We start from the raw sequence: 72,089 nt of genomic DNA on the forward strand, positions 1-72,089 counted from the left end.
CTATTGACTTAAAATTTAATGGTTAAAAAATTGATTGAATAACCTGAAGAGAAAATGAAACTTTCTTTATAGTCAACACAAAAAAATTCATATAAATTCATGACTGTTATCAGTACTAGAGATGCTTCAGAGCAGGCTGTTTAGGTAGATGTCTATCACGTTTAGAGTATCGGTCACGAAAAATTAAATAATGGTTGATTCTAAGCTGTTTCCAGTCTGACTGTGTTTAAGTAAATTTCTTTAGAAGATTTTTTTCCTATTACCCAAACAAATAATAATGAAAAATAACAAATAACAGCAAACAAATTTTTTTTGGTAGGGCCTTTTTTTACTACTTTTTTTTTTTTTAGTATTACAGCTCACTCAGTGGCAACATCCTTCCTAATGCAACCTAAGTGGCTGTTGTATTTCTTTTCTGCCAGGGCATGCTGCTGGCTGATGTTCAACCTGTTGTCCCCCAGGACGGCCAGGTCTTTTTTTGCCAAGCTGCTTCCTAACTGGTTATCCCTCAGCATGGACTGGTGCATAGGGTTATTCCTCACCCGGTGTTAGCCTTTGTGGTTGTCTCTGTTGACCTTTATAAGTTCCTGTTTGACCCTTTCTCTAGGTTGTTGAGGTCTCTCTGAATGGCAGCACAACCATCCGGTGTATCAACTGCATTTCCCAATTTTGTATCATCTACAAACTTACCAAGAGTGCACTCTGTCCCATTGTGCAGGCCATTAATGAAGATATTAGCAGTACTGGACTGCTAATCGAGCCCAAGCGTGCACCACTTGTGACTGGCCTGCGGCTGGACTTTATGCCACTGATCACAACTCTTTGAGCCCAGTAGTTCAGCCATTTTTCAGTCCACCTCACTCATATTTGAACCACTAACACCAGTGTTTGTAAAAAGCTGTGAGAATGCACTGTATATGGTTCCAAACCCATAACGTATTTCCATATCACAAGGAGCTCCATTTATTGTAGCTCTACAGCGCTGTGTCCTGCACCTGATAGAGCTGTGCACTCCAAGGGGTTACAGACGCTTGCACCTCCTGTTGTTCCCTTCCTCCAGCTGCACCAAATATTTGACTACTGCAATGCAGTTCTTCCAGCATGAGTCACACGCAGGTTGCAACTACCAGGCTAATGTGTATGTTTCACTGGTTTTTACACGCTTCATAGAGAATGCTGTATAGTCACTTTTGTAACTGCTTAGATGTGCATCTTCTTTACATAGGGAGGGTGCCTGAAAAAGAAGGCAAATTCAACGTATTTCCTTCACACAGCTGAGTTTGTAGTTGTTTGGATGTGAATCAGAGCATGTAAGAGTTGCTGGGATTTCAGTTTTATTTTTTCTAGCTCTGATTGTAAGCTCATGATTTTAATTAATTACTTCTCTTTTCCTTAGTAATGAATTCTTTCTTCTCCTTTTATGACCCATGAGTCTCATACTGTATTTTTAGTTCCCTGTAATACATGTATAGTTTTATCATTTTCAATGTGCATAAGCATTTTGTAATTTTAGTAGTGCTCCAAACCCTCAATTAGGTAAGCCATATGTTCAGTAAAGCAGCTTCAGAGTACAACAGATTGAGAAATCAGAATCCTGAACTAGCATTCAGCTTACACAGTTGTTGTTGCTGCCTATACTTCCCTTATTTGGATATGTTGAAGTCCAGGGCGCCTGTGAGTACCTGATAAACTGTTCTTCACGGTCCCAAAACTTTAACCTCTTTAGCTAGTAAAACTTGTCACTAAGCCAATAAACATTTGTTATTATTTATCTTTTGAAGGTTGTTACGCATACGTAACCAACTACAGTTATGTGTGTCTTGGTGAAGACTAACTCTATGCATTGGAAACCAGTTCCCAAAATAGAAGGGTTTCTGGACTGTTAAAAGTATTCTCATAATCTTCTTGAATCTTCAGTGTTCAGAAAAAAAATGAAATGAACAAATATTTATTTCCATATCTAACTAAGAATAGTAATTAGCCAGAGGCCTGTATACTTGAAACGTGGTTAAATTTGATTGATTAAATAAGATATTAAACTTCTGAGCAGGTTTCGGGTAATTTGATGTTTGTATTGCAGTAGCTATAGGAACTCAACCTCCAACCAGGATCTCAGGTTCCTGTCTCTCAGGTTCCACAAAAACTCAGAGTCAAAATAATACATCCTGCTCTGATTGGCTAAAAATGAAAATAGAAGAAACAAGAAGTAGATGGTAGAAGGGGAGAATAAATTCAGAAAGGAAATAGCTGTAACAGCAGCTAGGATCAATTGGAATCCAAGAGTGTGACTGCTGATCAAGCGCCTTTCATTAGCATGTGCTTTCTTCCTCATGAAATTGCTTAGGTTTTGTACCCTTGTAGTCCTAACGTGAATGCAGTGATGCTGAAATATGTCCTGCTTGCCTGTCTCTTGCGAGTGGTGTCATTGCTCCATGGTGAGCCGTGTGATTCCTCCATTTTGAAATACCCCTTCTGATTACCATCATGTTTCTCATTTTCATGGGACACTAAAGTGGTTCCAACTGGTCAGCCAGTAAACTATGTATCAGTTAGGCAGAGAGGGTTTAGCTGCTCTTTTCACATAACTGTGAAATGCAGTTTTTAAGGCAGAAATGTTTCTGAGCAATGATGACTTTTTCTGAGGGATGATGACTTTTGAGGTTTCATACTTAATGTGGCAATTTGGAAAATTTCCAAAATTATATAAAATGCAGACTAACTCCTGCTCCTCTTTATGTCGCTATCAAAACTCCCTGGTAGACCGGAATGAGTTCTTCTGTAGGGTTTTTCTGCTCTAGGTATTTCAAAGGTAAGTCCAGTGATGTGGATTGCTCCATGCTTTTACACGCAGAGGGTCAAATTCAATGTTAAATTAAGTTTTAAACGGCTGTTCAAGATATGATAATAGATGCCGTGTTCATTCACTGGAAAATAGCTATTTTATCATTGCATGCCTAATTTTAACTTAATTAGCAGTCTGTCTTGGGTACAGGCTCTTCAGGAATCATTCCTTAGCATGTGTTATATAAATCACTGCTTTTTTATTGCATAATTTTCTGTTGTTGTTGTCTTGCTCTGACAAACTTTTACTCCTGAGTTTGTTTCCAGGTTGGTAATCAATCCCAATAACTGTTTGCAACAATATAATAAATTTGTGCAAGAAAACGATGCTTACACATTGTTTGCTGCAGTAATGCATCTGCTTCTCTAGAAAATGTCACTAAAATAACTTGTCTTGAAGAAAACTTCCTGGGCAGTCTAAAGTCCATGGCAATCTTGGAAATCTTAGGTATGGAAAAGAGGGCATGGAGGATAATGTTGATCTGCAAAGATTACTCTGGAAGTAGTGGCATGAAATGCCTGGACATAGAAGTCTCCTGGTTTTTATTTATTTGCTTTAGATTGGATATTAGGAAAAAATTCTTCAGTGAAAGGGTTATCAAGCACTGGAACAGGCTGCCCAGAAAAGCGGTTGAGTCACCGTCCCCGGAGGTATTTAAGACGTGTAGACATGGTGCTTAGGGGCATAGCTTAGTGATGGACTTGGAAGTGTTAGGTTTATGGTTGGACTCAGTGATCTTAAAGGTCTTTTCCAAACTAAACAATTCTATGTGATTCTTTTATGCACAGCCAGAGTTGTCGAGTCAGCACAGGATTTGTATTACTTATGTTTGTCTTCTAGACAGTATCCGGCATTTGCATTCTGTGTAAATATGGTATTTACAATTGCAGATTCGATAAATAGGTGTGGGGGTTTTTCCCAGTACAACTGGATAAAGAGGGTTTTTCTTGATCTTTTTTGTGCAAGCATAGAAGAATTTCTGTCATAAGTTTTATTTTTCTGGAAAAAACAGACAAAAAAGAAGAAAATTGCATAGAGTTCAACTTATGTCAGCAAGCTAGAAAGGCAGAAGGTTGACTTCTTTATCATATAGAATATTTTAAATTAACAATGTCCTTTAAAACGTTCTGCTAAAATTATGAGCTTTAAATGATCTACCAAATAATTTATTTTCAGAAACATTGTTTTATATGTCTATTTGGTATAATTTGTACCTCTTTTAACCCCATTAAAATCCAAGGAGAGACTTTTTTATGACCAAGGGACTAGCTAGTGAAGGACACAGTAGTGTCTGTCATTTCAATGAAGGAGTGCAAAAGAATCCTGCAAGTCATTCCGACTGAGAGATCTAATTGGTATATAGTAGGTCTCATGAGTTACCGTTGTTATGAGAATTAAAGAACATTGGATCAGCTAATTAGGATTTAGACAAAAGTCTGTCTGACAGAATAAACCCAAAAATTAATTGGAAAAATATCTATTTGATAATGTTATACTAGCATATTCACAGGATTTCTACTTACTTCCTTTATTTTTTTTCTTCCTTAACAAAATTGTCTTCAATCACCATTTATTCATGCAGTTTCTAGAAGCTGCTGATGACAAGTTACCAGAGGCATAGATGTTATATTTGGGATGGGCATATTTTACTGTTAAATTTAACAAATGTTAACTTTTTTTTAATCCTGAAATTATATCCATCATTAGAGGTGGATTATCATTACAGTACTTAAAATTCCTTCATATAAATATTTTTGTGGATTAAAAATAAATATGCAAAGGTACTAGGCATTATTTGGTTTCATTTTTGTATCTGATTACATCATTGAAATTAAACATTTAAAGTACTTCTGCAGAATTCAGCCTTTTCATATCTCTTCTATTTCCTTTGAAAGGAACCTAGTATTGATAAAATAAAAAAGACATTTGAAGTTGCTAAGTGAGAATAGTAAGCTTATCTGTCACATAAGCACTTAAAAGCAAGAAAGCAAAGTTAAAGACAATTCTTACTCTGCCACATGATAATAAGACATTTTCCTTATCAAGGATCTGGATGAATACTATGTCAAAGCACAGTAATCTTAACTTCAGCTTGCATTTTGCAGTTATTACTTATATAATTTTAATACAAATATATAGAATTTTATTTTTTTGTAAGCATACTGGATAGGATAAGCCAAAAAATCAATTAAGGGGGGGCAGGAAGTATTTATAGCTCTTTCAAAGAAATTATATATACAGTAAGAAAGTTAGTAAGAAGGGGATAGACTTCTAGAGTTTTCCTTTGTAAATCAATTTGATTTGACGTAACAAATGCTTGCCATGTTATCATCTTAAAACCATATAAAGACAAAGCTGGTGCAGAACCTAGTGGCTTTTTGGTCACTAGATAAGATTAAGGTTTTCAAATACCTTAGGAAGTAGGGAGCACAGCTCATAATTTTCTAAGGTTCCTTTGAAAACTTGGTGCTAAGTATATAGTAAGTAGTACCTCGGGTTTTTTTCTAAGCTCTTGATGTTGACCTGGCTTTCCCCAGTGGGACCTCCCTGTCCCTGGTATCTTTTTCTCTTCATCGTTCTGTTGTTCTCCACATTAGGTATCAAGCTGTCAGCAGGGCATACTCTAAGCCTGAAGAAATCTGTGAGCAGGTTAAACTCAGGTATTTCACTATCACCAAGAAAAGCTTTTGGATAAGGCAAATATTGCAGGATTGGTGATGGCAGCAGTTATTGACGCTGAGATGGGAACTCTTGAAATAAATGGGAGAAGCTAATGGGAGAAATAAAGTGAGAGCAGGTACAGCGTGCCCCTCACTTTTGCAGTTGGCATCACTACCTTCCCTAAAACAGGTTTAGCTTGTTAACTTTTATGTCAGCTGTAACAGATGATACTTTTTTTTTTTATGTGTTTACAGGGATTTTTATGCTGTGCTCTTTAAAAGACTATGGCTGGCCAACAGGTTGGGAACGGCCCCTGCATTGTTCTCAGTTCCTTCTTGGGAGAACCTGGACTTTGCAGACTGTGAATAGAATCATAGAATTGTCTAGATTGGAAGGGACTTTTAGGATCATCAGGTCCAACCATCAACCTAACATTGCCAAAACCACCACTAAACCACGTCCCTCAGCACCACGTCTACCCATCTTTTAAATACCTCCAGGAATGGTGACTCCACCACTTCCCTGGGCAGCCTGTTCCAATGCTTAACAGCACTGCTGGCATGCATGGTGTGGCTGGGTGAGCGAGTGAGCTGCGAAGGCAGGGATTACTTAAGGTTGCATCAGAGAGACTTTCTCCCATATATAAAGAAGTCTGTGTGACAGTCTGGCAGATAGGGAGGACTGGAAGCTCTCTCTGTTTGCATAGCTTTACACATCTGCAAACTAAAAAAAAAAAAAAAGTGTTTTAAAATTGATCATGGCCACATGTAAAATATTTGAGTTCACTTAAAACTTCCAGTAGTTTTATTCAGTAATTAAGTTTTAGTCCTTCTGGAATATTTGATTAGCATCAAGCCTTTTATAGAGTTCTGACTGGAGATAAAAGTATTGAGTCTTGCTCAGGAACTGAACTGTAGTCATACTTTGTACATATGAAAGTGAGACAAGTAAATGACTTCTGCCATTCCTTTTGTCATAGGTAGTAAATTAAACTAGCTGCAAAATGAACTTTATCTATGAGAAGGAAAACAGGTCTGCAGCTATTTTTAAAAGTTTGTGTAAGAAGTACTAAATCAAATTGACTAAATTAGTTTTAAGATATGAATAAGTTTTAAGTATTTGCACAGCAGATTACAATGTACCTTTTCTATAAAACATTCCATTGATAACAAAAAAGGAAAATAAATGTCAGTATGACGGTGATTCAGAATAAGCTGTTTGCAAGAAAATAAAGAGACAAGAATTACTTTTAAAAAGCAGATTTCTCAGCTTCCTGCTATATTATTTTCAAGTTAGTGCCAAAAAGGTAAAGCTAGTAAGTATTGCCACACAAACTGTATTTTGTCTTGTCAAACTGTTTAACTTGGATCACTTTGTGAAACCTACTATTATATTATCAGTTTTGTGTGCCTACTCCAAAATGAATCATCTTTCAGGTATTTTAACAGGGTTGTCAACAACTTTTTTCTGTCACCAGGTGGGTTCTGTGTTACAACATGCTAATACAGTCTGTGGAGAAAAGTTGTGGTTAGATTTAAGGACTCTTTTTCTCCCCTTCCAACACCTGTAATTTAATTCAAAAATCTTCATGTCTTCCAGAATGGCATTTTCATCATGTCAGAGAAGCTGGAGAATTCACTCTTCAGTTGTAACTGGAAGCAAGGGGTACTTGTAAAACACCATTTTTATCCCTGTTTCTACCAAGAACTTCTGTTTTCCTGGAATACTCATGGGACATTGTATAGGGTGAGTTCTGACATAGAGGAGGACCCATGTTCTTTATTATACAATAAACATGAGTTTTGGTTGTCTTTAATGCATATAAAGCATCTTATCATCTACCTTCATATATAAATTATCTTACTGTTGATGTAGTCCTGATATAGCCCGATGTAGCCTTTATTATAAACTCCAGAATAGCCATTGTAACTTGCCAATTGCTCTACATATATGTTAAAACAATACTTTCAGGCAATGTGTTTCATGCGTCATCTTAGTTAACCATCTACCTTTAATTATTATTTTATAAATGGATTAATAATTTTTCAAAGTTACCTATAATTCTTGCTTTTTTTATGAAGGTCAAGAGGCTCAACTTACAACAGCTGCCTTCCCTTGAAGAAAGGTTTTATTTAGTACTGTTTTCTATGTGTATATTTACAGAATCAATGTTAGAGTGCTAAACTGTGACCCAAGTCCAGAAGTATAGTTATGCACTTGCTTAATTTTAACTGTGTAAGTACTTTTTTAGACTTCTGTGGCAATATATAGTTGTCTAAAGCACGCAATTAAGAATAATTGATATAGTGTGGTATAGTGATTAATGAAAAGTCTTAGAACCTTATAAATCTTATGTCTTTAATAAACAAAAGTTAATTTGACGACAAAAAATATCCTAGTAGGGAGATTGATTTCTATGTGTGCTTTTTCGATATGTTAAAGCTGGTACTAGGGAACCTAACAAATTAAAAGGCTAATACAGTCCCAAAACGTTGTGTGGATTAGTTTGATAACATGTGGAGGAAAGGAGGGGGGGAGGGGGAAGATAGTCTCCCCACAATGCCCCCCAGCTCTGAAGCAGTGGACCAGTGCACTTAGGTTGGGTCAGGTACTGTGTTTTTTCCCCAAAGTCTGACCTGCTATCCACAACTTTATCTCTGGTTTATTTATTCCAACCCACCACCTGTGCTGTGGGATTAATGTCTCTTTTAGACGAAGATTCACAGCCAGGTCTCTGTGCTTTCTCTTTGGACATTCTCTGCAAATGGATCTTTTTTTCTAAGCTACTTTGTAGGATACTAATGCACTTTGTATCCTACTGTGCACTTAGTCCTTTGTAACCAGAGCTTTGCTTTGGACTTTCTTTCATAAGATTGCTCTCTCCCACTTTGCACAAGGCTTCTGTCTTGGACCTTTGCCATGTCTTGCTGTGTCCATAGCATCCAGCTCCTGATGTGACAGTGTGGCCCTGTCACCAAGCCCGAAACAGGCCGTGAGTCAAGTTGCAAGTCAGTCATTCTCCCAGTATTTAGTTCTAATGAACAATGGTGACATTTATCCCAAATTTTCTTTATGTGTTTTTTTTTCTCAGCACAAAGCACTTAATAGGGCATTTATCCTAACATTCAGCTCCTTTCTATTGTTTTAAAAAGTTAAAAATATTGAAGGCATTTTTTGAAGTATATCATTCTTCGCTCCCTTTGGGAAATAATTATTTGCTAATAATCATCCATGTGTTTGATTTTGCACAAGACAAAGGGGTCAATGAATGTTTAATGGTCGAGGTAGTATAAAGCAAGACAGCCTTACAGACCTAAGAAAAGCCCCGTGTCAGAGAAACGTACTATTTTTCAGTTGTTGAGTAGTAGGCATAAAACTTTTTTTTTTTTTTCCTGCTTTTGACATTACTATGTATTTGGACACTGCTGAAGAAGCTGTTTGGCATGTCTGAAATGCACAACAGTTTATGCAAGGCGCTGTAATGCAGTGGATTTTTAAAAACTTAATTTCTGCCATGTTACACATTTACAATAGGAATCCTGTATGCTTTGTTTGTAGTGCATGCAGGCTATTTACACTTAAAGAATGCTCTAAGAAATTTAATATTTACTGTCTTTGCAGTGCACTAATCTGTCACTTGGTGTCAGCTCAGGAAACCATTTTGTGAACTTGTGACAATTTTATCTGTAATACTTAGCTGGCAAGAAGTCTTGCTGGGCCACATTAGGATTCCCTTGTGTGTCACCTTGTCATCTTCTAGTATCAAATAGCAATGCAGCTCTCCCTGTTCATTTCCCATGACAGCCAGCCAAAAACTCCTTTCATCTGAAACATGACTTCTGCAGTACAAATGGTCAGCTTAGTAAGCAAAACATTTTGTGTTTCCTTTGACAACTATTTCCATAGAATCATAGAAAGGTTTGGGTTGGAAGGGACCTTAAAGATCATCTAGGTCCAACCCCAATGCCATGGGCAGGGTCACCTCCCACTAGAGCACACTGCTCAAAGCCCCATCAGCCCTGGTATTGAACACTTCCAGGGATGGGGCACCCACATCTTCTCTGGGCAACTTGTTCCAGTGCTTCACCAGCCTCATAGTGAAAAATTTCTTCCCGATGTCTAATCTAAATCTACCCTCTTCCTGTTTGAAGCTATTAACCCTCATCCTATCACTACATGCTGTTGTAAAACGTCCCTCCCTTGTAGGCCCCTTCAGGTATGGAAGGTTGCTATAAGGTCTCCCCAAAAGCCTTCTCTTCTCCAGGCTGATCAACCCCACCTCTCTCAGCCTTTCTTCTTAGGAGAGGTGCTCCAGCCCTCTGATCATCTTCATGGCCCTTCTCTGGACTCACTCCAACAGGTCCATGTCCTCCTTATGTTGAGGACCACAGAGCTGAACACAGTACTTCAGATGGAGTCTCACCGGAGTAGAGTAGAGGGGCAGAATCACCTCCCTCATCCTGCTGGCCATGCTTCTTTTGATACAGTTCAGGATACGGTTGGCTTTCTGTGCTGCAAGTGCACATTGCCTGCTCATGTTGAGCTTCTCCTCAAGCAACACCCCCAAGTCCATCTCCTCAGAGCTGCTCTCAATCCATTCTCAGCCTGCCTGTATTTGTACTTGGGATTGGTTGCCGCGACCCATGTGCAGGACCTTGCACTTGGTCTTGTTGAACTTCATGAGGTTTGCACAGGCCCACCTCTCCAGCCTGTCCAGATCCCTCCGGAAGGCATCCTTTCCCTCCAGTATGTCAACTGCACCACACAGCTCGGTGTCATTGGCAAACTTGCTGAGGGAGCACTCAATCCCATTCTCCATGTCACTGACAAAGAAGGTAAGCTGTGCTCATCCCTATACCAACCCCCAAGGAGTGCCACTCAACACTGGTCTCCACTTGGACATTGAACCATTGACCTTAATTCTTTGATTGCAACCATCCAGCCAATTCCTTAACCACCAAGTGGTCCATCTGTGAAATCCACATCTCTTCAATTTAGAGACAAGGATGTCGTGCAGGACAGCGTCACATGCTTTGCACAAGTCCAGGTAGATGATGTCAGTTGCTCTTCCCTTATCCACCAATGCTGTAATCCTGTCATAGATGGCCACCAAATTTGTCAGATGTGATTTACCTTTAGTGAAGCCGTGTTGCCTGTCACCAATCCCCTCCTTATTTCCATTGTGACTTAGTATAGTTTCCAGGAGGATCTGCTCCATAATCTTGCTGGACACAAAGGTGGGACTGGCTGATGTGTATTTCCCTGGGTCTTCCTTTTTTCCTTTTTTAAAAATGGGGGTTATGTTTCCCCTTTTGCAGTCAGCAGGAACTTTACCAGACTGCCACAACTTCTCAAATATGATGGATAGTGGCTTAGCAATTTTTTCCATCAGTTCCCTCGGGCCCCATGGATGCATCTCATCAGGTCCTGTGGATTTGTGTACCTTCAGGGTCCTCAGATGGTCTCAAACCTGATCATCTCCTACAGTGGGTGGTTCTTCATTCTCCCAGTCCCTGCCTTTGCTTTCTGCGATTTGGGGAGTGTGGATAGAGCACTTGCTGGTGAAGACCAAGGCAAAAATGTCATTGAGTACGTGAGCCTGCTCCATACCCTGGGTAACCAGTTCTCCCATTTCCTTCTGGAGAGGTCCCACACTTTCCCTAGTCTTCCTTTTATCACTGACATACCTGTAGAAGCATGTCTCATTGCCCTTGAGATCCCTGGCCAGATTTAATTCTATCTGGACGTTAGCTTGCCTAACCTGATCCCTGACTATTCAGATAATTTCTCTGTATTCCTTCCAGGCTACCTGCCCTTGCTTCCACCCTCTGCAGGCTTCCTTTTTATGTTTGAGTTTTTCTAGGAGCTTCTTGTTCATCCATGCGGTCCTCCTGGTGTTTTTGCCTGACTTCCTCTTTGTCAGGATGCATAGCTCCTGAGCTTGGAGGAGGTGGTCCTTGAATATTAACCAACTTTCTTGAGCCCCTCTTCGCTCCAGGGCTTTATCCCATGGTACTCGACCAAGCAGATCCCTAAAGAGGCTTTCTATTCATTTAAACATTGTTTTGTGATTTGACTAGGAAAACATCCTGAGTAACGCTCACTGGTGCAATGTTTAAACTGTTTAAACTACAGAACCATATTTTAAGTAAATTCACTAATTTACATTTGACTGTACTAAAACAGTCTTGTTCGATCATACAAGCTGGTATGGACTGATTACAAAAAACTGCAGGTTCCTCTAAACTTTCAAAGTATCTCCAGATGTCTGCCTATGTACTCGTGTATCTCTGTACAGGCTACGGACCATGCTTCTGGACTCCTCATATGTGAAAAGAAAGGGGAAAAGTGAGTCACCTACACTCACATCAGGACTGAACCGATGTGGCACGTAAAGCCTGCATATCCACATGTCCAGTCTGCTGGGGTTTGGCTTTTGAGGCAGTTCAGGCAATATGGTGAAGAACCTGCGAGAGCACTAAGATGAAGGGAATGATCTGATCAGCCTTGGAAGAACTCCTAGTGATAGCCAGCTAATCGAAAAGGACGTGCTGGAGCTCATGCAGCGCGAACTACAGAAAGTTTGAACAATGCAGCGCCTTGAAAAAAGCCTCTGCTTGGGCAAGACTGTTATCTGTCACAAGATAAACATCAGGAACAACAGACTGCAACATCCTGGCTTTGTTTATAGAACAAGGAATTGGTGGTTGAAAGAAATTGGGCAACAGGATGCGAAAAGAGACGGACGACTTTGAAATGACTGGCCAATTAGGAGCTCAGCTTTTGTAATATGTATGAGATGATTTTCTGTGTAACCAATCAGACTCTAACACGCTGTCTTCTAATGAATATTTGATCATATAAAAGATGGTTGCTGAAAACAATAAAGTTAGATCTGGCGTGCACCCAACTAGGTCTCCGTCTCTCAATCGCGGCAAATTGGTGACCCCGACGTGATTCCCGGGTTCGACAACCACCTAACTGCGTGGCAGGCTGCGAGTCCCACAGAACTTTAAATGAGCTGCTGAAAGGAAGCAGGAGCCGGCCTAAGAATCCCTCTGGAACGAAGAGGTGAGCTGTGGGAAACATGGGAAATCAAGCGTCTTCCCCAGAGAGAGACGTATATGAGCTTATGAAAGCTCTTCTTAAGAAACATGGAAAGAATATTTCTGGGCAAGACCTTAAAATGATGCTTAAATGGGTACAAGTAAAAATACCCACTGTGACTGCCTCCACTATTTTTACACGGGAACTGTGGGATGATGTAGGGGTGAAACTGTGGCATGCAGCCACAACTGGAAACGTTGAAGCGCAGCGTATGCTTCCGTGGTGGCGAACTATTTTTGAAACCTTAAAGGCGCAGGAGGGCAAGGACGGTAGAGAGGCTAGAGACACCGATAACCCGCCGGGTACCGAGCATACTAAAGGGCCCCTCACGGTGGGAGCGGCAGGGTATCCCCCGGAGGAGGATCCCTTTGACCCAGGACCCATAGACCCTGATAAGGAGCCACAACTTTACCCCCCTGACCCACACGATGTATGGGCTAATATCAAGCGACAAGCCTTGAAAGAGGGAGAACTGGACATAGCTCGGACAATCGTGGCTCCTGTGATATATCAAGGTCGTGGGGGAGGGGCACAATGGGAGGCTCTATCTTTCCCGGTAGTGAAGGAACTACGCCGTACTATCACAGAGCACGGGCTCTCCTCCCCATATTTTGCGAGCCTGCTGTCCTCCGTTTTTGATACTTATGTGATGACTCCGCATGATCTAAAGTCCCTTGCACAATTGTTACTAACCCCCACTCAGTACTCGTTGTGGGAATCGCATTGGAGGGGAGGACTCCAGGCTCTTCTGCTGACCTATGTAGGTCACGACAATGGAGGCCTTGCTGCATTGACTATAGAACATCTTACGGGTACGGGACAATGGGCAAATCCAGTTGCTCAGGCGCGGGACATCCCACGGGAAGCTCTTGAGGCGATACGGGAAGAAGCTAGAAAGGCTCTAAGAAAAGTCCCAGACTCTCAAAAGCCGCAAAAGGCCTTTACTACTATCGTACAAGAACCTCGGGAGCCCTATATGCAGTTTATTGACAGATTGAAACAAGCTCTGGAACGTCAGATAGATAATGCGGAAGCTCGAGAAATTTTGTTGTTAAAACTGGCTGTGGAAAATGCTAATGCAGATTGCAAAAAACTTTTGAAATCTCTCCCTAATCAAAACCCCACCCTAGTTGAAATGGTCGAAGCCTGTAATAGGATTGGTACTGCGGATCATAAGTATGAAGCCATGGCAGCTGCCTTTGCGGCTATGCGCGGCCCAATGGGTCCGGGTGTCTGCTATGGGTGCGGTAAGCCTGGTCACTTGAAGAAAAATTGCTTAGCCGCTAACGGCAGTACTAAACCTCGAGCTCCGGGAATTTGTCCCAGATGTAAGAAAGGGCGTCATTATGCTAATCAATGTCGGTCTAAGTATGATTTGCAGGGTCAATTAATCCAGGGAAACCGATCACGGAGCGCGGAGCAGCGACGCGTACAGACACAAATGCCGCAGCAGACATTCCCAAACCCTCAGGGGGGGGCAGCAGCGCCTCAAGTCTTCGTCCAGCAACGGCCGGGAGCGCCGGACTGGACCTGGCAACCGCCCACACAGTAACGGTACTCGATTCCTCGGTCCACCTATTATCTACAAATGTTTCGGGGCCTCTGCCCCCTGGAACGCAAGCGTTATTGTTAGGAAGATCATCTACAACTTTGTCAGGACTTTTTGTGTTGCCGGGAGTTATTGACTCTGATAGTATTGATGAGATTAAGATCATGGCATGGACTCCATTCCCCCCCTGTACAATACCGAAAGGTAGCCGTATAGCGCAACTGATATTAATTCCCAAGGAGACTGGCGCCCCTATCCCCACTCAATCCCAACAGAGGAAGGGGGGCTTTGGGTCTACGGGAAACCCGCAAATCTTGTGGGTACAATCCATTTCCCAGAGAAGGCCCGTATGTCAATGTACTCTTACCCGCGAGGGACAGCAAATAGTGTTAAGCGGAATCATTGATACTGGAGCTGATGTTACAGTAATCTCTCAGGCCAAATGGCCCCCGCAATGGCCTCTAGCTAATATTTCTCAGGCGTTGGCGGGCATTGGAGGGACTGGTAATAGCCAACAAAGTTTGGATTTGATCCAAATTAAAGGCCCAGAGGGACATGTAGCTTCTGTTAAGCCCTTTGTGTTGCCTGTTCCTATGATCTTGTGGGGACGAGATGTGTTGTCCCAGTGGGGGATGTCTATTCAGACACATTTTTAGGTGGGGCCATTGAAGAGCGCGACACCCTGAAATTGACTTGGAAAACCAATACCCCTGTTTGGGTTGACCAATGGCCCCTACCGTTAGAAAAGCTTCGCGCTCTCCAGGAATTAGTTACAGAACAACTGTCAAAAGGCCACATTGTACCCTCTGTTAGTCCTTGGAATTCCCCTGTCTTTGTTATTAAAAAGCAAACCGGCAAGTGGCGCTTGCTCCATGACCTTAGAAAAATCAATGACGCGATGGAGGACATGGGAGCCCTCCAACCGGGGCTCCCGTCCCCTACTATGATCCCTCGAGATTGGCATTTAACTGTTATCGATCTTAAAGATTGCTTTTTTAATATTCCGTTGCATCCGGATGATGCTCCTAAATTTGCCTTCTCAGTTCCAAGTGTCAACATGCAAGCCCCGTTGCAAAGATATCAGTGGGTTGTGCTGCCACAAGGAATGAAAAATAGCCCTACGATATGCCAATGGTATGTAGCCAAAGTCCTTAGTCCTGTTAGGACTAAGATGCCCAGTGTCTTATTGTATCATTATATGGATGATATCCTGATGGCTGCACAACATCACGAGGTCCTGGAGGAAGCTGTAGCCCTTGTCACAGCTGCTGTTAATTCAGCAGGTCTCTGTATTGCGCCAGAAAAAATTCAAAAAATTGCACCATGGAAATATCTAGGCTGGCGCATACGAGCGCAAACCATAGTTCCTCAGCCCCTGCAAATTCGGGCAGACATAAAAAACTTGCATGATGTGCAAAAGTTGTTAGGAACAATTAATTGGGTACGACCGTTGTTGGGAATTTCCAATGCAGACTTAAGTCCTTTGTTTGAATTGCTTAAAGGAGATACTAATTTAAACTCCCCTCGGGCTCTCGGCCCTGAGGCTGTTGACTCTCTGCAAAGAGTCGCAACTGCAATTGCCCTTAGACAAGCACACCGATGCGCTCCTGAGTCACCCTTTTATCTAATCATCTTAAATCCTGCTCGACAGCCTTACGCCTTGATATTTCAATGGGATTTTCAGAAATCCGATCCATTGTTAATTATTGAATGGGTCTTTTTGCCAAATCAGCCCACAAAGACTATCGTAACACAGCATGAAATGTTTGCATTTTTAATCATTCGAGCCCGGAGGCGTTTATTAACATTGTCAGGAATAGATTTTATTTGTATTTATTTGCCTATAGCAAACGAATATCTGCAGTGGCTCCACCAACAATCAGAGGCCTTCAGTATAGCAGTAGCCGGCTACGCAGGTCAGCTTTCTTCTCACCCACCTTCTCATAAACTGTTTAGCGCCGACTTCCGTCTGGTGTCCAAGCCAAAGAAAAGTGACCAACCTCTGCAAGCCTTAACTGTATTTACAGACGGATCCGGAAAATCACACAAGTCAGTTATTCTCTGGTGGGATAACCACAGTGGACAATGGGACTCTGATATAGAGACTGTGCCAGGCTCTCCTCAAATAGTAGAATTAGCAGCAGTTGTCCGCGCATTTAGAAAATGGTCGATGCCACTTAATATTGTTACAGACTCTGCTTATGTTACAGGAATTGTTGAGCGAGCCGAGGCATCTTTGTTGCGTGATGTTTCACATGCTGACTTATTTTCTTTGTTACAGGAGCTTATTTACCTCCTCGACTCACGTCCTCACCCTTATTTTATTATGCATGTTAGGTCTCATACTTCTTTGCCTGGTTTTATTGCAGAGGGAAATCGACAAGCCGATCTGCTTACATTACCAGTACAAGTGTTACCGGACCGTGTAGCACAAGCCAAATTAAGTCATTCCTTTTTCCACCAAAATGCTGGAGGTCTTAAACGACAATTTGGTCTTACTACTCAGCAAGCAACGACTATCATTGCTGTATGCCCTGATTGTCAAAAACACTCCTTTCCCTCAGTAGCAGGAGGAGTTAACCCTAGGGGTTTGCAGAGTTTGCAACTCTGGCAAACCGATGTCACCCACTTTTCGGAATTTGGCCACCTAAAATATATTCATTCTTCCATTGATACCTTCTCTGGCGCATTATTTGCCTCCTGCCATACAGGAGAAAGGGCGCGCGATGTCCAAAGGCATTTGGCACGTGCATTTGCCACTTTAGGTATACCCTCCCAAATTAAGACTGATAACGGTCCTGCATATATATCAGCAGCAATTAAAAAATTTTTTGACTCCTGGGGAATCGATCATGTCACCGGAATTCCTCACTCCCCTACAGGACAATCGTTAATCGAGCGCTCCCATCAATCCTTAAAACGCCTCTTACTACAGCAGAAAGGGGGAGTAGGGACTGCTACCCCCGAGGAGCGCTTACAGAAAGCTTTATATGTTTTTAATTTTCTGAACTGTTCTTTATTAGACAGCAATCCTCCTATAGTTCGCCATTTTAACATGAACGCCTCGCTGGAAATGCGGATTAAGCCACCAGTCTTGGTCCGAGACCCAGAAACAGGTAAAATTGTGGGACCTTATCCTCTTATCACCTGGGGTAGAGGTTATGCTTGTGTCTCCACAGAGAAGGGTCCCAGGTGGATTCCTGCTAAGAACGTGCGACCCTTCCGCGAGCCCCTACCGCAAACCTCACCGGAGAATCCTGATCATCACGTAGAAGAATCTCTCATCGAGGAAACAGAGCAAAAGGAACTGGCTGTTCTGAACAAATAAGCGTTCTATGAATAAGTGTCGTGAAGTGCCCATTAGAAACATTACCTGTGGCTTGTGTGGACATTGTGACCCCTGGGTCCTGTGTGTTTGTTACACTTGTGACAAGGAGTGGTGGCGTCGGGCGACGCTTGCTGGACGCTGGTGTGAAATTTGTTTAGAAAAAGAAATTAGTACGGCCAGACTCCTGCTTGTCACAGGACACGAGTTAGGTGACACTGATCGATACTTTTCCTGCCTTACTGATTGGGCAAAAATAGTGACTGATCAAGCAGGAAAGATATTGGTTTGTGACTTGGAGTGTAGTAGGACCAATCTGGTACCCGCCATCTGGCCCGTCTTAAGAAAGGACTGGGACCGTACAAAGAGAGAATGCAAAAGGCGGTTTGCTTGGAAAATGAAAAAGGGGTGGCGACGTCAATTTTCCCAATAATAATTATGACCAATATAATGGGAGGAGCATGGGGCAATCTGTTCCCGCCAGCATTGCCCAAGGTTAATGTATGGGTAACACTAGCAAATCTCACGGGACAGGATACCTTGTGTCTATCTACTGCTTCCCCGAACAACCCTTTCTCTACCTGTCTCGTGGGTTTGCCGCTAGATGAATAGCCGGTACCCCAAGATTTAGGAAAAGTAGACGTCAGGGAAATAATAAAATATTGGGACGCGTGGGCCCCCCGACTCCCGCAGGCCAGTTTGGAACCGCAAGAAATTGAGTTATTGGGATCAGTAAAAATGGATCTTTGTTTTAAATTTAATTATACAGGAAAAAATCAGTCTAAGGTGTGGGATGTTTCTCCCGTTCACCCTGTCTTCCGGAATGCTAGTGTTTGGTGTAACTCCACAGCCTTAAATGTGTCTAAATCTACGAATGTCCCCCTCTTATTACCCCCCGGAATATTCTTTATTTGTGGGGATAAGGCTTGGCCTAGCATCCCTTCTCATATAAAAGGGGGTCCCTGCAGTCTTGGACGCCTCTCAGTCTTGACCCCCAACACGTCTATGATTTTGCAACACCGCCTTTCTCATAGGGCAAAACGTAGTGTCCATACCTATACCCCTGACTGTGATGATAGTGTGGAATTTTGGTCTTTTGGTCAACGCTTTGCTGCTTCTTTTTTGTTGCCTGGGGCTGCTGCTGGGAAAGCCTTGGCAACTTTAGATAAACTTGGCTGTTGGCTTGCCAAGCAAACAAATGCCACCAGCAAGGCATTATCTGGTCTCTTGTTAGATGTGGATAGTGTTCGCCATGCTACACTGCAAAATAGGGCTGCTATAGATTTTTTGCTTTTAGCACAAGGCCATGGGTGTGAGGATTTTGAAGGTATGTGTTGTATGAACCTTTCTGATCATTCTGAATCGATTCACGCAAGTATTCAGCAGCTTAAGGAAGGAGTCTCTAAACTCCACCAGGATGACAGCTGGGATTGGCTAGACAAACTTTTTAAAGGATGGGGTTTGTCTGGCTGGCTAAGAAGCCTGGTAAAAACAATTGTGTATGCTTTGGCTGTCTTTGTCCTTTTATTGCTCTTTTTACCCTGTCTGTTGCAATGTTTACAGAGGTTAATAGCAAACTCAATGAAGCGGGTCCTTATTGTGCAACAAGAGGGGGGAGATGAAGGGAATGATCTGATCAGCCTTGGAAGAACTCCTAGTGATAGCCAGCTAATCGAAAAGGACGTGCTGGAGCTCATGCAGCGCGAACTACAGAAAGTTTGAACAATGCAGCGCCTTGAAAAAAGCCTCTGCTTGGGCAAGACTGTTATCTGTCACAAGATAAACATCAGGAACAACAGACTGCAACATCCTGGCTTTGTTTATAGAACAAGGAATTGGTGGTTGAAAGAAATTGGGCAACAGGATGCGAAAAGAGACGGACGACTTTGAAATGACTGGCCAATTAGGAGCTCAGCTTTTGTAATATGTATGAGATGATTTTCTGTGTAACCAATCAGACTCTAACACGCTGTCTTCTAATGAATATTTGATCATATAAAAGATGGTTGCTGAAAACAATAAAGTTAGATCTGGCGTGCACCCAACTAGGTCTCCGTCTCTCAATCGCGGCACTAAGACAGCTCCAGTAACTGTCCTACAAGCACCACAGTGTTATGTAGTTCAAAGACAGATTAGGTTTCCATATAAGCATACAACTGAGAGAAGCATTGATGATTGTGTTGGTCACACAAGAGCAGTACAGTTACTATTCCTGTACTTGCTCCTGCGTGTAGAGGGTACCAATTATCCCAAATTACTTAGGGGTAGAGAGGAGGCAGTGCTGTTGTCTTAGTGTAGCACGGTACAAAGCAGCAAAGCTTGCTGTGTGTTCAGGAGGTTAAAGCTGTGCAAGTCTGTTGAGTAATCTGAGCTACTACCTGCCTGGCTGGGAGCCCTAGGGTAGGACACTGACACGGTACACGTCAGAGTGAAGTATAGTGTGGTCTAATGTGAAGTCAAGGGCTTGAAACAGTACTTCCACATTCACATGCATAATAACTATTCTCACGAGCAGGGATTTGTTGGATCAGAATTAAAAACTGCAGGTGTAGCTTTGCAGCTAGGGAAGACTAATCTGTGTCATTCCCAATCCTAAATATGTTAATGATGTGATTTTTTTTTTTTTTTTTCATCAACATGTAAAGATGCCAGTGCGTAATTTGCAAGTAATACATAACAGATAGTCTTGATCTTTTAAATTGCTTGAGGTTGGAACATCGTTGTATTTTTATGTAAGGGATTGGTAACTAGGGAGAGCGGAGACCCATTTGGTTAGGGAATGTATCTCCAGATAAAAATAAATTGCATTTAACTTGGCTGCTTGAATGATAGTAACATATGAAACAAAACACAATAATAAATAATATATTTATGCACATATTTTTGGTGGAAAAGAGAAAAGGAAAGAGTTTTGGAATTGTTTTTCATTTGCCATGCTTGTTGAGCTCCACAGAAAGTAAAATGAGATATGATTTTAAGAGAACCTTTGTACTTCTTACTTGTAGAAGCTTTATTGAAGATGAATAGCGAGAAGACACTCATCAAAATATGCAGTTTTCGGGAGAAGTGTGCCATAGCATGATTGTATACTGAAGTGCTGTTAAGTATTTTTTTTTTCACATACCCCATAAAAAGAATGCAAACCAAGGTACCAAAAACCTTCTCTATTACATTACCTTCTCTGTCCTAGACACAGATTCTAAGAAAGCAATTTTGGTAATTTCCCAACTAAGAATTAGGACACAAAGTGAGGGGAAAAGAACAATGGCTTCTATTCTCTCTCCTGCGGTGCATCAGAAAGAAGTCACCCTAAGAGTTTCCCTATTACATATATGAATTTAGTCTGTTGAGACACATGAGATGTCTAGAAAGGAGGAACATACCTTTGACAGCAATTTCGTAGTCTACAGTCAAGGACCACCAGGCACCAGTGCGATAGGAAATAGCCACTGGATAAGGAAAACAAAAAATTGTACAGAGAACAAAAGTTTGCTCAAACCATCTTTAAGTTTCAGGTTCTTAAACGATTTCAGCACTTCTCAGGAAGTCCCAAAGACTTGTTCTTCTAACTCTATTGCTAGATAAAAGGATTAAAAAAATAAATGAGAAAAGCAGATAAGAGAACAACACGTTTTGCTTCAAGACATTCATGTTTCTGTATTTCAGCTCCAATTCTGCAGTTATCAGTGATAGTTTGGTTAGGTACTGTTTTTTGAACATTCCAAAATAGTCATTAAGTCTATACACATACTTTTACACTTTCTTAAGATCAAGAAGATATATATATATATTTCCAACAGTTATACCGCTATGATTTCCATTGTATAAATAATGAACGACACACTAAGGCTTGAATTTTTCAAAGATAATGAGGTAAAATCTCATGGAAATTCATTGAGTCAAGCACCAATCTCTCTTACATGTTTTTATATATTACAGCCTGGTTGATGTAACAGACTATAATAAACTCGGACTGTTACGGTGAATTGTTCCAATCAGGCAGATCTTAAAAAGTCCCTGCATACTCATAAGATCTGATAAAGTCTGCACAAAAATATGTTTATTATTAAGTGCCTAAATAAAGTTGCAGATTTACATGATAGGTTCTAATAGAGCTAGAGGAGACATTATAGCCAATTAAATTATTTTATTTATTTATTTAAGATTGGTAAATAATACTTACCTCTGTAATTGAATGATTGACCATGGCACAGAAAGAGCCAATTAGCCTGGCATTTAAAGCTTGAAACAAACCCTGCAGAAATAAAAAAAAAAAAAAGACCTTTCGTTGACTTCTGTGTGCCTTCAGGTTCCTTTTCACTCTCAAATAATATGCAGAACATTCTGGAATTCCATAAATGTATAATTATTTCTCATTTGGTGCCTCCAAAGTTAACCTGAGAGAAGGAAGATCACTTAATTCCTTCACATCGTGATTGTACTAGCAGATACAATTATATGAATTGATCAAACAGTAGATTTTGGAGCTACTAACTCCTGATTTTATATTGGTGTAAACTAGGGCAGAATCAGGTCCCTAGAGCGTGTGTGTGGGTCCCACTTTTTGAAGCATCTGGTGCTGGCTTTTGTCCAAGTTGTGGTCCATGTGACTCAGTGAGCCCACTTTGGCTCAGTGAACTCAGCCCCCATGTTCTTATAACAGAAGATATTCAAGACACAGATTTGGGATTCATTTTTTGGCAGGATGTGAACTACATCCTCATAATTTTTTATAAAGTCATGTTAGTATTAACATAGAACTGTGTACTTCATAGATTGCACAGGTGAAAATGCAGTGTTGCAGTGCGTCAAGTGTCTAAATAAACACTGCCCTTCTAAAAAACATCTTCTAATCTGTCTCTTGAGAGGCGCAGTTATTTCACAAAGTAAACCATGCACAAGCTGTTGCCCGTTCAGCCTTAGGCTGAATTGAGTGAATTTAGAAGTGATTGTTTTGATGTACAGAGTCCTCACTTTCCCAGAGTTCAGGGAGAATACAGCGTGGTACAATGCATATTTTCCTCAAATATACAGGTAATGAACCCTGAAGGAGGCAGAAAATATGAGCAGATATTCAATGGTTAGGTGTGCCCATATCAGAGTACCAATTTTGTAAATTGTACGGTAGTTTTGTTCTCTGCATTACTGTGTACTTGACATTGAGAGGAGATAAAACATAATTTACTTGTTGCCTGAGGCAAATTCAGCTAAGCTCCCTATCAAGTAAAAATTCAGTACAATATTGCCATTGTTGTTCATGTGCTTTAAATGTGATGAAATATATTCACCCTTCAGAGTTCCTATGTGGCAGACAAAGTCACTTCAATATTTTCTTTGAAACTGATGATGCACTGTAAGCAGCCATTTCAATGGGTATGAGAATTTTAAGATGAAACTCACTCCCATATTGTTGAGGCTTTTTTATTTAATATTTACCTATATTCAGTATATGGGTTTTCCTTGATTATAACCGGGAGGGGAAGAATGTTTCCACAGTAACTAATGGTCCTTTTTTTGTAATTGTAGTCAAACTGATATTTTCTTCACACTGAAGTAGTGACAAGGACAGATATTGACAATAGATACTGGGAAACAAGACTCAAAAAAGACAGAAATATGAAGAAAAATAGGAACACTGGTCAAAAAAGGTCAGCTGTCTCTTCCAGTTTTAATCATAACTCAAAGAGCTAGATTCTAGGCAATAAAGAAAGATGTACAGGGAACCTACTGCTAAGAATACCGTGCGTACCCAACAAGGCTGCCGCAAAATAGGGAGGCAGGTGAACTGACTTGTTTTTGGGAAATAAACCTTCTGAAGTGCTAGAATTAGTGAGGGAGCTCAAATATCATATCAGTATATCAATACAGTAAAATCTAAGTAAATAAATAACTTTATAAAGTTAAAAAGTAGTTTTCTCATGGTGCCTGTTGTTAGGATAGGATATGTTTCCCTAGTAAGGAAGAGTATGGATGCAACCAGAAGGGTAATCTTCACTTCTTCATTTCTGTTGAAATAAAGACCCAACCTCAAATTTCTTAACATCTACCCACAGAAAATGAGAAGGCAAGATAAGGTTGTCCAGACACCTGAAAGTTGGCTGCTCCTAATGTTTTTAACTGCTCGACTTATCCTTGGGGCCTTTACCACCTCTGGGACAATTCATTAATGTCACCAAATATGCTAGCCTGCTCTCTTCATTTTTATGCCACAGCTGGTTCCAGCCTGATTCAACAAAAGATTCATGAGAGGATAGCTATTGTAATGTCTGTGTTACACGGTGTCCAGTTTGAATGCAGCAGTTGAAAAGCTGAAACAGACTTAACAAAGATGTGGTTAGTTAAAAGTGCTGTGGCTTTTCTCCTGACAAAGCTTGACAGCCAACTACTGATTAAACATTGCAGTCCTTACCCCAGGAAGCTCTGAGTCAGGCTAGAAGTAAGAAAAATCCTCAAAGCAGTCAGAACTTCTGAACTGTGCTTTACAAATGGGAGATGCTGGGTCGGTAATCCAAAAAAAAAAAAAAAAAGAAAAAAAAAAAAAAGAAAAGGAAATGAATACATGACACAGCATAGGAAGCTAACTTTGGCAGGCAAAGGATGCTCTTTCTGAGTGATACTTCAGTGTACAAGTGATTGCTGCCATGCATCATAGGGTACTGACGTTTTTCCACCTTGTGAGAAAGATCTTTTTAAGAGATCTTTTTAAGTTGGTCTGCTTAGAGCTCATTGCCTAAATGACACCTAAATAATAAACATCAAAGGTGAGTTCTTTTCTCTACTGGAAATATCTAGTGTATTATTCACTATGACTTAGTGAAGTACAAGAAAACAATACAGAAAGCAAGGTGAAGGTGCATTTTTCTCTACTTTGATTAATGTTTTAAAGGGTGCAATGACAAGAAAGTGAGGGGAATCAACTGATAAAAATTGAGGCATGAAAGTGCTTAGTGATATTCTTGTCGTAAGGGCAAGGGTATCAGCAATGCCATGAAGTTGATGAAAAATATTGCTGCCATTAACATCACAGAGTGTGGGAAAACATGTAAAAATGGGACTCTGGGATGTGTTCAGAAGCTTAGACATTTGGAGAGAAATACCCTATTGCGGCATTGAATTGATAACTCATTTTTTCTTCACTAAGGAAAATTATTTTTTCTCTTGCAAGTGAACATGAGACCTATTAGTATTGGCAAAAAGGGGATTATTGAAATAATGAGAAAAAAAAAATCCTCATTTTAATCAGAAAACCCTCGTTCTGATAAGAAAAATCCTTAATACTGCAGAGTATAATACCTTCTCTCCGTTATCTGCAGCACTGGGTTTGATGGAACTTTATGTGGTCACTGCCAGAAAAAAAGGACTTCCAACACATCTTTATGTTAAAATTAATATGCCTCAAATCAATTTACATACAACCAGCGAACAAACAGTTGATTCACCTGATCCTCCCCAATCCTGCCTGCTTTATGTAGCTAATTAGATCAACTTCCTGTTGCTGCATCTGCTGTTCAACTTAAGGGTTATATCTTTAAGTCTTTTAAATAATTATTTTATTTGAAAGGTGAACTATGACTTTGAGGCCCAAAACTCAGGGATTGTTAATACCTTTCAGGAATAGATTTACAAAGGTTCTTTTACCCTAAATATAGCTTAAACATAATGAGAGCTAAATGAAGAAAAGAGAAGTGAAATAAGCGTGCCTTTGAAACAGAATATACTGGTTTGGTAATAGTAAATGTCATTCCTAAAGATTTACCTGCAACAGCCTGTGGAACCCACGTTTCGAGGGGAACTGGCTTCTTGTGTATAAGGATATTGAAGGACCTCAGTGAAAAGTACTGAACTTCCCAAAGCTTCTAACTATTTGGTGTTGCTGCTTTCAGTTAGATCATTTCTTGTAAAGTGCATTGCAATACAAAGGTCTTCTCATCAATTCCTTCTCGTTCAGATGCTGTAGGCGTGAAGTTAATAACGACCCACTGAATGCACAAATTTACCCTGCCAAAAGCAGGTGAAATAGGAATCTAAACCACAGGTCCCAGTTGTTGAATTACTTCATACAGCAAAAAAAAAAGGATGTTAGTACTGAGGAATTGACCACTACAGTTACTAGTTTCACTGATTTTTTTCTAACTGAAAGTTTCTTCATATACCTTTCTTTTCTGTCTGTATTCCTGCTAAGACAGTTCGGTTTAAGTTGCTAGCTGGGACTTTTTCTCCTCACTTACAGTCATGTGGAGTTACCTTTTTTTCCAGATCCTTTCCTAAACTTTTTTTTTGTGAGCTTTGTCCTTTTTACTTCAATGAGTACCATGAGCACGATGATTTTACACTCATGCAGCATCCAACTAGTTTGAAAATTTTCAATTATATTGTTCTGAAGTATCAAGTTATATATTTTCTGCAGTTTGTTAATTTTCATTTTTAAATGTAGAAGGTTAAATTCCAAACTGTAAAATGTAACTACTTCTGATGTGGAGAAAATTTAATAGCTAGCAAAATGCCATGCAAATTCAGCTTTTGCTTTGCCTGAGAAAAACGTCTTGTTTCTCTGCATTTGCTCTTATTATTAAACACAGCACAGTTTTCAGCTTAAATTGGATTTTGTTCAAAATTTGTATTAATTTTTACTTTCAAAATAGTTTTGGTTGAAGATATTTTGCTATAAAAACAAAGATTTATTTTTTTTTTTTAAGGAACTGTGAGATAATCTCACATCTTCAAAATGTTAAGTAAGTCATGAGAGTTCATTGAATATTTTTAATCTCATTTCTGTGGGCAAATGAGTAAAGAAATGTCCAACCAATGTAATGAAAGGTTTAGGTCTTTAGAAAGAGTTCTTGCTAGAGGGAGATTCAAGGCTCTATGGTCAAATGAAAGAATAAGCAGAGAAAAATAGTTCTTCAGTCAAGGGTAGTTGCTGAATTTCTGAAGATGCAGTGAGTAAAAGAATGTAGATTCGAAGTAACTGTTTCTAGATGGAAAACATTTTACATACACTTCAGTCAGAATCCTCTTTCCTCCCGCAGAGAAATTTGTGGTTCAAAATGGAGTGGTAATCTAACACCTCTGTGCATGAGAAGCCTGGAAGCAGAGTCCATGCAAGGTTTTGCATAGTGCAGTATATAGAAATCTAAGATGAGTATGCATTAGAATAGAGTAAATATTGTGACGGGGTAAGATGAAAAGGTGGGTTCCAGGAGGAGTGCAGAGCATTGGACCAAATCTGATGCAAATTGGGTCTGGTTTACCTAGTATAGACTGGATAGCAGTTCTGCTATGAATTATCACTTCATTGTGAGGTTCTACTGTAATTCTACAAGTATCGTGGGTATGAATCCTGGTTCCTTCATATGCATTCAAGGAATCTGATTCTGAAATGTATTTCTTACTGCTGGTTTGCTGTTAGGTGTGGGGAATGCAACATCATTCTAGAATTTCACTCCAGAGTTAGGTGGGAAAATTGCTGGATATTGAAAGAACAAACAAACTTGCTGTGCATTTTAAATTATAGCTTCATCTTTATTTATTCAGCTTTACTTTCTGAATATTGTTATTATTGATTGATTTAATAAATCGACAATCAAAATCAATAGCCATGCCTTTCAAAGCTGTTTACTGGGAAAATAAAAACAAACCAAAAAATTATTTGGTCAGTGTAGTTTCTCTTAGTTTTATTGTGTCCGTACAGAACACAATGGAAACATATGAGTAAAGAAGAGGAACAGAGTTTATCTTAGCTTTTGGAGTAGTGTTTCCCTTTGTAGTGAAGGATGAGTCCTGGTGGCTTAACTTTAGTTTGGATTGGTGTATAGCTGATTTCCCTAAAGCAATCTCTAGAGATATGTTGACTATGTCCAGTGAAGTGGTATTTAAGAGATTATTGTAGTATATGCCTGCTAGAGCAGGAGCTAGAGACCTCTACCAACTGCTTAGACGTGAACAAATGTCTTAGTAAATGTGTTAAGAACACTTGCTGGATGATCGGCTGCTTTGGTTTTGCTTATTATCCCTGTCCAGTGTTGCTAGCAAGGGACTAAATGATCACAGGGACTACAGTAGTGGTGGATTGTCATGAAAAAAGATGGTATTATCTTTATTGAGCTCCTTACAAAGAGGGAGAAGATTTTCACCTTTTCTCCCTGGCCTTCAGAGAGATGTATGAACTGCCCAAAGAAAAAAATAGTATGTAGTTCCAGCAAGCAGTGGCACATCTCTCAGTCCTGTCATTGCCTGAAAAGCTTTGTTCCCAAATCTGACAAAGGCTACGCAGTGGTGGGGTTTTTCCATTTTTTTGTCAAGCATATCTCTTATGATCAACATTTTCTCATAGGTAAATGATGAAATCTGTGAAGTGAAAGAGATGAGCGGTTAGTTGAATATTCACACTCTGATACAGTACAGACATGTGATTCTCTGTTCCTCCCTCTCTGTTGCGTTACCCTCTGTTTTTCCTTGCTTAACTTTTGTCAGTGTGAGTTACAAGAAAAATGTATCAAGGATCCTAATCTTCAAATCCTGGCAGTTGAACAAAATAATAATACGTGTAGGTTCTTTTAATTTCCCTTCTGATTTCTGAGACTTACCGTTTCTACTTTCTGTTGGTCTCTCCAGGACCACCAGAAGTACAAAATCACTTCTAAGTTGATGACTTACTGTGGGATAGGTATTAATTCTATCTGACTGACAGAATAATGACAACTGGGGGTGTGCTAGAAGAGTAGCAAGTGCAAAAAAGGTAATTAATGTAATTTTAAGACATTGCTGACAACTAAGAACTTATCTGAAGTACAACAAAACTAGAGGCAATTTCTACAAAAGAATAACTACAATTTTAGCAATACAATTAAAAAAGATTAGAACTTTCAAACAACACTTTAAAAACCTCTATTAAAGATTTAAAGATCTGATTTCTTTTTCATTTGTTATCTGCAAATTTGTGTTTAGTTATGTTTGTCATATATATCATACTTTTGTTTAGCATTGATTGCTGTTTAGCACACTGGAGTCTTGGCTGATGGCTTGGTTTTGGATGATTTAATATTGGGAAAAAACCACAGTATTTATGATAGCATAAATAATATGAGGGTAACTTTTTCGAAATTAACACATGTAGGTTTGCCCATTGACAAAAAGTTTGGTTTTATTTTTTTCTCCCAAATTCACAACTATTTATTGCATTGTTAACCAAAACTCTTGTAAACTGAAGTGTATCGGGTTGCCTTCTTATGTTCTATTTCCTGTGTGGCAAAATCCTTAAAGATCCTAAATATCTGCCTGCAGTCCTTTAAACTCTATGTGAAAGACACCACTAGGAAATGAATAATTTTAAAGTTTGCTGTTTCTTGTGGGATTCATACAAGTTTAATAAACTCATAATGCTGTACTTTCAAGTATGTATAACTCACTTGTTTTAAAATATAAATAAAATCTAAAGGCAGGATGTTGAAAGACTTTTCACCCCAAAGCTCCTATAATCATATGGCTACTGTTGTTTGGAGTTTAAAAAAAAAAGTGAGTTAAAAAAAAAGAGACTCAGTATCTTCATGAAACAGCAGCGCCCCCCAAAAGCCAAATAGATCAGTGCTAAATTACGCACAGTTTTAATGCCATTGTAATAAGTGACTTATACTAGAACTCAGCTGTGCTTAATTGCTGGATTGCAAAATTAGGGGTAAGTCCATGATTTGTCTTGTTATTGTTCTATTATGCATGTGAAAAGATAACAGAAAATTGGTGCTGAGTACTGTAAACATGCTCAAGTGACCTGCAGCTGAGGTGTAGAAAAACACACATACCATACTAATTGTTGTTTAGCCTTGTGTGTTGGACAAGTAGAACATCTGTGTTTGAATAACACAGACCCGTGATAGACTTAAAGGCGCCCTATCAAACATCCTTGAGACTCCTGCCCTGCTTGTGGGAAAGATCAAAGCACAGTGGTAAACTACGCCTGCACGAATCCCTGGAACGCAGGCAAAACCGGCAGGTTCAGCCATCCTCTAGCATGGGCTGCGCTCCGCAGCGCCTGCATCCCTGCTTTGTGTGCCTCTACCCGGGTACTGCTTCGGGGATCCCGTGGTTGGCAAAGAAACAAAAATAAACTTACTCTTTGCATTTCACCTGTGTGTTTGTAGTTGTTCCTGCATCCTGCCCATGCAAGCTCACACAATGGGTATCAGCTATTCAGTTCCCCCCAGCCTAAATAACCTTTTTTTAGTTCTTTTTCTTTTTTTTTTTTTCCATTTAACCGGGACTTGTAGCTAGATATACAGAAATAAGGAAACTTCTGGTGCTCTGTGGAGATTTTATCACTTACCTAGATAAAAATCTATATGTGCTGTGTCAAATGACCTCCTTTGGGCTAGAAAAATATTTCAGAAGAGCAAGGAAGTGCTTACTTACTTTCTCTGCAAAGATTTTTCCTGTAATTGTTTTCATTTGGAGCCAATGCTCTTAAATGACAGAGGGATTTCATTTTACTGATAAAAATATGAAGAATAACACCTGCAGTTAACTCTGTCTGGTGATACCATTAATAAAAAAGCCCATAGTCTATTGATGATATATAATTATCAAATAACTCGTAGCATGGCTTGTCCTATTAGTTTTAAGAAGATTATAGGTGATATTCCAGGAGAAAATATTAAACTGTTTCATTAGTTTTATGTCTCTGTTTTTAGATTTAACTGAGTCAAAATTTGATGAGTTTAACAGGATTACTATTGACTGATTGTTGTTATTGGAACACGACCTTGTTATAGGTCTAATTTTACAATGGATTTTCTTTTTAGTTGACTTGATATTATGCTGCAATAAAGGTTCCTGTCACATTCTTGTAAAATAGTGAGATAGCTCAACAAGGACAACAGTAAAAAGAGAAGAGCTTTCCAGGCAAGTCGTGTTCTTCCTTACTTTCCTTCAGACCATACAGTGCCAGCTTTACTATAGGAGCATCTGCATAAAATAATCATATCCTTGCAGAAACCAAAGCAAATTCTGATGTGGATTACTGACTCCTAACAACTGTAACTTTAGGTAAACGTGAATGTTCCTCATTTCTGTGCTTTAAACACTGTTCTCATAGATTTTTCTATCTTTCCCGTGAAAACTGATTGAATTACATTTTTCAGCATTTTCTTATTCCTCTTGTCTGAAAAGTAAGGGAGAGGAAAATTGTGTTTGATTTATCTTGTGCTTACAAGTGAACAGGATTTAAAAGCAATTTAAAAAGCTGGTAACTCAGACTCACATCTGAAGGGAACAGCTTAGAACTTGCATCTGTAACACAGCATAAAACTGAGTGAGGTTATACCTAACCAGTTTTTACATTTTGTTTATAGGTGCAGTTTGAATAATCTTTCTTTTTTTTTTTTTTTGGCTTAATAGAAACCTTAATAAACATTAAGGGGAAAAGATGAGTTTCTCTTCTCGCATCTTAGTTTCATGAGCTAATCCAAAATGCACTTGTGATCTACAGCTGTCATAGGAAATATTTTATGTGAATTTTGAAAGACAAAAGCATGACTATTTATATATCCCTCTCAGTGCAGTTCTTAAAGAAGAATCATAGAGTCAAAAAGATTTTCTATAGAACAAGGTCACTACAGCTGTGCTGCGTGGAGGGAAACTTTAGAACAATCATTTGGCACTGGAGACCTTCAAAGGATGTGGACCAGTAAACAGAGGGGAATGAGAAAAAAATTGATTTGAAGGCTAAAAAGCAATAAAAGATAATTAAGATGTGAGGAGTAAAAGACTAAATAGAGAATGAATAAGTTACAATTTGACATACAGTAAAAAATAGAGTAGAAGACTAGGATGTGATGAAAGTGAAGTATAATATGATGAGAGTGAACCTCTTTCAGGAAAAAGGAGAAAAATGATAGTATTTTTGGAGCCTAGTCAGGACAGAAGAAAAATTAAGATTTAGGATTTTTGGATAGTCAGTAGGTGACGAAGAAGTAATTTAGGATGGTGATTTTAGTTGGTTGGCTTTGAAATTTAAAACTGGAAGAAATCTCCTGGGTCGCTCAGTCCCTTCTATCTTAGGCAAAGGTATCATGTTATCCCTTTTCTAAACCGTCTTGGAGTCCTCCTGTTGCAAACAAGAGACTGCCAGATTTTCATTTTTCTGATAGTTAAAAACCTTGTAACATTCAAACTAAATATATTCATGGCACAGATATGCCCATTTTGTAGCATCTCACAGCTATGCTAATCTGTTGAAATCAGTTGATGTGCCACAGGTTATTTCAACTGAATGCCTAATGAGGAAGTAGACAAGTTAATAAAAGGATATTAGCTATTGGTGTGAAAGAGGCAGTTTAACTGTGGAGGAAAAAAAAAAAAGGGAAGTGTATGTTTGCTTTTAATAGCTGAAAAAAGTGTTGTGATTTACTGCTTTATTATTCTTGGGGTTCTTTTGACTTTATTTAGTATTGTAGGATTTCAAAAAGGTGACTTTCAGAGTACGAGATTAGGAAAAAGGAAATACTGTACATGGGTTTGCTTCATAAATCTCTGATAGAAAGAAACTTTCCACAAATGATTAAGAACAAAGGAAGGAGTGGGAGTCAGTTACTTTTGGTTTTTTTTTTAAATAATAACAAATAACTAATGCTGAAAAGTAGTAATTTCTCGAAGTTTTTGTGTAGTTCTGATATAGTACAGGAAATCCTTTTATCAGACTTTTTTTTTCCTTGTAAATTCTTTATTTTCCTCATGATTTTAAAATTCCAAGATATTTCTGAGAAGCAAATGCCAACATTTTGATAAGTAAAAAGCATCTGTGACCCAGAAATGAGAATGTCAACGAATTTTTAAGTTTTAACATTTTTTGACAAGATGCTTTGCTGGTGGGCTTTCCAGTAGGAATGATTCTGCCTTGCTGAAGCACAGAATCTTACAGGAAACTTTGTATTCAGGGCTTTGCAGTAGCAAATTTCTGTAGCATCTAGACTATTACAGCCCTGGAAGTAACAGAAGGGGCATGCTGTTCCCAAGTAACAGCTGCTTTTTGGAGAAGACTTTCTCCATGGGTTTAGAGAGCAGCAAATAGAGACAGAACTTGCTCTAGGCAAAACCCAGGAAGTTGTCAGAAAGGTTTTGGAAAAATGCGGAGAAGTGTCTGTATAGCTTTCAGGATGCTGTAACCATAGGCACAGATGTGACTACAGAATGAATTGGATCTCTCAGTTATACCCTGGCTGCTTTGGAAAATTATGGTAATGCTTCCTATATTTGTGGAACAAAATAATTTTATAGTTTTTTTTTTTTTAATTAGTCATTGTGTAGTAAATGCCTTACAAGTATTTTCTTAATCTGTGAGTTTTCAGCACACTAGTACTGATTTCTATAAATATTTTCATTAATTCATTAGGTAGGTTGGACAAACACCAGTATAAATATTACCTGTTACAATTTACCTCAGCCATCAGTTAACTGTGATGCAAAACTGGGCAGCTAAATCAGGTGGTATTCATGCTGTCAGCTAAGTGAAAGGCTGGTTACATTTTTAGGTAAAAAAAAAAACAACAAACCAGGCATTAAGTTTAGCAGAGAATTTTAAGCTTATATTATTCATTTGGATAACTGAAAATATTTAAGATAAGCAAATATTTTCAGATACTAAGCAACAGGTAGCAGTATTCACAAGCATTAAATTATAGAGACTTTATTGTGTAGAGGTAGCTCCCATAAGGAAGTATATTATGCAGGTACAGCTATTGAAGATATAGCTGAAATTTTCAATTAATTTTCACTGAAAAAACCCTAAACTTTTTAAAATAACCTCTGAAGAATCTCTGTTATCAATTGACTAGAGGTAAACAAAGTTTTTCACTGCTTTGTGTTGTCAAGATTTTTGTAAGATTTTTGTAAAATTTTCTGAGGGTGCTATTTCACAATCATTCAGCTGTTATTCACTTTAAAGCCGATAATAGTGCATAATCCGGTTTTCTCTTAAGTTCTTTCAAAAGATGCAAGGGGGACATGGGACTTAGAAAGAAGGATGTCTTTCTAATAGTAGGACATATTACACTGTAATGAATACACTCAACAAAGCAAATGAGTACCGTGCATGAAGCTGGGAACAGAAGAGAGGTTTCCCGTAGATTTCGTCTAAAGAAAGGGGAAATTTTTAGAGCTGAATTTTGAATAAATCTTTATATATTTGGGATTGAAGTCAGCAGTATAAAGACAAACATCTGACCAGGAAGCAATGACAAAACATCTTGGATATCCATCACAGTACAAGATTCTTTTTCACTCTGATGCCTGTGTTCATCATCATTCAATTTACTCTTATTTTATTTACAAAAAATATTAGTGTTTTATGATGAGATTTTGCTGGGTGTAGTATCTGTGTGCCAGCATAATCAGAGAGAACAGTTATAGAATGTGCCTAAACAGATGGAACATTAAAGTAAGTATGAGGCTTAGTTGTATGTTATGCTAGAAAAGGTGAATAAAATGAGCATAAAACCAGACGTGGCCATTGGGGGCTCTATATGGGACTGAGCTTCTTTCTTGTGCTGTTATCTCTGGAATCCTTCAGAGAATTTTGAGTGAGATTTGTATCCAGTACTTTAACAGCTTAAAAAAAAAGGTTCTTTCCTTCTTTTTTCGCTAGACTGATTTTGACAAAGGTGAAACACTCTCCATTTTCTGGTAACAGCTTTCTGCTACAATCCAGGAGTGAACACTTAACTTCTGCAAGTTCTCTCAAAATATATTCTACTTAGAAACCTTAAAATCCTATAGCTTTGGCTAAGTTGTTTACACTGGTAGTGGTATAAGCTATATGCAGCCTGTCCAATCACAGATGTTTCGTTTACGTTCACCTGTATTGCCTGCTTGTATTATCTGCGTCTATCTATCACTATCACACAGCCGTGTGCTGAAAAGCATTTACGTTTTGAAGAGCAATATAGCAGCTTTTCTTCTTGTTCTTACAAACTGCCACTAGCATACCAGCTGTACAAATAGATCATCATTTCTACAAGTAGGCCAAACTGAAAACAAATACTAGCATCAGAGTTTGAAGAAATAGAGGTTCTCTAGGGGAAAAAAAAAAAAAAAAGAAACGTAATCAAAAGAATACAGCTTCATCTACTTTTTGTGATTAATATTAAGATCAACCAGAAAAGACAAACTCCCGTTAAATATGCAGATCATCAAGAATTTTATGATTTTAGTGCTTAATTCATGATCCAAAGCTAAGCAACAGTAAGTGCACCATCTGGATAGCTAATGATTATAATTTTTTCTGAGTTCTGTTACCATGCTTCCCGGAGTATATTTTTCTCATTTGTCTCTTTGTCAGTCAGTGTTAGAGTTGACCAGTCATGTGGTTATTTAGGACTCCATTTTGGTGAAGAAAATTATAGATAATGTTGATTGCTTGCAGAAAATTTGTAAGGATGTGTCTCTTTCATGTTACCATTGTTAACATTTCAGTATGTGCCACTTAATTTTTTCAAGATCTTCCAAAAAGTGTTGAAAAATTGACAAAAGAACTGGGCTTTGTATGAATTTCTTGTTGACGGCTCTGGAAATGAGCTATGATGACTTGGGTCCCGGTTCATGACCCATTGTGTTGTGTTCACTTAGTTCAATTGCAGTGATCTCTCTCATTTTCCAGGAGGAAAAGATAGCTTGTAAATATCACTCAGAGCGTGCCATGCAGAGAATGATGAGTTTTTATACATTTTCCTCAGCCACAGGCAGGTTAAAATTGTTCTCTAATAGCAATGGCAAACAGTGTAAGCAGGGTGACTGCCACACCAAATAAATAGGAAATACGTAAAACACGGATGTGTGATCAAAAGGTGGCATCTTTACCAGTAGAAGTGTCTTTTTGCACTTTATATATTAAACAGCATAAAAAAGATCTGGAAGAGAAGGTCCACAACTTTTGGATGCTGCATCCAGGGTTGTGTGGTCCACATTTAAAACTTCCCTAGAAACTCAATCAGATTGTGCAGAAAAATTGGGTTGGTTGGAACCACAGGTAGAAAATAGCACGAAGAATTAGATGCAAGCTTTGTCTTCGAGTCAATTCACGTCTAAAGACTGTGTACAACTGAATTTCTGAAAGTATGCCTTCTGCTGTATTTTGTACAGAGAATGATATTCTGAGTTGACCCGTTTAAGCCACTAGACCTGACAGAATTATTTTGGAAGTCTACCTGATTTAACTTTCCCAGATCTTTTTTTATGAACTATTTGGATCCATGCGCAGTGCATTTTGGCTGTTCTGCAGCCATTAAGACTGTTACTTATATACAGACTATGTATGGTACATTACCTGCACCCTTGGGATTCTGTTGATCTCTGCTGGTTACTTTACTGTGTGTGTTACAAATTAAAATCTCCTTCATTCCCTACATACAGTTGTCAATACTTTTTTACTAGTGTAGTGTATCAGTCTAATAATTTAGGGAGTTATGTGCCCAAGGATTAGAGACGTGAATAGAAAGATCTGATTGTTTGTGTAATTTTAGTTGTTAGAAAAAGAGCTTGCTCTGTCATTTCAGACCCATTAATTACTTTGGGTGCTTGCTCCTAGGCACTGGATTGTTGTTTGGCTCTGAAAGATTATGAGAGTAAGAAAATACAGGACCCTTGCTGCCCACCAACTGTAATTTTCTTAGTTTCAACTAAGCAAACTTTGTGAAATGTTTGAGCTTTTCATTGTGCAGAAAGGTACCATGTGACTAACGATGTAGTGACAGCACCAATTATATCGCAGTTTAAAAATGTAATTAAAATGGGGCATTTTTCAAGCCCGCTGGCATTTTAATGTTACCTGCATAAGCAGAAAAAGTATATTTGCCACTAACATATAGTTTTTACACAAGAGAATAAACCTGTGTACCCATAACCTCTGTCTGATTTTGATAATATATTTTCAAATTGAAGGAGAAAAATTTGATAACTGTTTTTCTTTTTTAAGATACGTGTTTGCCAAAGCCTATGCAGGTGCTTAAAATATAACGTTGTGGGCTTTACTTTTTTCTTTTTTTTTTTCTTTTGTTAAGTGTATTTACCATTTCCTGCCGTAATAAATGTGCAGTCCCTTAGCCAACAATCCTTTTAATAGTGAATACCCTGATTTTGAAACATCAAAGTGGACCTAAATACTTTAGGCTACCGTTATAATCTGCAAGACAGTAGTTTCCAAGAAGAATCTTTCGTTTTCAGCATTAACTAGTGTCTGAATCTGGCAAACATTTATTTCCTCTCCTGCATGTATGATCTTCAGTAAAAAAGTATGTGAAAACAGGAAGAGTTGTGAGTGTTGTTGCATGAGGTTCTCTCATTAGGTACTAGATTGTATAGACATATACACACATATTCTGAAGTATGCCGCATCACAGTGACAATTCAAAACTAATTTATGAAAACCTGAAACACGGTAGTGTTTTAGAGGTAGAAGTAGAATTAAATATCATCAGATGTGATCCCCTCAGTTTTGACTGAAAAATGTAAGATGGTTGGCTAACTGGACAAAATAGATGCTGATTGAAAGTGTCAGCCCTGTGTGAGAATTCAAGTATTTAGTCATTTTGTAGCTTGTACGCTTGGCTTTGCAGGCCTCTGTAGAGATTAGCTAAATCAAAGCCAAACTGAATGAAGCCTCTTGTATTTCTACCATCCCATACTCATATAATAGATAGCGTTACAAACAAGCTTTTTTTTTCCCCTCTTAAGAGAGAGGCATTGTTCAAGCCTGTGTGGGGAATCTAGATTTTCCAATTAAAACTGTCTGTCTTGGTGTTTACTCCAAACTATTTGACAGCTAGCCTGAGACTTCCACTGCTTTGAAAGATTTTACCAGTTCCAGAGATAACCCCTTTGCCTTTAACATGAAAAGACCTGTCAAAGTCTTTCAAAATATCAGACGCCCTTAGAATCACCGGTATAGATTTCCCTCCACCTAATGACATGCGCTATACAGGCTTAAGTTTAAGTAAGGAAATCACAAGACGCCATGTATTAATGAAAACAGGAATTGGAAGCAGGGATGGAGGCTGTCAGCAGAGGTGGCAGTAGTTTGCTGGTGTGTCAGACAGCTGGGGATATGCTTTGAGAGAGAGATATGTATGAATGACTACAGGATCCTCACTTGTTGTTTACATAGTCTTGTGTTCCTTCTTTTCCTCTTAGGAACTTGTCTTCCTGGCCGGGTTGCCTTACATACGTTCAGGATTCAAAACTACCCCAGCCAGTCCCTCCTGGGCAGCTACAGAACAGCCGAAGGAAACAGTTCAGCACTACACGTTTGAGGAAAATGACGGAGGTTCCTGACTCACAGGCAGGTGAGAGGAAAGGCAGCCTTCCATCTTCTCAGCCATACTCAATATCAACCCAGGAACAGCTCCACCCACCTAATCACCTTTGTAATTTATATATCTTGTTTTAGTTATAGGTATACTTCTTTTGCCAAATATATACTTAATGTGTATATTTCTTGAGTCTGGTTTGAATAACAAATCAAATTTCTGTCAGTGATGTTATGATTATGTCATTATCTCTACCTACCCTTGCACTTAACAACTGATAATAATTCTAACTAATAGTTAAATATATAAAATTAGCGGACATATCATCTTTGATTTTGTTTTCCTTTTTCTCACCAAGATTTGTATATAGCTGGCCTGTGAAGTAGATCATTCTTAGCTCATAAAACACCTATGATTTCTTTATTCATATCATGAAAGATTTGCAGGCTTAAACTTTCTGCGCTCATGTTTCCGCAGAAACAAAAATCCAAATAAAGGCAAAATAAAGGAAGCAACTTGGCCAGTGCAGATACACTAGATTTGGAAAGTAGTCCTAGCAAGGACACAACTACTGTAGTGAAAATGTCCTTTTACTAATAAGCATATTCTGAATCCCTCATGGATATATTTTGTGTCAGCAATATGAGTTTTCTTGAAAGACCTGTAGCTACTTGATTGTTCTTACAACCATATTAAAGATCTCAATTCCTCATGTCACTGTTCATCGAGGTGTGCAAACAAAAGCTTGTAATGTAAACATGGCTTGAGGCCAAGAATACAGGCAAGGTAGACTGCAGAAACTCAGGATTGTGTTCATGGGATAAATATGTTATCCTGAAATTTGTGCGGGCTCTTCATTGGACAGCTCCAACACTAGCTGAGTCTGAGGCAACAGAAGCTTGTGCCTAATTGAAGCAAAGCGCCATACTGAAAACTTAAGATAATCCTGTGATGCGAAAATGTGTAGATCAGGGTTCCTCTAATGGTGCTATTCTGTTTGTATGCAGATCGCCAGTACATTTTACCAGTGATTTCTGTCACTTTTCTGAGCGGCTTTCTCATTTTTGGTGGTCTGATCCCTGAGAAAACTGCTGCAGTACGGAGGAGAAGAGGCCGTGCAGAATGCAAAGGTATGTGAATACAGGGTGACGTGAGACAGGATTTCACTTCTGAATAAATCTTAGTAAAATTACTCCATGGACCTTTGTAAAAGTGATCTTAGTAGAATAGTTTAAATGAAACGTTAACCATTTGAAATGCCTCCATGAAGTAACTAATGGATTCAGTTGGTTACAGACTTAGGGTGAATAGTGGAGTAAGTTTGATTTGCTGTTCCCTATTAGATGTCTCGGAATGATCTATGGGGGAAAGACAAACTTAACACTGAGAGGTAGTCTAGAGCATGTACTAGATTAATGAAATAAGCAGAATTTAGTAAATGGAACAGTTCTTCTGCCATTAGATATAACTGACAGTTATTGGAATCATATAGTAAAGTTATTCAGTTGGAAAAAATCATAAATAGCCTACTGTTGCCTCTAGCATTTGTTGCAGTGGATTGAAATGGTTCCTCAGAAAATTATAAAATATATTAATGCACAGAAATGACCACACGCAGAAACTGTTTTTCTTGGCATGCTGTTTATAGCCTGAGAAAACAGAAAATAATGACTTTGGCGAGCTAAGTTACACGTATATATTAAATATTGCTGTTCCTGTAATTTTTTTCCATTTGCTATGTTCCTTTGTTACTTAGGAGAAACTAGAAATGAATACTAATTAGGAGTAAAATTAATATTTGATGTATACTACTCTTTTCCTTTTAAGTCAGCTTCATGTTTTTTTCTTCTAGATGTGACACTTTATCACAATGGCTTATATTGTTCATGACTGAATGAATAAGTATTTTTTGACAGCGCCTGCCCTAAAACCAGGCTAACATATACTGTCAGAATGAGCTTCATAAGCCTTCTTTCTTTTATTATAAGATATTTTGTCTCCTGTAGGATAGTTGTATGATCTAAAAAAAAAAACAAAAACAAAAACAAAAACAAGCCCAAAGAACAAACAGACAAAAACAATCAATCTGGAAAACTTTGAGAAATTCAGTAGTGACAAATGAAAGGGAACACAGTTCAATAGGAGTAATTGCCTTCACAGATACAGGATAGGGAAGAACAACCTAGGTAGCTTTTCAGCCTTTTTTTTAGCTCTGTGGGTTTTTTTTCCCTTCTTTTAGTAAGAAAAGCTTAAAACACTGTAGCATCTATCACAGTTTTTATTGCCATACTTAGCAATTGGGAAATTCAGAATCCATAGAGTTCTAATTAAAATTTTGGGAGGCAATGAAAAGGAGGATAACAATTTTCACTAATAGTGTGATAGCTAAATTTTGTGCTAATGTTTCCATTACTAAAGCTTTTTTTAGACTTTTATTCAGCCATAAAAATGTTATAAGATGGAATTCTACATATTCTTAGCCTAGGAATTTTTAAAAAAATCTGTTTAGCAGCATTACGTGTTCTTGTTTTCAATACAGCAACAACAGTAATCAGAAGCTTTAGTGTAGTATGCACTCAGTGATCTCACAACATCACTATTTTAAAAGAGGTTTAATATTCTGTGAAAAAATATTCTACTTGGAGAAATTGAATTTATACAATTATCCATTTTTACATATTCCCATAGACAAGTGGATATTTTTGTACGTACTCACTGCTGTATGAGATGTAGCACGACAGAGTGGGAAAGAAGCTGTTGCGCCTGTCTGCTAGATAAAGCGAAATGCAAATATGGACTGCTGGTCTTGATCTCTTTAAACTGAACATAGTTAGGAAAATAGAAGAATATTGGCACAAGTTGGAAATGGCCTAAAAACGGTTTGAGCATTTGGGCCTTCCAATTTCAGCAGTTATGTAGAAGAGGTTATTACACTGTTTTTCTTGCTCTGATTTTTGATATATACTTAAAGCAAGATACATAGCTCGCATTCTGGTGGCTTCACTCTGTGCCTTCTTTGGGAATAAAAAGAGAAAAGGTAATGAATGAGGACAACCTCACTTCAGATGAAGGATGATCAAAGCCTCTCCCCATCCCAGTGTACAGAACTGTGAAGGACAGGGGAGGAGATGGCATTTTTTGGACTATGAATCACTTTTTTCACACTTGTTATAGCAGACTTGCTTATTTCCTTATAATTTAGAATTGAATTCATGATGTCTTTACACCTGAATATCTCTAAATGATCTCTGCTAACCTATAACGCAAGCTTTCTCCTTGTGGATTGGCAGGTGGGGAGATTTGTTTATGAGTGTTAATTTTATTTACTAGTAGATCTTTAAAGTTGGTAATAATACATCTCACGTCACCTAAATTATGTGCAAATGCTCAGTGTGAACAAGCACTTTTTTACAGTAAAAACATTAAAAGCAGAAATTTCCAAGTAAGCTAGTTTTATGAGGTCAATTAATTCTTGACCCTGTCAGACTTTCTTTGGTAAAGCTATTGTTCAACTAAAATAGCTTTTCAAATAAACAGAAGTTTTCATAGTTTTCTTCCATTTTTCAATTTTTAATACAAAATAATATGCATTGACCAGTATTTTGATTAATGATAAAAAATGAAATTTGAAATTAAAAAACCTATTACCTGAAGCAGTAGTTATTGCTTTTTTTAAAACTGTGAGGATAGACAGCTTAAAGTTTTTCTTTAAAAATAGAAAAAAGTGTTGTTAATCTAGAAAAAATACTTTAAAATTGCACCTGACATTTCTCTATCACGCAAATGGTGTCAGAAATCTTTAATGTTAACTCAGCTTTTTCAACTAAACTCTTAAGATATATTTCTATCCCATGATATCTTTATATATTTTTATGTCCCATAGTACAAAGTAATATTAAGAGAATGTTTATATTGAATTTAAATATGAATTTTAAATCTGCTGCATTAAAATCTGAAGGTCCCTCTTTTGTTTGTGTAGTGGTTTAAAAGAGAGATCTTGTCAAAGCACAACAAGACTACTTGCTTAGATTCAATTACCTTTTTTAACCTGAATACGGAAATTTAGGATGAACCCAAGGCACTTTTTAGAGGAAACAAATGGTCTGAGATGGTAGATGCAGTTGTATGTTGTACGGCGGAGTTCCACAGTTCCCGGAACATGAGTTTTACAACACAGGAAAATTCAAATAACCGGTAGAGTTTGCAAGACAAATTCTCAGAATCTTCATTATCTTGAAAAACCAATTGCATTTGCTGCATCTGTCACAAAAGCCCATTTTCAATAGTGGACAGAAATATTAATTCATACATTTAAATTTAGTCCCGTAGATTTTTTAAATCAGAGAACATATCTAGTACTATCACAGCAGACTGTACAGGGCAACTAGAGAATGTTTTAAGCTGTTACATGCAGTCTACAATCTATTATGGTGACAAAAATAATGAAATTCTACTGTTAAAAGAGTACATAAAAGGTAAACGAATGGTCCCACTGATAAGATAAACTAAGAAATACAGTAAGAAATGTTATAATTGAAGTAGATGGCTTAAGGATTATTCAGATGCTCATAATATAGTGTAATTCTATAATGTACACAACATATGCAAAAAAACCCTAACACCACTTCCAGGAAGAAAGTAATAATCTTGTGTGACAATCCAGGAAAGCTTTTCAGATCTGGGAAGCTTTGGACTGGAGCTTTAAAATTTTTCAGTTACAGGTATTTCATATTGCAATTTTTATGTATTTCCTTTTCTTAGATAGTTAGGTTCAAATAAGACTATTGGATTAAATTTTTTAATCATTAAGTGGCATTTAATATCAACACGAAGAACTAAAAAATGTAGCCTGATTTTCTGTTGCTTTATATGAATGGAAGTTTTGATTCTTATCATATCTGAAAACCAAATACCTTCACTTATGTGTCTGTGTATTTATATGTAGTTTCTGTTGTATAAATTCTCAAGAACTTTACTAGAGGCAAGTGATGCTGTAGGGAAATCTGAGCACAGATTAACCTTGCTTTGTCTGCTGTGGATAACTTTTTTATTACAGCACCTAATGATGAAGCCAGACTGTTTGGTAGGAGCTGATAGAGTCTTTTTTCTTTGTTATTACACACTGGATTACTGTCACGCTCTTCAGTGATACTGAGGGCTTGTGTTAGACTACTGCATTTTGAAAGGTCTAATCCATGAATTGTCCATCCTTGCAGGGCAACAGCACTGAGCGATTGCAAAATGTTCTAAAACTGACTTCTAAGACAAACAGGAGCAGCCTTAAGTGGAACTGTTGTTCAAGTGCTAAATCAGCCTTAGTGACAATAAAGAATGTGGGGTAGAATCAACTCTTCTTCCGGACAAACTTGCAATCTTTTTTCTTTCATTGAGCATTATTTTTGTGGTAGCTGTTGCTAATGCTCTATTGCAGTGCTGTAACGTACTTTTCACCTAAATAGATGTTCCTCAGTCATTTGTCAACTATGTCACTACTAATTCTTCCATGATGCTGTGATTTGTTGGCATGTGCACCCTTGATGAAGCTGTCATTACCATGGACACGATTGCTTATCATCCCATGTATTTTCAGATCACTGTCCTGTAGTTGTAAATGTAACCTTGTCCTTGTGGAAAGAAGATACCGCTTTCCTAATTTACAAGTAAACTTCCCATGCGCTATTCCTTTTCTGAATCTGTCAATCGTACACTTCATAGTATTCCTGAGTCCTTACCAGAGAACAGAAATTCTTCTTCATAGTCCTCTGCTTCTTTGGACACACCCGGTTAAATAAATAAAACTGTAGCTATGGATGAATTGCTGAAGTGTTTTGGGCAACTCGTTTTATTTAACTATGGGGGTTACTTGTTAGTCCAATTGGAACATTATTTCTCCCAGTTACATATAAATAAACAAATAATATCTGCTTTAGATTATTAAGACAAACAGTACCCAAGTGCTTGGGATCAGAATGCTTTCACCAGTCTGTTCAACTTTTCTGCTTGGATTATAAAATCTCACTTCTCTAGGAACAGTTGTCAGGAGTAAAATTTTTACAAGGTTAGTTCACTCAGGACCCTTACTTTTAAAGGGCATATGGAGGTCCACAAGAAGTGTTTGTTATAACTCTTCAAAATATAAAATACCTAAAGTATAAAGGCCCGAAAGTCTCCGTCTTCTTCTTGCAAACTTTTATATGCAGTGTTCCTAGGTAAAAAGGAGCTTTTAAAAACAAAACTGGATGTAGCTATTCTAAATGGCAGGGGCATTTGTTTCTATTAAATTGTATTCTGTATAAAGGCTTTTTCTAGTCAACAGTCAAGCTCATAGTTTTATGAATTCATGCATATATCACATTATTGATTAGAAAACCCTTGCCTTACATCTCGTACTTTATCCAGTTTTAAATTAAAATCTAAGTACAGAATAAAGGAGGAGAAACAATAAAGTGAGTTTATACTCTGAACCTAATGGAATGAAAGAAAAACTGCTCTTGCTAAGTTAACAAATATGAAATTCCATGAAGGTACAAATCAATCTTACTGATTTGAGGAAGTACAGGACATTCAAACCAGTCTTTATTTCTGCCTAAAATTAAGACTATGTTGCCAATATTTTATGAAAAGTAAACTTTGGTCACTTCTATACTTATTGTATTTTCTATATTTTTGCCAATATTTTATGAAAAGTAAACTTTGGTCACTTCAATGGTGAATAAGTCTTTAAGAATTTGTGAGAACTTATAGAAAAAATGTCATGGAACGGGATTCTTCAGTAACAGTGAGTCCTGCCCTGTTTGTCTCTTCTGTCTCTGACCACTGAAATCTGGCTCTCTCCTGTGAAATTAAATCTTTCACTAACTGTCCTTGCTAACACTATTCATTTAAGTAGGATACATATTATATATATATAGTAGTGCATCCATATAGATATAGATGTATGGATAGCTATAGATACATATATACTATGTTGGTACATCTTTTCACTTTAGGCCAAGGAGCATATAGAATTATCAGGTTACTATTAGTCAGTCGCCATGGGAATCTGCTCCAGAGCCAGCCTGTCCCGCAGCGGAGGGGCAGATCTCAGAACACGAGGGATTTTCCTGAGGCAGGGAAATTCTGGGGCAGCAGAGACTTGAAGGGAGCTGGTAACTCTCATGAGAGACACTGAGGAGACCCGGGCCTTGCCAGAGCAACTGCGACTCGCAACTCCTCCCACACCTACAAAAACCAGCCTGGGGAGCATGAGTGACCAGCAGCACTACGAACAGAGTGTGGCACATCAGTTTCTGCAGAAAAGAGCGCAGGAAGGGCGTAGTCACCCTACCAGCTCAAGAAGTGAGTTCAATTGGTGGTCATCCCCCTCTCAGAAGGAGCTCAGCTATGGTATCCGTTCAGCGGAAAGCCATGTCCTCTGCATTCGGCAGAATGAGAGTGGCAACCCAGACAGAACTTCCACAAAAACACGCAGCCATCCAGGTCTCAGGCTGCAGAGAGTGCCAGAGCCTTCTGCTGGTAACAGGTGGCAGTAGCGAGAAAAGCTGTGTGAGGTGTGACCAGGTGGATGATCTGCTCAGCCTGGTGAGAGAGCTACGAGAGAAAGTATAAAGGTTAAGGAGCATCAGAGAGTCTGGGAACTAGACTGGTGGAACTGTGCTCTGTCCTGCCTGAGACAGAAAGGGAAACAATCACCAGAAAAAAAAAAAAAAAAAAAACAACAACAAAAAACAAGATGAAGGGGATCCTGTATCTTCCCTTGCCAGGCTGAAGGCAGTAACTTACAAGAGAGGAGTGAATGGAGGCAAGTCCGCACTGGGGTGGCAGACAAACCCCCTCCTTGCCTACCCCACCTTGCCAGGTGCCTCTGTACAACAGGTATGAGGCTCTGGATGTGGAAGGCAAGTCAATGGATCATTTGGATGATGGTCTATCTTCACCAGAGGTGTTGCCGAGGTCAGAAAGGCCTACCCCCCATATCATGGCCACCTCTACGAGGAAGAAAAGACAGGTTAAAGTTGTAGACGACTCCCTTCTGAGGGGAACAGAGGGTCCAATATGCCGGGCAGACCCTCTTAGGGAAGTCTGCTGCCTCCCTGGGATCCAGGTTAAGGACACCACTAGGAAACCTTCAGGGCTGGTACAGCCCTCAGACTATTACCCATTACCACTCCTCCATGTGGGTGGCAATGAAGCTGCAATGCGTAGTCCAAGGGTGATCAAAAGAGACTTCAGGGCTTAAGGATGGCTGGTAAGGGAATCTGGAGCGCAAGTTGTTTTTTCCTCTCTCCTTCCAGTTGCGAGCAGTAACACTGGAAGAAACAGATGGGCCCAGCCTATCAATATGTGGCTCTGTGGCTGGTGCCACCACCACAATTTTGGATTTTTTCATAATGGGATGGCCTAAGTAGCACCAGCCTTGCTGGCATCAGATGGGATTCACCTTTCTGAAAAGGGGGAAGAGGGTCTTTGCTCACAAGCCAGCAGGGCTCATTGACAGAGGCTCAAAGGGAGAGGGGGACAATATCAGGCTTGCCTGTGACAAGCTGTGGGATGACAGGCAACAGTCAGAGGGATGGGCTGCTAGTGAGGGCCCTCACCTGTTGCTTTGAGATGTGCTGGCTCCCTCGCAGCACACTTGAAGTCTTACAGAGATGAGTCAGGGGCTCCTGAGGGAACAGGAGCCAAGAGGGAAACACCAGTGAAATATCTCAGTTCCCAAGCCATCATCTCAGTGCTTGCCTTCCTGCTAACTCTGAGATTTGCTGTAAGCCCAAAACAACCACTGCATAGGTGTTAATCTAATTACATCATAATTAGCCAATTAAAGTGTAATGAAACACAGCTCAGCCCTGTGTTCACAATGCAGTGTTCACAGTCCTAAAATCAGCCCCCACAGCCGGAATGACAGGGCCTTGAAGTCTGTTTCTCCACTTAATCTCTCTTCTGCTTTACATCTTCAGTTCTTACTGATATGTTCACGGCAACACTGTTTAATTTGTGTTGTAGCAGTGTCCTGAAAACATCTCTCTTGTTGGAGCTTCTTGGGTAGTTCATGGTTAGTACACGTGAGGGAAGTTCATTGCTCTAAAGACCTTATAATCTAGGTAACAAAAACCTTTAAAATAATTAGGAGTGTAAAACCTGGAGTCCACAGATGAGCTCTCTCTCTTCATTCAGATCTTTATATTTTCAAGGTTTGACAACAGTGGTGGCTACCTTGTATAATTGATGGGGAGTATGTTCTTAAGTATTTTGTTTAATTGGTACTAAAGTCTTAGAACAGACTGAGTGAGATAGAAAAGGTTGTTTACTAGCAACTATATCATTTTCTAATTTATGAAGTATTACCTTTTGAGACTTAATGGTGGTCTTTCAAAGTTGGGGGTTTAAATATACAGCATGTGTTGGGGTATTGTTAATTTCTGTTTGAAATGGGCATGAAATGAGTATGTAGTAGTCTCATTATAAAAGAAATTGAAAATTAAATTTTCCCTGGAATGGAAAACAGCCTTGGAAGTGACTAGTATATCTCGATTTGTCATTTCCTTTCTTCATTTTTTAATTTTAGATTTATCTGTTATTTTCTCTGTCTTGTTATGTTTATTGAGAGCTTTATAATTTTGTTTTTCACTTAGCTGATAAAGCTGTTACTGCTCATTCTCCTTTACCGACTGTCTTGTTGTCTCTTGGACATTTCATTCTAGTTCCTTTTTTAAATACTTTCCCTTCTTTCATTTGTCATCTTTCTTACTAACTTCAGCATTGATTGTCTCTTTTCTTTGATAATGTTATTCTATTATTTAGCTCTCTTTGTTTTCCCCTCTTTTTGGTTTCTTGGTGGCTTTGGTTCTTGCTGTCTACTCAACTGCTTTTGATTGCCCTCTTTTCATTATTCCACATCCTCCTGCATCAACAGTGTTTTCCTCCTTGTGCTGAATTAACTCCATGGGTAGCCACAATATCAAATAATGAACTGTTGCAGTTGTAGGTTCCTTGGAGGTGTTAACTTCTCTTTGGGATTCTGGTATTTCCCCACGATGTATTTTCTGTATTTATCACAAATAATGGATTGGTATTCATAAGGGGCAGATAGTTTCTTTTTGCCCAGTACTGATGAAATGAGAATTCAGTGAAAAAAATCCCTTTTGTAATCATCTTACTCAGGTCAATTCTGTGGTTTGCTTTTTGATTTTTCTGTAGCCCAAATCTTCAAGGGGGTCAAAATTAGTACAGCAGAGAACCGTCAAAACACTGCAATCCTTTAAAAGAAGGTTCGGTTGCTTATTCATACTTTTTCAATTACAGAATGGTGGAAAATCAAACTGTCCCTTTGTCATCATGCGTGTGTTAATGTTATGCATGTATCTTTGTTAGAAAAAATGAGCATAATATTTCTAACTGAAAGTAATTAGAGTTAATTCTTAATTGCTAATTAGTATTGAGCAATATTATTGTCTTTCCTACCCCAGGGCTGATTTTAAAATCTTGATTTTTATACGCAGTGTATATTTATTTGAGCATAAATATCTGTCTTGGTAGTTGAGTGTTCATCTTATTTATTTTTTTAACACATTGTGTGTAATATACTTACTGAGATGCAGTCCTCCCTTGTGAATTCTTGTAAACTCCTACCTTCACAAATAAGAATATTATTTGCCCATTTGCTTATGCCAATAAAACTTATTATATTTTTTCATATAGGGGAAAAATCAGTATCAGTTTTCCATATTTTTTCCCTCAGGAACTCTCTTCATGCTGATTAATCCTTGAGATTTTAAAATGGGATGCATTTGTTTGTAATAAACAGGTGTATATTCTATGCTGATCAGCCTCTTTCTTTGCTAGTTCTTCTCAGAATCTGTGGGTTGTTCCCATGAGACAGGAAGGATTTAGGCTGATTAAAACACCTGACACTATAATACTTGCTTAGCACTTAAAAATAAATAAAGAAAAAATATCAGTCGCCTCTATGTTGATTAGATTCTGTAGCTATATCTGTTAATATAATTGAAAATAGAAAAAGGTAAAGCTACAGGCATTTATTTTTAGGAGAGACAAAAAAGCTACTTAAAACTGTATTAGCAGCTATGCAAATCTGAAAGTTTCTTCAGAATAGTGAAGTAATGATCATTTCCAGAAATCACAACAAATGTTGTGGAGACAGGTAATGCACAGATTTTCCTGACTGACCGGAAGTCTCTTTGTTGGCCACCAAACTTCAAAGGAACAGTTACCAAGTTATCAATGCCTTATCCTTGGTGTGCTACTTTTTCTCACTGTGGGGAGTGTCATTATGTCTCCCTCCCACCCCTCTGCTCTACAGTGACCCCAAGACAATGATGTTCCAAATCGAGGATGATACTGCAAGGAATTATTAGCCAGGGTTCATTCATGTAGCCTTTTGAACATATGGAGCTCTATTTGCGTAAGGATAACTCTTCCAGCTGGTCTCAGTCCAGTTCTCAGTGGACAGGTGTCTGCAGTCTGTAAATAGCAATGAAGGTGCTTAATAAGCCATAACAATAGTCTCAGCAAGACAACCTTATTTAATAAAGACGGTGGATCCATTGTTGGTTCCTAGAAACTCTGATGCATACAATTGTTCGTGGTTTATGTTTTAACTAGATTTTTTTCCATATTTTGTTTCCATTTCTGGTTTTTCCCATGCGACTAAAATAATTTTCAGTTTAATCTTTTAAATGGCAGCTGCTTTGCGTTTTCAGTACTTAAAAATGACAAATAGCATGGTGTACGAAACTTTAGGATCCTTGTTTTCATGGCATATGTGAGAAATATTAAAAGTATGTCTATGCTTGAAATAAAATTTATTATAGATATACTCCCCTCATGCACTGATATTAAAATGCACCATAAACTATATAATCACTTGTTTACTGCCTTTAACATATTGATGGAGGAAAAAAGCAAAAATTTAAAAGGTTTTGTGCATATACTTCTTTCCACTTAAAGAAGCCTGCATGTAAATTAGCAGTGCACACTTGAAATTTTTTATCATGATGGTCTCTTCTGCCCCTAGATAATTAAATATCACCCTCTGCCATCACAGGCAATTGATATCTAGTTCACTCAGTTCCAGAGAACAGCAGTACACAGAGCGGTGATAGTAAAAGACCAAAAAGGGGAGATAGAGGGAAAGATGAAGAATATAGAATAAGGAAGGTCTAGGATATTTTCAGTGCCCTGGCACCATTTAGTAGGTGTTTGGCTTGAACTACACCAGTTTCATCTGAAAACGAAGCTGTAGGTTTGTATGTTCTGTTGTTTATTTTCGCCTAAAATAATGTGACTTGTTATAGTGTTCACAAATAGTTGCTGCCTGTGTAAACTGCTTTTTGCATCATTTTATTTTGCATCAATGTGTACATCTCAGTATTAGTTTGTGACAGATGTCCTTTACAAGAAGAAATAGTTTGTTTTTAAGGACTGCCTCAAATTTGCCTGTGAAATCTTTTTAATTATTATTATTATTGCCTAGCAATCTGGATTTATTTGCTCTTTGGTTTTCCTACTTCAGAGACTGAAATGCTGCATACCTTTACTTAAATGTTTTTCTTAAAATTGGTGAGGCTTTTAACATGAGTAAAACATAGGTTTTACTCATCGTTTACTAACCGTTTAAATGATGAAATGTTTAAAAGGTAGATCCTGAGTAATGTGCTCTAGGCAATCCTGCTTTAGCAGGGGAGTTGGACTAGATGATCTTTAGAGGTCCCTTCCAACTCTGAAAATTCCGTGATTCCGTGACATATTTTAATGGAAAAAATGCCTCTGATCTTGTTTTGCAAGGCCTGAAATTACGAGTTTTCCAAATAAGAGGCCTAATTCTAAAGTTTTTTATTTCTTCCCTAGAAGTGGAATTCTTCCTTAAAAGCATTGGATATATTATGTATAGTCTTTATTTTTGGTGTTAGTATTTGCTTTTTAAGCAATACTTCGAAAGTTTGTTCCCTTAGAGTGAAATTGGAAAAAAAAAAAAAACAGACTTTGTACTGATCAGAAAACCACTGAGAACAGTTAAACCAAAATTGTGAAGACTGAAATGTACTTTAAATTATCCCTCAGCATGATGGAATCTGTTTCCAGCCAAATTTTCAGAGTCTTGAACTGTATCCTGAAGTAGACACTTGAAAGCAAGTTTGTTCTTTGAAGGGACTGTGGAAAGTTACTCTTTTAAGCAATATGTTTAGAACTTCTCTATGAAGTACGCGAGATCAATTGAACTGCAGTTCTTTTCTCTTATAGCTGTATACCTTTGAAGAAGAAAAAGAAAAAAAAAATATTGCTTGAGATGGAGAGATAGGAAACCTAAAATCACACGTTTAAATTTCTAGCCTAATGTTTAAAACCATCATCTGACTCCTTCCCTACCCCACCTTATTGTGTGTTTTATTTAGTGATTGTTTAAGGTAAAATACATTTTAAAAATTCGTACGAGAGGAACCAAACCACAATGTCCTCATTCACAGATGAGTGCTCAACCTACTAATTCAAAATAATCGTAAACCTTCTTACTTGCCTACTGTCACTGCTACTATTGAATCTTCTTACAGAAAGATAGAGTGTCACTTCTGCAGAATGGCCTAATGAGTTTGTGATACTCTCTAGTCTTGGAGATCTGTGTTTTTCTATGGTTGGATATACTCATGAATTAAACCAAGGTACTCTGAGTATTATTTATTTTATAGAACAGATGTGTTGAACACATTTTACCTTTTCCTGATACCTTTCCTTCCTGTCCCCAAACCATGTATTTCTGAGAAAGATTTTAGCAATTTAAGCAACTTTTTGAGCAATTAAAGAATCCTAGAGCAATTCAAGGTGACAGGTTGATAGAACCTGACTGATCTTAAGCACTGAGTTATTAAGCCATGTCAAGATATAAAGGTTGCCAAGAACACCTGGAAGTAAAATTTTAGGTGCTGGAAGATATTTAAGGCACATATCTGAAGTAAGTATTTTAGGTACCTCGAAGGCTTAAATGGCAGCTGAACAAGGGCTTGCAATTTTGGATTTGAGAGTTTAGATTTCATTTTTAATCCCTTTTTAAGCACTGAAATCCCATTTTTGTATTTAGCAGAATATCAAGATAAGGGCTTCTATAATGCCTTGTTCTTACATTTATCCATTAACTGTAAAAGCAGCAAAGCAATAATCACTCCATCCCATTCTTCTGTTTGGATGATATGTCCTTGAGCTAGAAACATTTGGTTTCATGCTGTAGGAGGAAAAATATTTTTTTTTTCATTTTTATGGCCCTTTTATTTTTTTCACCAAATTGTATTCAATTTGTAGATGCATAATTCTTGATAATATAGAAATTTGTATTCAGTATGTATGTGTGACTTAAAATGCAGAGAAAGGTCTTTTTATTTTGACTTCTGATTACTTTTCATCTGGTGCAACTCTTAGAAAACACTAAAGTAATCAGGATTATATATTGACGGCACTGAATTTGATAGGATTACACGGGTAATCCTAAAACATAAACTCCCTGTTAAGTGATACACTATAATGTACAAATTCTCAGCTGAGGTGACTGTATCAGTCTAACTACAGCAGCATAGAGCACAGCAATAAAATTAGCTCATAATGAGTTTCGTGTTGCCCTGACCAGTTTATTGTCAGTGCCTGCAGTAAATTGAAAATGTGTTTTCAATTAGAGCTTCTCTACAGCGTGCTTCAGTCTCACTGATACTATCCATCATAGACTAACTTGAATGTCTTTAAAAATGCATTTTAAAATACACCCCCAAAAATACTTCGGGGGGGGGGGGGAGGCGGGGCGACTAGTGGTGGTGGTGTTTAGTTTTGTGCCACCTCTGTGGAATTCTCACACCTCTGTGAGTCTTGTGGCTCAACAGTGGCATTTTCACTAGTTACCAATTAAATGGATATGGAAATTGGTTGCAGTTAAAATACCCTTGCTTTCTCTTCTGCTTTCTCCACTCTCAAAATGAACAGCTTAACTCACGATAATTATGAAACATTTCATTTTATTCTTCTTTCTAGTATTTGTTGTTTCACTTGATATGTGGTACTTGATATGTGATATTCTTACTCCATGGCGCTATTCTTTGAGGAACAAAAAATTGCAAGAAAACTCATTTCTTGAACTAAATTTTTTTACACCTTTTTTTCTGTTTCCTTCCCTCTCTTTTTTTTTTTTTTTTTGACCCCTGGTGGTTGTTCACGGTCTCAGTGACACATGCAATTACTGTAACTGACAAAACAAATGTTGCCTTGATAGCAAGGAGAAACCATGTTTGCTGTTGCCGCCACTGAAAAGTAATTACATAGCTAAATCAGCGGAAATGAAAACTACAATGCAAAGAATTCTGAAAAATAAGTAGGAAATTAACTGCAGTTCTATTTGGAATGGTAATTATGTCAAAATGCCAGCTTTTGACTCAAAAAGGCACTCCCAGACTGTGACTGCAGTTTGATTTATAGCAGTATAAATCAGGAGTAACAGTGATGTTGGAGTCGGGGGCATTACAGAAGTGTAAAACAAATGTAACTTGTGTATTATTCCCAGTTTTACCATTAGTCAAACAAGAGCATGAGTTGTACCAATAAAAACAGTATTCTTCTCTGCAGCCTGGGACTCACGGTGTTGTAATCAGCAGCACTGACTGCGGACTGCCACGGCTGCAGTTTCTACAAATGTGTCACAACGCAGAAAGTGAGAACTAAAGTGTTTCCAAATTTTAGCTAAATTAACAATGTACAACCAGAAAAATAAGGATGTAAAATTGAAGGTACCAGAAAAGTATAATTTTGAAAGAAAACTACGTTACATGTGAAGGAATAAACATTTGGGTGTTAAAGCATCTCTTTGAAATGGCAGCTATTTGGAGCTTAAAGTCTTTGAAGCTTTAAGGGCTTACAGTGAGGGTCAAGCACAGGAAATTGTAAGGAGGCAATGAGTAAATATTATACCAGGCTCAGTAACATCACCTACATAGGAGGAATAAAGGATAAAAAGTAACAAATGCACACACATAGCAGTTGCACAGAAAAAATAATTATCCAAAAGTTAGGAAAATTTCTGGTTGGGGTTTTTTGTTTTTTTTTTTTTTCTTTTTCTTTTTTTTTAATAGGGGCTGGTTTTTAGTCTGTAGTTCCTGCAGCTAAAACCACCTGAAACGGTGTTTTTTCTTACCTTTCTCACCCTTGTCATTGTTAATATTTCTCATCTTGACAGACATTTCTGACTTGTGCTGGCTATTGTGTATACCATGACTCTGTGGTAATAAACAAGAAAGTCCAACTTGAATTATGCTAAGTGATTTTGGGCTTTCACTGAATTTAGACATCTATACCCCTTTTCAAGCGTTGAAACTAAAATATTTTATTTTGGCAGTAATGGGCATTTGAAGTATCTGCTTGGTTAATTATTTTTTCAATTGTAGAAACTTCTTTTGGCTCATCTGGGTACATAAAGTTGTGCATTTTAGAAAGTACTACCATCACCGAAATGAAAATAGGTGTGGGGAATAAAAAATTAAGAAACTGTGATATAGATTCCTTTGAAAGTATTTGCAACTGGGTTTTTGTGCTGAAGTACAAATTTGTTCTTATTGAAATCAGTAGCAATATTGAACTAATAATTTGCTTTTAGTACATGCTGTATGTGCTATTGAACACTCTGTGATAAAGATCGTAGGCCTCACTATTTGTTTTTACCATATGACCTGAGGCATTTACATCTATTGACTGTTGGGGGCTCTGTTGGGTAAGGTTCATTGTCCCAGCCTAGTTGAAGCAAGTATAATGATTTACTAAAGCAAATACAAGAGTAGTTTCATCATCTATGTAGAAGCAGCTGCTTAATTTCTGTTCCAGATATTGCCAGACTTGTATTTTTTTCGAAGTTTACATTTTCATTGTCATTTCGTATAAAAAACTTATGGTCTTGACCTTTCATACTTTCTGTTTTCATTTGTTGAAGAGATGGAAATGATAATGCAAAATTCAGGATTGGAATTTAGTTTTAGAATTTGTTCAAACTTACATTACACTACAACTACAATTAAAATTACAGCCTGGGATCCCATAAAATATAGCAAAAGCCATTCCTTTAACCTCAGCCTGTCAGCAAAATTTCTCTTTAGGTCCAACTAACTCCCAGAAGGGCTTATTCTGCCAGTTTATGAAGAGTGGCTTTTGAAACTGGAATAAAACTTTTGTGCTCATTCAGTCATATCCAGTACTGCCAGCTAGTGGTCATGACTTAAGAAGCTTAACCTAATGGAATTTATGTTAGTAATTTAAAAACAGAAGAATAGAATAAAAATAGAAAAATGGAAGTACCTACAGGGATAGCTGGCTCTCCTAGTCTTGAACAATATGAACAGGGAAAAAGAACCTACCTATATTGAGATTTCCTTCAACTTTTTTTTTTATCCTCCTGTATTTATCAGACTCATTTCAGTAAGATAAATTAACTACTTCATGTCACAAATCACCATAAAGGCATGAATAGTCACAGGAGTTGTCCACAGAAATCACAGAGGATTTTTCAATTCATTATTTCCATAAATAATATTGTATGAAATATGCAATATTCTGGATACAGTGAAAGTGTATCTAATATGCCTGTTCAATGCAGGAAAGCTTTGCCTAGAATTTTTCTCTTTAAATACACTCAATTTATGACAGGTTACAAAAAGTTGGAGCAATATGAGTTTCATCTAAAGCTATTATTATCATCTAAAAGCTAGTATTAGCATTCTTTATTAATCTACCAGAGGGAGGAAGAGGCAGGAAAAAACTCCTACAAAAATACTGAACTTCTAAATTGCTTGTGCATCTAAGGTCACTTTTATAAGCTGTAATCATTCCCTTATACATTCTGTTTCACACATGCAAAGTAGTTTTTAGATAACTTTTCCTTCTCCTTTTTATGCAACTTTTATCTCTATGAATGTTTTGTACATCTTGTGAATGGTGAGAATTTCCAGTAATTTTAGATACTACCGTTTATTTCAAAATATTATCACACTCCATTTCATTTGGCATTGGGTTTTTACAATATTTTTGTACTTTAAATAGTAGCCTAGAATATTTGATTTTTAAATTGTATGTTACCTTTGGAAGTTTATAGTATTACATGGCCGTTTTAATGGAGGCTTTGAAAGTCGTCTTTAACACACTTGTGAATTTACCTAGTAAGTGGCTTGAAAATAGTTAAGATTTTCTTTTTGATATTTCTAAGGGTTCCTACCAATTGTAAACCACATGGAAACAATTTATGAGTCAGAAATGCATTTGCACTGCAGGTCTGTTAAACTCTTCTTGCATATGAAAGTGAAGCCCAATACTCCATTTGCTATAGCTTCATCAGGAATTCAGAAAATCCTGCACTTCTAGTTTAAAATTCTCACCACCTGGAAGCACTGTGAATTCGTCCTAAAGATCTGCAGGGGCAGCTCCTCTGTTATATAGAAAGTAACCATTTTTGCACAATCCTCAAGGTAGAGCTCCCCTTGACAGGCTTCACGAAAGCAATAAAGAAAGAAGCAGCCATAAAAAGAAATTTCTGCTTAACATGCTGTTTAAACAAAAGAGCTTTAAGGTGGAAATCATAGCTGCAAATCCTAGTCTGTCTACTAGCATGGTTCAGATTTACTAAACCTACAAATTCTTAACCTGTAACAATATCAAATAGCCAAGCAAACTTTCTTCTTGCCTTTGCTTCTTTTGGTATCTCTAAGAATGTGAAGATTGTGAAAATTTGGGGGGAATTTACCCAGTTTAAAAACTTGCTCGTTTTAAGAACACGTCTGCAAACTCCCTCTTCTTGTCCTTTAATTTGGTAGAATGGAATCTGCCTCTTTCTAATGTGCTATAAAACTTCCTACTGTTCCAAATGATACATTGAGGTTTTTCTTTTGGTTTATATTTTGATCTTCGCATAAGAACTAAGTGTTTAGTCTTCTTAGGAAGAAGTAAGCGGGATTTTGGCCTATTTACAATAAGGCAATAAAGAATGTCTTTGACAAGGTGCATTTTCCACTTTTCCGTCTTCTTTGCAAGTGGATTGAGAAAAATTTATACTGCAATGAGAAAAATGCTTGGAGCTTTCCACATCACCTGCAGAAGAATCAAACCGATTTCAAGTCTATAAAAGAGGATGGGAAAACAGAAACTGAACTGTAAACGTTAAACATCATTAGCAACTCACTTCTTCATATGCAAACACATAAGTAAATTCTTATTGCAGCAGCAGTGTTGGTTGAGTTCTTCACCTGATACTTTGATTGAGGGTTAATGCAAGCTGGTATGTGAAAGGTAGGCGTTCTGTAATAAACCATTTGTCTAGAGCTACAGCTCGCAGAGCTGTCATTTTTTTCGAGCAAGCCCAATAGGAGACAACTGATGCACTTCTTCACAGTATTTAGGTTTCTGGTCTGTACTAGCTCTCTCTGTTTAGTAGACAAGTGGGTAGTTAACCAGATTCTGATGGCTCTGGCCTGCATCCATACCCATGAATCCACCTGCACCATCCATCAGTGCATGCACCTGCACTGGGCTTATGTAAAGCCTTCGATGCTGTTCTCCACAGCATTCTTATGAAAAAACTGGCTACCCAAGGCTTGGACAGGCATACACTCTGCTGCTTCAAACACTGGCTGGGTGGTTGGGCCCAGAGAGTGGTGGTGAATGGAGTTAAATCCAGTTGGTGGGTGGTCACGAGTGGTATTCCCCAGGGCTCAATGTTGGGGCCACTTCTGTTTAATATCTTTATTAATGATCTTGACAGGAGATTGAGACCACCTTCGCAGACGATGCGAAGCTAGGTGGGAGTGTTGATCTCTTGAGGGTAGGAGGGCTCTTCAGAGGGACCTGTATAGGGTGGATCAATGGGCCAAGGCCAATAGTATGAGCTTCAACAAGGCCAAGGGCTGACTCATGCACTTGAACCACAACAACCCCATGCAGCATTACAGGATTGGGGAGGAGTGGTTGGAAAGCTGCCTGGCAGAAAAGGACCTGGGAGTGTTGACTGACAGCTGGCTGAACATGAGCCAGCAGTGTGCCCAGGTGGCCAAGAAGGCCAATGGCATCCTGGCCTATGTCAGGAATAGTGTAGCCAGCGGGACCAGAGAAGTGATGGTCCCATTGCACTCAGCACTGGTGAGGCCACACCTTGAGTACTGTGTTCAATTTTGGGTGCTGCAGTATAAGAAGGACATTGAGGTGCTGGAGATGGTCAACAAAGCTGGTGAGGGGTCCTGAGAATAAGTCTTATGAGGAGCAGCTGAGGTACTTAGGGTTGTTTAGTCTGAAAGAGGCTGAGGGGAGACCTTATTGCTCTCTACAACTACCTGAAAGGAGGCTGTAGTGAGGTGGGCATTGGTCTTTTCTCACAAGTTATAACAGGCAGGACAAGAGGAAATGGTGTCAAGTGGTACCAGGGGAGGTTTAGGTTAGACATTAGGAAAATCTTCTACACTGAAAGGGATATCAAAGACTGGAACAGGCTGCCCAGGGAAGTGGTTGAATTGCCATCCTTGGATGTATTTAAAAGCCATCTAGATATGGTGCTCAGGGATGTGGTTTAGAAGTGGGCCTGGTAGAGTTAGATAACATTTGGACTTGATGATCATAAAGGTCTTTTCCAGCCATCACGATTCTATGATCAGTAGAGGAAGCAACACCCCACTGGGCAGTGTTTCAGTATCTCTGTACTTTAAACAAAGAAGTTCTGTTGGAGAGTCTCCCTGAAACTCTGCTTTTTTATTGTGGGTGATGGTGGTGTTTTTTTCATACAGTAACTTTTTTGGAGCATGTGTTGACTGGCTAGAGGTTTTCTATTAGGATGCAGATGCTTGTGATTTAATACAAAATATGTAATTATGCTAGTTGCAATTGGGAAGATAATTTTGAAATAAGAACGTGGTTTTGATTTGAGTTCTATGTCTGTAGGGTATTAAACAGAAAATCAAATAACATCATACACTATCTTAAATTAATGGTTTTGGCAAAGTTGACAAGTGGAGGTAGAAGTGAGCAATGCTTCCTTTGTGTACAAATGTTCACTCTTTGATGTGGTACAGTATTATAGAAAACAGCACTGCATTTTGATATGGATTAGCTTGTTCTTTGTTGTGAAATAGATCCATGTACTTACCTAATTTTTGAAGCATATTTTAAATGTGAGTTACTTTTTACTTGTTGATGGTTTTGGGTTGTTCACGTTTTACTTCTGAATTTCCCCTCACATTGTTTTTAAACGGGAGAACATTTTTAAGCAGCGATGTTTTTACATCTTTTCATTTTCTACTGTGTGGGATGCTGTTGCCTATACTGTTCAGGTACCTTCAAGATTATGGAAACAAAGACAAAAATCCTCCTTGCTTTCATCCTTCTGTTTCCCTGCAGGAACATCTGCAATGTCTATCCACCTCTTTATGAAGCTACTGACAATGGAAGACAGCACTGGGCTTCACGGACTCTTCACACAGGTTTTTGTCTATTTGGTTTTTAAACTTATTAAGTATTTAATTTCATTTAAAAAGTAATTTCATTTTAATTTCATTAAATTCATTTCATTAGGTTTCATTTAATTAAAAATTTTAATTTCATTTTAAAAAAGAGGTTAGGATGATAAATAGTCATCATAGTAGCAAGTGCCCTTTGGACAGAAGGCAGCTAAAGTCTCAATTTTTGCTTCTTTTAAGACAACAACTCGCTGAGTTTCTAGGAAAATGAGATCTGATTTCAGAGCAGCCAGTTTTATCATTGTTGGAATGACAGATATGCCAGAGAATATGGTCTGTTAGAATCGAGAAGCCAAAATGTTACTGTCTTTACACTTCACAAAAACCTGAAGTTCAACCTAAATTTATATTTAGCTGAGTGACCCCTGCTTCCACGTTGCTCATCTTCTATAATTTCAGTATTGTTTTTGACAATGATGTTAAAATACTGATAATGATGGTGATATACTGATTTTGCCTATTAGTCAGCCAGCTCTACCAGCCTTCCTGAATGTACACACTAGGAAAAAAAAAAAAAAAAACCCAGATGGTTTTTCAGTGTTTTAATCCCTTAGGGAAATGATTTTGTACTCCCACCTTGGTGTCTGATGTCAGGAAACTTTAAAATGATAAGTATTGAAATTCATGAAAAATGCATACATTCAAACTAACTAACTCAAAACATCTGCCATTTAATCAAGGAACAATATCAATACATTACTTTTTAGGACTTGTAATACCATTTTAATCATCAAAAAGCAATGAAAATAATTTTGCTGATGTTCCATAATAATAAATTAATATTTTTGGTTAGTTCATTATTTCACATCTCTGGTATCACAATGTGTTTGATTATACACCTTCAGAAAAACCTGCAAAGACCAAAATGAATGAAAAGAAAGGAAGAAACACTGATTATGCTGCCTAGTTTTAAGTGCCCTCAACAACTGTACATTCTGAGATGCGATAATACCCTATTTTATGCACAAGTTGCATGTTAGAAGCAATTCCAGGCTGTTATAAACCAAGAGTTCTCTGATAAGTGCGTTGCTTTTTAGTACTGTAATGTATAGATTTTTTTCTTCTTGAAATTACTTTTTAACTAAACAACATTCAACATAAGAACACAGATATTGATCAGTCTTGAGCAGCAAATTCTGATGTGTATGAAAAGCGTTCTCTACATCAATACTAGACGGACAAGCTTTGGTTGTCTTCACTTTTTTTCCTGATAAGTACCTTGAAGGCAGATGGGTTCTGCTAGGGGCAGTCATGGTGATTAGACTAATGTAAAGGCAAATAATTTTTTGCTGGTTAAAGTCTTGCAAACTTGTGTTGTGATCTCTGAAAGCAGGCCTAGCGAGACAGTGGGAAATTTACTTGTGCGTGAACTGATGCTGAACTTGTCCTGATCTGAAGGTCTGGCTTTTCGTCCACCGTCAACTTGCTCCTTTTGCCTGCCGCTAGTTTGCATGCACTTTCCAAGGGTTGTTTTACTGCAGGTTATTGCCTGAAGCAGCTCCTTGGTGTGGAGTATTTTCTCTGGGAGTTCTGGAGGCAGAATTATATCCTGGGTTTTATCCCTCCTTTCAGATACATCCTCTTTTACTTTGTCTGTCAAATATTTGAGAATACATCTGCTACTACTTCAAATACAGCGTGCCTGCTTGAGATATCTTCTGACTCATGCCTAAGTGACTGAAAACATCTCTGTGTTGCCCAGTTGAGTATCTGAGTAGCCCAGAAACTTCATGACAGAGCAGAATGCATTGGGATGACACTCGCTTGGGCATGAAACTATTATATATACACTATATACATACTGTAGCCAATCCGATAACCAATGACTCTCACCTGTGCGATATAGTTTTAGTTTCTTTGGGTAGCTCTTTTACTATATAATATAGAAACCTGCTTTCAGAAGTGATGCATGAATTAACAGAATTGACTATGTGCTGTTTTAATTTAGATGGACTTTGGGCCCTACACCGCTGCTGACATTTCAGATTTTCGTCCCTTGAACTAAGCTTATATTAGGGAGTCTTAAACTCTCAGTGTGCTTGGTTTTGCTCTGATACTATCTGGCACCAAGTAGGTACATACATGTCGGCTTCAGAGGAGTTTTCTTGGATTCATTTATGTCTCATTTTCTGCAAGATAAGAGCAAAACAGTTGCTGGTTTTCCATTACTGTTTTTCAAGGGGGGGGCTTCTTTTTGAGATTAAAGTACCTTCTCGTTTGATTCGGTTGCTTTTTTTTTCTCTTTGAAATTAGTGTGATGGCACAATTTTTAAAATATTTTAAGAATGTTATATCAAGTTTGTGTTAATTAATTTCAGTGTTTAAGAGATGGTTCTCGGTAGAGCAAAGTCATATTTTACTGTCTCTTTGGTGATAGGTTTCTGTTCATTTAGCCTAAATACTTTTTCTTTAAACAGAAACAATCAATTTTGTACAATACATCTAATGCCCAGTCTAAGGTTATCTTGTCCTTCGTAAAGATAGTATAGATCTTAGAGTGGCTCATTTCTGTAGAGCATTCCAATGTCATGTAATTTAAGATTCTTTTGATTAACCTATTGATTTGGGAGGATAAAGGGTAAACTATTTTTCTTTTTATTGTCTTTTTCCATGAGCTTGCTTTCTTTTCACAAGTAAAGGAAGAAATAGAATTTTCCAGTGTAATTTTTTTCAGTACCTGTTAACAATTTTTTTGCTCGTTAGCAACAACAGTTCATTTTAAAAAAATCTAGCTAATCATGAATTAGTGAATCCTTAAAAAAAACAGCTCATGAATTAACTAGAAATGGTTTTCATAAATACTGAGAACATCAAAGTATTATGCTATATCATACATATTTAATGATCTGTTGCCAAAAAATACAGATTTTCCCTCCTCAGAAAGAACAAAGTGTTACATGCTTAGGGTGATTTTTTTGACACGTTAATGGAAAGCCTCCAATGAAAAGAACTGCCGTCTTATTTGTATTTGAAGATATATATATTTTTATTTTAGGTTTTAAAACAGAAATTTTTGTTACACCATTTCAGTACCCAAAATGAAAATGCCAACACTTTCCGTTTTCATTTCTTACAAGTAAAATGTTCATTTTTCAGAACCAAAATTTTAAAATCTTGTCTAAAACATTTTTCATTCCTTAATTTAAAATCTCCACTCTATTCCATTGTCTGTGTCATGCTTTCATTAAAAAAAATGCTATATTTTTCATCAGGAATATTTTCATGTGAAATATTCCAGTCAGCACTGCTCCACACTTATTTTTCCACGTAATTTTTTAGAGAAAGATGTCATGATGAGTCATCTTCCCCAACTGTGCAAGGTGGGGATTTAGCTGGTTTGCAATTTTCCATAAGTGGAGTTGCCTTATTTTGAAAAATGAGTTTGCCAGCTGTTATTAGCATCTGCAGTACTTCTAGGTCATGTTTTTCTATAAACTTGTAAAGTAAAGATGCTCCTAAATTCCTTTGCTTAAAGAATCATAAAAAAGGGTATATGTGTTGATGGGTTTTCATAGTGGTTTACTGTGTGGCTGTGTTGACTAGATAGGGGACTAGTAAATAATTTCATGTTTAGAACCAAGGAGGGATAGACTGCCATGCTTGCTGTTGGAATGCCTGGGCAGGAATTTTACTGAACTAAAATATGAGATTGTCACAGAAGTAGTTGCAGTCACAGTATGTTTGTTCATGGGCAACCAACTGGAAGGTAACTACAGTGAAAATGTCTTTTTTTTGGTTTGGATGCTGGTTATAGCTGATGCCTCACTGAAGATCCTAGGACCTGCTAAAGCAGAAGTCAGAGACACTTATACAGGATGACTTGACAGGTGGTTTAGCTCCAAGCCTCCATCATTTCCATGAAGACAACTCAGTCGGAAGCATTACTGAAAACCGAGCAAGTACTTCAAAGATTGGAGGAAACTTGTCGTTCAAAATCTTCTCTCAGATTGCTACAGGGTCGTCTGTATTAAAATTCAGTTTGTAAGATCCAAACTCGATCTATGTAGATCTATGATGATAACTCTATGTTTTATACACCATCTTCACAGTCTCTGGAAATGGTATCTCTGCTGTAGAGTAGATAAATTGCATTAGTTTAACAATTCCATGAAACTTTGAGCTAGGCAATACTTTATTGTGAACTGATTGATCTGAAAATTGTTTCCAGGTTATTTTTCCCATACAGAAATTATACTTCAGAATCCCATGCAGAATACAACCCATGCAGAATACAATTATAGTAGAGTATATATCCAGAATGATTAGGAAAAAGCAGAAATAATATTTTTCAGAGTTTACACTTACAAAAATTTACCTGATTATCAACATATAACAGTAATTCAACTATCTGTAGCCACATATAATTGTGGCATAAATGAATACAGAAAACAAAGTAATTAAACAGAAATAAAATTAAAAGGGTGGTTTAGTTTTGTTTTTTTTTTTTTATTATTATTATTATTATTATTTTAAAGTAGAACAGAAGCATAAAATAGTTTGTCTAAGGGAGAGGGTAGCAGATGTAGGAATGGGCAGCAGTCATTTGTCAACATAAGAAAACCATAATGGTAGCATCAAGAAGAAAATTATGCTAATAAAAAAAGTCATGCCTCATGATACCATTATTACTTGCCTGTGTTACATGAATGATAATGAGAATTACATCACTTCTTGAATTTCTAAATTGCTTTACAACCTGATTGTTTATACATTACATTCTGCTTTACAGTTGGAAGATTTTCAGCACTTTCCAAAGAGTTTAGATTGTAACATTGTACATTCTTTGCCTTAATTATACGTGAAGATGTTGTTTCGTGTTTCCAAAAAAACTCATGAACCTTTTCCCTGAGGCTTGTCCCCATTTGTTCAGCTACAGGGACTAGGAATTTCTGGTACAGAAAGGCCGGACCACACTTCTACTTATGTGGAAAACTGCCTTTCCCAATCAAACTGCCCATCTAACACTAGTTTAATTTCCTGTGCCAAACATCCATTTTCTGTTGTTTGTATATCACTGCAGGGTAGTGATAAGAGAGACATTTCAGAAACATCAATTTCACAGCCTTGTAATTCCAAAGAAGCACAGAAATTATTTTATTTAATCTAGACCCTAATATGTAAATCCTACACAGCATTTTCTCTGAATTGTATCACACAAGATCCAAAATGCTTGTGAAGATGAGTTAAATAACAATACATTTTGAAAACTGGCAAATCCTGAAGTGATAATCTGTTTACTTTAATATCGGAAGTCAAACCCTCAATTTTTTTTTATGACAGAATAATTCTAATTAGTGTATTTTACTAAAATTCTATTAAATATTCTTTAATCTTTTTCTCATTTTAATTAATCCCTTCCTTAACGCTTACAATATATACATAACTGGCACAATTTCAGTGAGGCACTTTTAATGATTCATGGTAAATTTAGAGTAGCTGGTGTTCATTTCTATCCTATCATATGGCATTCTTGGTAATTCCAGAATGAGAGTTTTGAGACGATTTGCTTTTCCTTCTCAGAGACTGATATTAGTAATTTTTTTTTTTTCCATCCAACCTCTTCTTCTGACATGGGAAGTGTAGTGCTCATTGTTCTTCGCTCATCCAAGCTGATTCTGGGATGCTAACTATCACTTTGAGTTGTTCCATTTGCATAGTTTCACATGACTATGAAATACAATTTTCTTTGTTTCTACTGACTCTGAAAAATAACATAACTTCTAATTGAATCAGTGTCGGTTTTCTGGATTGCTGGTGCTGTGTCTGGGAGACCCTTGATTCTTCTCTTCTGTTGCTTCGGAATTTGACCACCCATCCCTTTCCTCTTTTATCTTCTGGAGTCATCTATCTGAAAGTCTTTTCTCATCCATCAGTCTGAAAATAAAGGCTAGTGTCCTAATGAAAGTGGACATCAACTCAAGAGTAGCTGCTGTACGGCTGGAATGAGAAGTCTTGGGCTCCTCACAGCTAAAACAGCATTTTATATGACAAGTATATTTAGTCCAGTTTACTGAGTCTCAAGTTCAATGTGTGCTAGTGAAGCAAAACCACTTCAACTACTAAAAATTATAAATTATAATCGAAGACCTGTCAAGAACATTTATTGGTTTTGCTCAGCTTCTGGAGAAGCTCACAGAATATTTGCCAGGAAAGAAGGAGGTGCCGTAAAGAAGAGAAATCTTCCAATCTGCTGGGAAATGAAGCTATTTGGATAAGTTATATTTACGCTTCTAAAATTTATAAGATAAAAATAGAGGAAAACTATTAATGACTTATTATCTCTTAGTATTTTTTTGCACCATACAAGGAAGATTAAAGTTAGGTTCTAGAGCTTCCTTTCCCTTTGCGTCATTTATAAATTAAATGATCTGTAATTTAAGAGGCACGGAAAGCTCTCTCTTGGTGAGCACAATCTGCTCCTCTCATATTCTGGCAAAACATATATTTTAATTAAAAACCTTTCACACTGCATCTAATCAATTGGATAGTTTCAATTGAATAGTTCATCCTAAACATGTTTAGCATATGCAAAGCCCATCTCAAACCACATAAACTATTTACTGAACAAAACATAATGAAAAGGTCTTGATATAGCTGAGAAATCATACAAAAGAATAAAGAGGTGACATGACAGATTCTTCCCCTGTGTGTGAGTTGGTACAGATCCATTTATAGTCAAACAGTTTGATTGTACATGTCTCATTATCTGAGCTTGTGGAAAGACATGAATTTGAAACACGGTAATTTGGTGATATATGAGAGAAAATGCCTACCTACGATGGATGGACGTACTCAGTTGCAATGAAAAAAGCATCTTAATTTTGAATCTACTTTTGCTTATGTTTTTCAAAGCACAACGTATCCTTGCTAGAACATGCTGCAGATCATGTGGTAACATCTTTCTCTCTCGATGCACAAATTGAGAGAGACATTTTGTGTAATTAGAGTAACTTTGGAACTTCAGATAAAGTGAAGGCTTGTCTGTGCAGAAGCTGTACAGAGCCAGCTTTGAATTTAGTATTCACTGCATGCTCCTCACTACTCCCTAGCAAATATTTTTAGTTTTTACCAGGAGTGCATTCTTGTGCTGCAGCTCTCTACATGAGTGAAATTAGTCAGTGTATTACTAATTCATAGCCTGGCTTGTCATGCGCTTTCTTCCTATGGACAAGTCCAGAGTTGTTTGTTTGTTGGTTTTTTTTTATTAAAACTCTCTTCAGTTTCTGGAGTTTAAGAAGTCAAACTACTGAACTTTATTCCTAAACATTTTGCAATAAGCAGTATTCTTTGCCAACCTGGTTTATTAATTTTTATTGTTCGCCTATGTACCACAAACAAAAGATTTCTTCTGAGTCACCCTCATGATAGCCTTAGCTCAAAACTGCATTCAGAAAGTTCCAAGTTTCACCATAGTGTTGGAACAACTCGCCTGTCATTACAGTGCATGGGAAGAAGAGTTTTGGAAAAATACTACTGTTCAGTTTCATTTAAATTATGAATAGCAAATTTATGCCATTAGAGCTTTATAAATCCACAATGTCCTGTTAATCGTGCTTTATGGGTCTCCTAGGCATTTCATAATCCTTGCCGTAGCACAATATATTTTTCTTTATTACAATATGTTGCTTAGTAATGCACAAATCTCACTTAAAATGCAGCTGCTTGCATTTTTGTAATGGTTGTCTGTCTTTCTTTAAGGATGGTGCCAGTAATATGCCTCTCTCGCTGTGCCGGGAACGAGGATGATAGTTTCATAGCATGCTTGTCAAAGCCGCCATCATTAAAAGGGTGTTAGATCTCTTTATATGTCTTTTTAGACTCTGAAATTCATGAATCAAAAACGCCCGTATACGTGAGGGGAGAAGGAAGGCGATTTGTACAATCTAGGAAGCTACCAAAAACAGAAAGGAGGAGGGGAGAGGCAGAAGCAGAGCGCAGTACACATTAGTCTTTAATGATCTGCACCTGGATTCAATCACCCTTTCAGGCCAAGCACTGGGCATTCTCGGATGCAATTCCACAGCTGGAACAAAATGCTGTGTCTCAGCAAGCCAAAACCATTAGGGGTGCGAGAAAGGAGTGGTTTGCTTTTAGGGTTGAAATGCTCAGTTCATACTAAGGTTTCTGTTCAAAAAAGGCTAATTTCATCCACCAGTTCTATTAAAAAAAAAAAAAACGTAACTGCAAATGAAACCATGATGTGATTTTGTGTAATGGGCCCCCATGAACAGGTGAAATCACAAGCAGTATCATCCACATACAAGCTACTTATAGGAAAGACAGGTGGTTTTGTTTTTCCCATACAAATTAATCCCTTTTCCTCCCCAAGAACCTTTGTGCAGACTGAGTTGTTTTCTCCTCCGAATGTCTTATGTTATTGTAATTATTGGTATCTTGTAAGAGAAATAGGGTGCTGTTTTGAAGCACCTTCACAATTTCTCTCCTGTCCTGCTCTCGGAGACAGAGGGTGAGTACCAGCACCTCAGCTTTTGATGATGTGTTTGCAGAATAACTTATGTTTTAAGATTAATGTCCCTTTGTTCACCTGCTGTTAAATCGCATTTGATACCTCAAAAAGAGGTGTTGAAAAAATGACCCTGCCCAGCTGTTTCTATGAATAATATGTTTAGATTCTGACCGAGATAACTTTGTTTTCAGACTGATACTAGAAATCTGTGTGGTAGTTTGTTGATAAAATATAGCTTGATTCTGCTAATAGATTTCTGACACAAATGTGCTTGGCTGAACGCTGCCACCTAAGCTGTCGTTTACTTCACTGTGAAAACTGAATTGCTGCCGCTATGGGTGTTTCCGCAGGAGCGCTGGCTTTCAGTGTGATGCTGGCATAAAGCTCTCAGCTTTTTAAGCAACGGGGAAGAACGTAATAAATGATGTCACAATGCCCAATCATCCTAATCCATTCCTGCATAGTTATAGGTGTACAAACTTTTTGGGTCCGTTTACGATAAAATAAATTATGAGTTTAGTTGTAGATTGCATGAATGTTTGAGAGAGGGTAGTTATAGACAATGAGTGATTAGTAACAAAAAATTATAAGATGTCTGGCTAGTGAGAAGCTGCTTTTGACTTTGACAAAAGAGGAAAAGTTTTCTTTGTGTATCTGATCAACTGGGTCAAATAAAGTAAGGAGGGTCTTTTGGTGCCTCAACCGCTAGTACAGCGAGAGAAGGGACTTTAAATAAAAGCAATCAAATCTTCTGTGCAGAAATAGTCATAGTTTGAAAAGAATCTGTAACTGTGATTCTATTCAGACCTCAGGTATGTGATAAGATCCAGGAAAATTTGAAGGGTGAGCTTTACATTTGTCTAATGCATTCTTTAGTCACAGGCAGATTTCAGTCACGCTTTGGTCTATTTCTTATTGGCCCCAAATTGTTGTGCACAGATTTGTTATTTTTTTCTTGTTACATAAGCACAACCGTGGTTTTTTTTTTTTACTTTTCTAGTCTGTATTAAGTTTATTCCTTCCTCCTGAAGTTTTTTTTCCAGACTATTTGACACCTCCATTAACAGCCTGAGATCCAAGTTTTCTGGCGCCCTTATAGAGTCATGGAGAATCACAGTACTTCATCAGCAAATACTCCTTTGCAATCTGTTTGCAGAAAAACTGTTAGAACTCAGGCCCATGATGCCCAAGGAATGCAGAAAACCTTTCCACAGGTGTTTTTTTTTCTGCTTTCTACTCTTTGCAAACAGTAAAACCATATCAAGTTTTTAGTCATGAATGAGAGAGAAACTTTTTGACAGGAAATGATAGACATAATTGGTTAAGGCAAAAAAGATCTAGGTTAAAATTGTGAAAAACTTTCTATTGATAATTATATTGAAATACAGGAATAGGTAGCACGGAAGAGTAGCAGAGATTTAATTTCTGCAGTTTTTAAAGACACATCAGATTACTAGTTAGAAGGAAATGTCTGAATTGTGTAGGTGGGAGAAATGTTTCCTCTAAGATTCTCTGCATGTGAGTAATTTCTGAAAATGCAGCCATTTCAGAATACATTAAAATAACAAAATGTGATCTCTTTAAGGTTTTTGGGCATGGAACAGCATATCTTAAACAAAAAATAGTTTAAAAATTATCTTCCTGATAAAATAGTACTGAGGCAGCCTTATCTTAAAATCAGGGATTTCAGAAAAGAAGAAATTTGGAGAATTTGTGTTAGAGGGCAGTCAGTGAATATTTGTGAGCATGTATGTAATGTATCATCTGCCATAAAAAGATAAAATTTGTAAGTGTTTGTTAGAAGGGAGAGAGATTCATGTAAACATAGCTATCCTCAGAAAAAAATGAAACAATTATTTGGAAGTTACAAGATGTTGCTGTCCATGCTATAGTTTTTATCAAAAAGTATGCTCTCACGTAGTATGAGAAATTACTTTAAATTCCTATTTCAGCTAAAATGTTATCTAAAACCAGTTATATGCACTGATTGGAATGTGTGTCAGGTGCCATATTTAATTTTTACCACATTAAAATTATATGTGATCATGAATAATTAAAATAACCAGTAGAAAAACATTGGCTTTGAAGGTTAAAAAAGCATATTGTCTACAAAAATGCAATTTTTCCCCCTTTAAATTTCAGAATAAAAAATATGCAAAGTATATTCAGATCATGTTTAGACAAATTCACTTTGTAGTTCAGTGCGAGCTACAGGCCAAATTGGTAGAACTACATCAAGTTAATTGCTATGAAATGAAAGCTTGTACCTGTTCTCAAAGCCTTTACATGTACCCAATTTTAATTTAGGCAAATCATGTTAAAAGACATTACTGTAATTGTGAACAACCTTTTAAATTTTTAAATCTTTTTTTTTCCCTCCTAAAAAACAATTATAACTCTGGAGTTGAGTTACTCTCCAAAATCTTGCAATGAAAATTGTTTTTTAAGTGATTTTCCTCCTTCTCTCTTCTCATAGTATATGGAAACTACTATTAATAATTTGAGTAACAAAATCCATTATTTTCTGCCCTACATGTATGCTTTATCTTCTGTAAAACAAAAATCATTATGGACTTATTTGTGCAAGTGTTAATGGATGTGAATCAATGTTAATGCAGTTAATGCATCTAGAGAAAACATGAGAAATACATACACTAAGCTTGCATTGTTTCATCCTCAACTGTAGGGTTTTTTACTGTCTACAAACAGATTTTCTAAAATGTGTTTTGGTTTTTGTTTTTACAAAACTGCCTAAAAACTTAGAAGAGAAAAGAACTGTTTAAGAAAGCAGAAAAAACTAAGACTTCAGAATGACAATTACTGTCTTGCTTTTCATCACAGACCCTCTTGTATTATCATAGAAGGATATCATAGAATCATGGGGTTGGAAGGGACCTCTGGAGATTATCTAGTCCAACCCCCCTGCCAGAGCAGGGCCACCTTAGAGCAGGTTGCGCAGTAACGCATCCAGGCGGGTTTTGAATGTCTTCAGAGATGGAGACTTCACCACCTCCCTGGGCAGCCTGTTCCAGTGCTCTGCCACCCTCAAGGTAAAGAAGTTCCTCCTCATGTTTAGGTGGAACTTCCTATACTCAAGTTTGTGCCCGTTACCTCTTGTCCTGTCACTGGGCACCACCAAAAATAGCCTGGCCCCATCCTCCTTGGCACCCACCCTTTAAGTATTTATAAGCATGGATCAGGTCTCCCCTTAACTGTCTTTTTTTCCAGACTAAAGAGACCCAATTCCCTCAGTCTTTCTTCATAAGAGAGGTGTTCCAGTCCCCTAATCGTCTTGGTAGCCCTACCTTCTGAACACAGTGGTGAGCTTAAAGTGTGGCTGAGGAAGTGAACATGATCAAACTATGCTGAGAGACTTTGATTTCACTGTTGGAGAGGCACCTTGAATAGATTGTACTGAAATCCTTCTTCAGTACTTTCTTCATGTTGCTCTTTGTTTACAAAATAACGACCAAAAATTTATCTGGCATGAAGTCATGTTGTAGAGAGGGAAGCCAGCTTGAATTAAGATTATGTCACACTTTTTTCTCATAATGTGGAAAAGTATCACATTTTTATACAATTAAAGGTGTTTGTATTTTGACCGTAAAGTTCTATTTTAAAATATTTTATACAGGTATTGTCATATAAAGTGGCAGCTTTTTATCTTCCCAAGATGTTGGATTAATAGACTGTAACTGGAAATTTCAGGAAGGAGAATGTGGCAGCTTGTCAGTGGTATGTCTCATTAAGCCTAAGAAATACAAAGCATTTTATGTCAAAAGGCAGCTGCTAGGGACTCCTTAAAAACAAAACAAAGAAACAACAAACGCCAAGAATACCGCCAAAAGTATGTAGAAAGGGCAGTGATCTCTTTCTCTCTCTGTTCTGAGCCAATCACCTGATGTTTATATTGACTCTGTTCAAGCACAGCCTTCTAACATTTTGCCTTTTAAATTTGAGAGAAACTATCTTTGTGTACAAGTTGGCCAAGGTTCCTTGCCTCTTCCTCTTACTGCACCCATTCTGCTTTTTCTCAAGGAGGTGAAACTTTCTCATATATGTCTTATTTTGTTTACCTTTTTTCACTCTGTTCATACCAAAATGCAACTTTTAAAGATTTGTGTCAAAGTTCTGGAAATAAGTCTGCCTGTTAATGGCATGTAATAAAAGTATTCACAGTATTGCAAATGGTGGACGTTCACTTTATGGTGAATTACAAAAAAATATCAAAAGTGTTTAATTATGGGAACAAGGAACTCTTCTGATGCCTGAGAAACCCTACTTTATTCTTATTTGATTAACGGTTGGAAGGAGCAGTGTCTA

This window comes from Vanellus vanellus (assembly GCF_965231255.1).
Source record: "Vanellus vanellus genome assembly, chromosome: 5".
NCBI classification, from domain to species: domain Eukaryota; kingdom Metazoa; phylum Chordata; class Aves; order Charadriiformes; family Charadriidae; genus Vanellus; species Vanellus vanellus.